This window comes from Phocoena phocoena, chromosome 7, assembly GCF_963924675.1.
Source record: "Phocoena phocoena chromosome 7, mPhoPho1.1, whole genome shotgun sequence".
NCBI lineage: Eukaryota > Metazoa > Chordata > Mammalia > Artiodactyla > Phocoenidae > Phocoena > Phocoena phocoena.
The window spans coordinates 94,437,594-94,507,785 of NC_089225.1; the positions used below are offsets into that span (position 1 = coordinate 94,437,594).

The following is a 70,192-nucleotide window of genomic DNA, read 5'->3' on the forward strand; positions in this document are numbered from 1 at the left end:
TTAAAGGGGAATAAGCCTATGTGGCCCTCAGCACGGTGTCTGGTACACGGTGAGCCTCCCACAGTTATAGACAGTCCCACCGCGTCTGGCGCTCACCAGACATTCAAGGAACGTTCGTTTCCTTCTTCCCTCCACAAGCAAATGCTATAAACATGGTAATGGGAACCACATTTTAACTATTAGAGACAGAGAGACAAAAACGTTTTCTGGGACTTTAGGACATTTTAGGCAACTACTGTCCTAATTACCAGCCCTGTTCTGTTATTTGTATTTGGGTCTCTCTCCTGCACTGATCTGTGAGCAGCCCCAGAGTGGGGTCCTGTCTGTTCCTCTTTGCTTTTCCCGCATGGGGGAACAGTATTGGGTACACAGTAGGTGATCAAAAGTGCTGAATCGGGCTTCACTGGTGGTGCAGTGGTTGAGGGTCCGCCTGCCGATGCAGGGGACACGGGTCTGTGCCCCGGTCCGGGAAGATCCCACGTGCCGCGGAGCGGCTGGGCCCATGAGCCATGGCCACTGAGCCTGCGCGTCCGGAGCCTGTGCTCCTCAACGGGAGAGGCCACAACAGTGAGAGGCCCGCGTACCGCAAAAAAAAAAAAAAAAAAAAAAAAAGTGCTGAATCATTGTCATAAATTGGGTCTTTAGGTACATTTGAAGTAGTGCATGAAAAAGGTAATACCAAATAGTATGAATATTTTCTTGGTGGAACATAAATATAACATCATAAAATACTAGGGACTTCCCTGGTGGTCCCGTGGTTGAGACTCCATGCTTCCAATGCAGGGGACACAGGTTTGATCCCTGCATGGGGAACTAGGATCCCACATGCCGTGCGTGGCATAGCATGGCATGGCATAAAATAAAATAAAATAAAATAAAATAAAATAAAATCCTAGAGTGTGTTCTGTGTGTCAGGCTCTGTTCTGAGTGCGTGATGAGTTTTTCAGTGCTTGCCATGGACCCGGTGAGGTGTGTACTGTTATTATGTCCATTTTACAGAAGAAAAGACTGAGGTACTTGCTGTAACTATGGTACAGTCTGTAACTATGGAGCAGAAGAAGCAGAATTAGAATCCAAGCAGCTTAACTCTAGAGCCTGGTCTTCTAGCAACTGTACTGTTCTTTCTGTGCCCCCACGTTGTGCTCAGGCAGTTGTGAGGATGAAAAACAGCCCTGCACACAGCCAATCACCATTAGCTCCTAACAAAAGTCCCACCTACTCACATAGCTCAGGCCATCAGAGATCTGTACTTGGCAAGCTAGTAAGGCAAGAGAGATCACTTTTGACAGAAGTGTTTGCAATAATAATAGAATTAAGAAAAAAAAAAAGCAGTTTTGCTGACTAATTAGCTGAACTCTCCTTGCACCTTATATTTCCATCTCTGCGCCCATGACCATGCTGAGCAGTGGTATAGTTCTTTGCATACGTATCTGTCTTCCTGACTGGCCCGATGACCTACTTGGGAAAAGAGACCTGATCATTCCTTAATAATCTTTCCATTTCCTGCCGTGCCTAGGACAGTGCTTGGCACGGAATAAGCATTCCATAAATAGTTGTGAAATTTTTGAACTAAATTAAATCTTCACAGTGGAAAAAGAAGAATGAAATAGTCCATGAAAAAGCAGAAAGTAATCTGTAAGATCATAGTGCCAATAATTTAGAAGATTTTATGTCTCCTTTTCGTTAGGCAAATAATACATGTTCGTGGTGGAAAAATGAGACAACAGAGACAGGCAAAGAGAAAAATGTTGAAATCGCCTATGATTCCATGATTAACATTTTAACTTAACTTATTTTCTTCCCCTTCTCCTTTCTGCTTTGTCTCTGCCCCTGCTGATCTCACATACAGACAGTGTGTGGCAATGATAACTGCATATGACCTATTTTCTGGCTTCTTTTCCTTTTTTTTTTGGCGGCGCCGTGGGGCTTGGGGGATCTTAGTTCCCAGGGAGGGATTGAACCCAGGCCATGGCAGTGAAAGGGTCGAGTCCTAACCACTAGGCCACCAGGGAATTCCCTGGCCTTTTTTTCTAACTCAATTTTATATGGGTTTTATTTTCATTCACCTGTTTAATAGGACATCTTTACTATTAATATTCATTGTAGAAAATTTGGAAAATCAAAAGCTGGGAACAAAAAACAGAAATAAAACAATCCCAGAGCCTAGAATTAAGGTCTGGGTTCTCTCTCTCTCTCTCTCTCTCTCTCTCTCTCTCTCTCTCTCTCACACACACACACACACACAAACGCATATAATAAAATTGAAATTACATGCACAGTTTTATATCTATATTTTCAAATGTTCTTCAAGAGTATGAATCACCATGGTTGTTATTCCATTAGGTGGATGTTACCATGTATATTTTTAAAGTGCTGTGGGCTACTTAGTGATAGACAAACTCTCAAAAGTTCAAGGTTCAAAGGATGATTCCCTTGTGGGCCCATGTTTTTTCTTTTTAAAACAACCTTATTGAAGTAGGATTTATATACTACTATGTTCACCCCCTAGTAAGTTCCATGACTTTTAGTAAACTTATACAATTGTGCAACCATCATCACAATCCAGTTTTTAAATATTTCCATCTCCCATAATGGGAAATTCTGATCACTTTAGACAGGCTTAAGAGGAGATGGGTCTGAGGACCGGAATCATCTTTCTATAGATCCAAAACCCACACAGACACCTCTTCTCCCCAACAAGGTCACGCTGTAGGTACTGAGATCAGGAGTCAGGAAACCTGAGTTGCTGGTGTCCTTAGAAGTGGTCCCATCACCTTTCTGCCTGGGTCCCCATCAGGGAGGCAGAACTTCCCATGCCATGATTTATCGGATAGTTTTCTTTTTGGCCTAGCCACACGGCTTGTGGGATCTTTGTTCCCTGACCAGGGATTCAACCCAGGCCATGGCAGTGAAAGCACCAAGTCCTAACCACTGGACCACCAGGGAACTCCCCTATCAGATAGTTTTAATGTTGCATCTGGTATCCATTTCCTTCCTTCCCTCACCATTTCTCTCCCCTACCCGCCGAGGCTGAGAAAAGCTGCAGCAGCTCATGGCTCAGGCATCTCTGAGCATCTTGTTGTTTAGACGCCAGCTCTGTTTTCTCCACCCCTGCTTGCCCACAGTTTGGTCTTCACCCTGTGAACAGAGGGATCCTGGTCCAAACCTAATCAGAACTGGTCAGTCTCTGACTCAAAACCCTCCCACGGCTCCCCCATCACACTTGGAATAACAGGCAGACTCCTGATGTGGCCTTTAGGGTACCTGCTCAGTTCTCCAACCTCTTCTCTGTTCAATCTTCTCAGCCTCACCGGTCTTCTTGCTGCTCCTAGAATGTGCCACACTTGTTTCCACCCCAGGGCCTTTGTACTTGCTACTCCCTTTTCCTCCTTTCATTTAGTCTCTGTTCAAATGTCACCTACTTGGAGAGACCTTCCCTGAATGCTTACCTTAAAATAGCCCTGCCCACCTCCCCCCATCACTCCCTATCCTTTTCCCTTGCTTGTTACGTTCACTTTATATAGCGTGACTTGCAGTTATACGTTAAGCTCAAACATTCATTGAGTGAATGAATGATTAACTGACACACGATTTGCTTTGACTTATGGAGATCTACCTATAAAAAGTATGATCTAGAGGATCTGAGTATGTAATGGAGTGTGTAAGAAGGCTGTGAATCCTCACTGGGGGAAGGTGGTCTCTGATGTTTCACTGTCTGGCTTCAAATCCACCACATATTAGCTATTTTCACCTGTAATTAGGGGCTCTTTATAATGCCGATCTCTGAGGCCTTTGTGAAGACCAACGGCCATAATGCGTGTAAAATACTTACCACTTGTAGGATGCATTTTAAGAAGTTAGCTGCTATCTTCATCATCATCATGACCATCCTCACTCTACTTGTCAGATAAGGGACCTCAAATATTGACAGCGCCTCATGAGAGCTGCTTTGGCATCGCGTAAAGAATTACAGGGGACACTGTCACTATTCCTATAGAGTAGAGCTGTTGTTCTCAAAGTATGTTCCCTGGACCAGCAGCAGCAACGTCACCTGGGAGCTTGTTAGAAATGTAGCTCCTCAGGCCCCAGTCCAGACTTACGGAAACTCTGGGTGGGGACCGACGATCCATGTTTTAACGAGCCCTTGGGGGTGATTATGATGCATGCTTAAGTTCGAGAGCCATTTGGACGTGGCAGACAACTGGTACGGACAGACTGAGTCAGGCTCGCCGATGTTTATGCTTGGCCCGCAATGATGGTTAAAAATTTTGAAACTAGGTGTCAATGTTTAAAATTTTGGAGATTTCACATAAAATCTCAGATTCTCAGCTTCTCTGTTGGCAGTAGACTAGTAGAGTGGCGTAGTAGATGCCCCTTGAAACAGAGTAAGTGTTCTCCCATTTGCCTCATCCAGTCCTACTCCCTGTGGCAGGGTGGCAAGCTTTGCTCATTCCCTTTACCTGTCTCGACCATGTGAAACACCTGTAACAGAAGTGTTTCTCGATAAAGGGTGTTAGATATCATTCAATAGGAGCCCCAACTTGCACAGATGAGGAAGCAGAACTCATGGAGGGGAGGTGACATGGGTGGCCGTAGGGCCAAGTTCAAACCGAGTACAAGGTGATAGGACTCTCAGACCTTTTCTCTTGGGGGAACTGAGGCAAAGGGATCAGCTGGTTGAATTAGCACCTCCTAGAGCCCCTCGTCCTGCCAGCCCAGCCAGGGACTCCAAAGTTAAGCCACTGAGACGCTTTCAAGGATGAGACTCTAGATGATACAGACCATTTCCCTTTGCCTTGGTGTTTGGGCAAGCTGGTGGAGAGGGTCTGTTAATTTTCTCTGCTCTCAACCTGACAAATACACTAGGTGGAAAAGAGGGATGGGGGAGGGGGCTGTGCTAAAGAGGGTCCTGGACATCTGCAGGGGCCCAGCCTGGACATCAGTCTTTATCATGCAAAGTGGGCATCCCTCAGTGCTATCAGACGGGAAGCTGGAATGAACAAAGCCAAGGGGCCAGTGGCTAAAGTAATGATGGCTGAAGCTAAGAATGCTTAATCCTGAACAACCTGGGTTATTTATTTCACTTAGCAGAGGGGGAAGGGGAAAGGGAGATGGAGGAGGGAGGGGAGCAAGAGGAGAAGGAGGGCCCTGCAAGGGCAGAGGTGGTCTCCAGGCCTCCAGGGAAACCTCTTCCTGCAGACCCTGGCCGGCCTTGCGGGCTGAGCCCTGCTCCCCCTGAGACAGTCTTTCCTCTACCTGCTCCGTGTATCACTTCCCTTCTCGAGCACCTCTTTGACTCCTCACTGTCTCACTGACTCCCCTTCCAGGTATTCTTTCCAGATTCTTTCCTCTTCCTCCTCCCTCCAGGTTAACCTGACAACCCCCTCAGGAATGTCTTTCCCTCCGAAGTGACGCAGACCCTGACCTATACTCCCCTCCATAACTGAACCCAAAGCCTGCTTCCTGCCGTTTCGTCTCGGGGCTCTGATTATCCAAAGCCAAAGCTCCCCTCACTAACCCTCCTCTTCTCCTGGTCCCGGGACCGCTGATATTCGGGGACAACTCTGCTGTCTTCCACTTGTTTGATACCCAAAGCACTTTTCTGGTGTCCTACAGTGGAACAGGGCTGGGAGGGGAGGAACGGGGCCTCTTGGGGATCAGGGACAGAGAAAGGCCGTATCTCTGGGATCCCGAGGAGGAAAGGAAGGGAAAGGAAGTGGTGAGTATGTGAGGAAGACAGTAAGTGGTGTTTGTTTGGAGGTCTGAAGGAGCAAAGGTGTTGACAATTAGGAAGGGTAGAATTATGAGGAATGATGATTTAACCAAAAACAGTGGTTTCAAAGTGTTTTGACCATGACCCACAATAAGAGATACATTTTACATTGCAACAGTGTACACATGTACACACACACACACAACTGAAACCCTAGTTTCACAGAGCAATACTTACCCTTACTATTACACGTGATACACTAATATTTTCTATTATTTTCATCCTTTTTTCCTACATACCTGTCTTTTGTTGTGTAATTATAAATATTTATGTTAAATGTGTACTATTATACCTATTAAAGTGATTTAACAGCCCACTAGTGGTTCGTAACCCGTAGATTGAAAAGCAATGACCTGGGGACTTCCCTGGTGGCGCAGTGGTTAGGATTCCACCTGCCAATGCAGGGGACACGGGTTCGATCCCTCGTCCGGGAAGATCCCACATGCCACAGAGCAACTAACCCCGTGAGCCACAACTACTGAGCCTGCGTGCCACAACTACTGAAGCCCGTGCACCTAGAGCCCGTGCTCCACAACAAGAGAAACCACCACAATAAGAAGCCCGGCGCACCACAACGAAGAGTAGCCCCCAATCTTTGCAACTAGAGAAAGCCCACGCACAGCAATGAAGACCCACGCAGCCAAAATAAATAAATAATTAATTTAAAAGAGAAAAAAAGAAAAGCAATGACCTGAAGGTTGACTGTTGGGAGTGAATTTATTACCCATCTCTCTCTGAACTTCCTTTTTATGACAGTGAGAGCCATCCCCAACAGAAGGCAACAATGCAACCAATAGCCTGATAAAAATGTCTATGATTATTATGGCCATTTTGAAAAAAGATTGTTTTTCAAAGTTTTGACCTTAAAGGAACAAAAGTCCTTCTAAGAAGAGCTTGCATTTCTCTCCCCATGCCTTTGAGATGTAAGTATTCTACCTGGTCTTCTAGATCATCTCCAATTTTTATGACTGAGCAAAAAAAAAAAAAAAAAACACAAGGAAAAGAGGCCTTTTTAAAACTCAAACTGCAAAAAGGACTCTCTTGCCTAATCTCCTTAAAATTGCTTGTCAAGGGCAAATACAGATTTTAAAAGTCTTCTCCACAAAAAAAATGAAAGGCTTAGGCCATTTGAATGAGTAGACTTAATTCATTCCAAATAAATAAACTAGTAAGTTTTGTATCGTACCTAATTCACGACTAAAGTTTTAAAATGAAAACTATAAGGCCTCTGTCTGTGTCTATCTGTAGGTACGTATGTCTATGTATGTACGTTGTATATTTAGCATGTTTCTACCTCTAGATAGTATTGCCAAAATTAATTTATAAAGAAGCTCTATTGAATTGGCTTAAAGAAAATGAGCACTTATACAAATTCTCAGAAATATAATAGCAACTAATCCAAATGAATTTCAGGTTCACATAATCTGGGAAATATTTAGTATTAAACTAATATTCACTATTAAAGCTAGTTTAAGCTTTTTGTCTTAATACAGACATGTCTTTAGAGTTATCAACATTAAGTATAATACTTTTATTGTACCTAGGTTTACTAAAGATCAAATAAGTTCATATTATTTCTGTTACAGAATTTGTCATCAAGAAAAATAACCTAGTATGATATTTTCATAAGTAGAGTAAGTAAATGTAAATGAGATAGCTTTTAGGTGAACTCTTTATGAATAATTATGTTTTATGATGTGTCTAAAAATAGTTTCTTCAGGAATTCCCTGGCAGTCCAGTGGTTAGGACTCCGTGCATCCACTGCAGGGGCCACGAGTTCAATCCCTGGTTGGGGAACTAAGATCTCACACGCCACACGGCATGGGCGAAAAAAAAAAAAAGTTTCCTCAAATCTTTTTGGTAACTTGAAACTTTAGAGTTTTGCTAGATTAAGTTAAATGATGGAAATTTATTAAATACTTAGATCGTTCCCAAATAAAATAAGATACAGAAACATTGACTAAACATAAACTTCCTTTTACAGGGAAACTAAAGATATTTGGGACTATTAGCAGATACGCTTGTTGCCATGCTGAGAAATTTTCTATAAAAAAGCATATGTTTTTAGAGATTATAAAATGTATTTATGTTTGCCAATTGAACGCTAATATAAAAGATAGCTCATAATTGATTACTTCTTTTCAATAGAAATTAAGGTTTCTAAGTGTTAAAATTCTAATTAATATATGTAATTAAAATTAATAAGGAAAACACCTTTGTATATATGGAAATTTTTAAGAAAAGGTATAAGAAATGAAAATACATTTTGTTAAGGGAATAGAAAGTGATTTTGTCCTAAATCTGTCTATTTCTAAATGGGAAAGAGAACAAGGGGCAAACTAAAATGGATAGAGAAAGTTGTAGAAGGTTTATGGAAAAAAAAAGAAAGGAATCTTTGGAAAGGAATTTTATTTGTGGTCAGGACTGGCTAAGATTGGAATGAATTCAATTAAGTAAATGAGTTTTGTTTTTTTTTTTTTGCTGTACGCGGGCCTCTCACCGTCGCGGCCTCTCCCTGCCCGGGAGCACAGGCTCCAGACGCGCAGGCCCAGCGGCCATGGCTCACCGCTCCAGCGGCATGTGGGATCCTCCTGGACCGGGGCACCAACCCACGTCCCCTGCATCGGCAGGCGGACTCCCAACCACTGCGCCACCAGGGAAGCCCCGTATCTTTGTAAATACAGATGAAACACTTATCTTTTTTCCCTACCTGAGTCCTCCAGAATTTGGAAACTCTTAGTGAGTATTCTTATTTTGATGGCAATATAGTAATTTGTGTAAATTCAGTTAGAATCTGTTTTCCTTATAACAAGACACAATTGGAAACTTTGGTTATGTTACCAAGATTTTGACTGGAATGTCTGAGAGAAACATGCATAGGCTCAGATATCACCAGAAACTTTAAAGAGCTAAGATTGATTTTATGGAGCCAATGAAGACCTATGGAAAAACAGCCCGGTACCTTACTTACAAGGTTCCCAGCAGCCTTACCAGGGAGTAAGGAAGGGCACTTCCTGCCCCGTGCAGGAACCTCAAGATATGTTGGGGACCTCAAGAAGCGAGGAATTCACATAAATCCATAGGTATTGTAGATGAAATCTGGTGGTAAGTCCTTTGATTTCGCTTTCCTGGCCCCAAGAGGCCTTTAAAAGTTCAATCCGATATTTTTATGAAAAACTCCAGCAAAGTAAATTTAAAAGAGCCTATAAGATCAATTGCTATTCTTGTTACATTTATGTAAATAATCAGGCCACATTTATTGAAACCATACTTATTTTGCAAACAAATCAGTCTTAATTTGACTATATTTGATGTAAATAAGGGTGATTTTTAGAGAGAAAAATTGTTTCAATGTCATGCCTTCATGGACATTAGGGTCTAGTGCTTTTCATTTTCTTTGGGGGTTTGGTATTTACCTGTAAACTGGATTAGATCTTAAATTCTCATTTCTTCCAGTGTCTATGACTCTCCAAACTAACCTTTCCAGTTTTTCTCCCATCATTTTAACTGGGAGTCACTGAGAACTAAAACTGCCCTTCACCTAAACACCCGATGACGTCATCCGAGACATCTCAAATGCCAAAAGATGCTTCAACCTTGACATCTAGAAATCTCCTTCAGCTGGTTCCCCTCTGGTCTGCGGGCTTAGTGCCGTCCAAATTGCAATTAGTTGTACTAATCATTGTTCTAATCGTTCTCTCTTTGTTGTTGTTAAACTGTTTAGGCCTTGTGTGTTTCACCGCTGTGCTATGACACCCGCCAGAGAAATAAGAATAGCTTGACATGTGGAGGTGACTGCTCCCTCCTATAACATTCCTCCTGATGGAGATCCATGCCTATTTTGAACACCGCCTAAGACTCTCTTCGTGGATAGCTCCTCGTTGCTCAAATATGGCTGTAAACTCTCTATAAGCAGACCTCTCCCACAAACCCCCTCTCTCCCCACTCCTTGGAAAGCAGCTCTCTGGGAACGAGCCTTCCCAGTGCTGACAGAGTTCATACTGATGCCCAAAACCCAAGTGGTTGATCATTGATGCTTTCTAGGGAAAGATCTCAACCAAAAGGGAGAAATGTGAAAGGAAAATCAAAATGGAGTTAGTATTGCTAAGAGAGCTCTCTAAAATGGATCTGGGAGGCCATTAAGGAAGTGTGACTTATTCATGTCTCAGCCTGGATGGAATCTGACCTGTTGATCTGATGTTAAGTCATCCAAAACATCCGCCAGAAACACTACAGCCTGTCTAGTTATTGGACCCTCACCCTAAAACAGCTCATGAGTCCTTAAGGACAAATATTTTCTGACTCGAGTCAGAGTCGATCACGGTTCTCGCCAGGCAACTCGTAAGTAAGGACCTTGCGGCTTTTTGTCTTTATAAGCCCCTGACTCTTTCTCTTCCTGGAACTCTTTTGCAATTACCCAGGTCTGTGTCTTCCAAATTGCAATTTTTAAAACCACAAATAAGTTCTTTTCTTATTGGCAGCCTCTTGCATCATCGTCATTGTCATTGTTATTATTTTGATTGACACAGATAAAATAAAACTGTGGTCACTGGGTGGCCTTCCTGGGTCATCTAAAACAATTGCAAGTTTGCTAAGAGCTTTCCCAGCTCTTGCATTTCTGAGACTCCTTTGCCCTTGGGCTGCTAAGGCGCTTTGGCTGCTGGGAGGGAGGAACTGGGGGTCACTGGCCGGATCATTTTTCCTCCTTTCCCTCTACTTCCTGTCTCTCTCTTCCACCAGCAGCAGCAGCTGTTTCTCCTCTGTGGCCCCAGCTCCATGTGGGAAGCCCCGTGGCATTGTCTTATCTCCTGCTGGGACTAGGGTGGCCAGATTTAATAAGCTGCAGGGCACTGGTGAAATTTGAGTTTCAGATAAATGGAATAACATTTTATATTCAATTTTTATTATGGTAAAATACACATAACATAGAATTTGCCATTTTAACGTGTACAATTCTGTGGCATTTAACACATTATATACTAAACTTCTTATACCAAAAGTTATTTATTTCTCTGGAATTCAGCTTCAGCAGCGTCTTGTATTCCGTGCGGGAGCTCTGGCTGGAGAATCCTTGCTCCTTCAACTGATGCTCCCGCTAGCCCAGGGAAGTTTTCTACCACCTCTGTAACCAATTTCCTGCTTTAAAGTCTGAATAAAATACCCAGAGTGTGCCCCGCCCCCGCTCCCTGCCTACTGATGGACTGAGAAATATCCACTCCCCAGTACTAAAGGGATCAAAAGAAGGTCCCCAGAAAGATGAGCGGTTCCTCGGAGGCCCCCCCGCCCTCCCACCCAGCCCTGCTCTATCACCAGCCCCATTTTTCTCAGCAGCTCTTAATCCTCCTCTGTTCCAGAAACTGCCAGGTGTTCTTCAGTCCTCAGGTGCACCCCTATCCCATTGCCTGGGGAAACTGGTTCCACGTGTCTCTCCGCCTTTGTCACACGGCCCCTCCCCCCGCCCCGCCGCCCGTCCCCCATCCGCCCACCTGCCTTCCTTCCTCTCAGTCCTCATCTCCGAGCCCTTCCTGTTGCACGTCTGGCACGTCCCCTGCGTCTGCAGCCTCTCCTGTTCCCTCCCTGCCCCCTTTCAGGACATGACAAAGGAAAGAAAAGGGTGGCCCTGGCTGCATTCACTACTTTTATTAATGAATGCGGGAGCAAAAACAGCTGGCCCTGCAAACATTTCTGCTGAGCTGGCCTGTTGCAGAAGGAGACGGAATCCCAGCGTTGTGGTTTTGGAAGGGCCCTTTGGAGCTAACTAACCTCACCCCTGGACAATGCGGGGCACACCGCCCTAAGTCACCCAAACCAGGAACACGGGGTGAGAGGCTCTCTTGCATCCCTAGTGCTGGACTGAGCGCTGAGGTTAACAGCTCAGCCTTTGGAATCCAGACAAGTGATTTTTTTTTTTTTTTTTTTGCGCCCCACTCATTCCTTCGCATCCTCAGCGGATGAGCGAGGGTATAGGAAGTGGATTAGCATTCCTCAGCCCATGTGGCCCAGTACTGCTCTGCATCTCGACGTGGTAGGTGTAGAAACTGAAGCATCCAGAAACTTTTAGAGCAATTTGCCTTGCCGCACCGTCCAAGCGCATGATCGTCTTTCTAGTAATTCGTTTATTATTGTATTTTACAGGAGTAGGTCTGTGATGAATTGGGGGGGGGGGAAACTGGTCTTCCCTTAGAGGTAATTTGAGAAGCGCTGTTTAAGAGCACAGACTCTGTCTCTGAGTCTGGGATGGGAAAGAGGCAACGCGTCCTAAGGCACGTGACTTAACCTCTCTCCCAGGATCTCAGTTTCTCCTCTGTGAAGTGGGGATAAAAATGGCTCCTACCTCATGGGATAGTTGGGAGAAATCAAATTCCCCGAGTTCAGCATGGGAGCACCCAAGACTGCCTGGCACAGAGTGAGGGGCACATGTGCTAGCCGTTCCTGATTCTTGGAGGCTTCTTGACTAGAGTTGATTAAACCACCAAGATCACTCTCCACCGACCCTCTTTCTGGAGCTCTCTGAGGACGTAGCTCTATTCTCACTCTTTGTTTGCTGTTAAGTGATTACTGATTCAAGTTCTCTCCCTAGACGTGGAAACGTTTCCAGCCCGACCCACTGTCTTAAATCACAGGACAACACAATGACCCCTGGGTTGTCGGGTCAGACCAGAGCAGTGGGTTCACAGCTGAGGATGGTTAGGGAGGGCAGGGTGGAGCAGGAAGCCAGGGACAGCTACTGGGGTCCCAAGAGAAGGGATCAAGAGGGGAGTGGGAAGGGTCATAAGACCTGAATCACAGAATAGGAACTGAAATGGGAACTCTGCAAGGACAGCAGAGGATGGACCCAGGAAACATGAACGGGAGACCGTGGCGTATTTCCAACAGGCAGTGCAGCCCACTCACACCTACCTGACAAGTGCTGAGCATGTACCTTTGCTGCTTGAGCTTCTAGAAACTTGAAGATGTCCTTGATGTCCGACAATCCCTGTTCACAGCGCAACAGATCTTACTCACCCCGGGAAGGGATGTCTGTGCAGATCCCGGCACTTGTTGTGGAGGAGACATTACCACATCTGATGTCTCCTTCTCCAAATGGCATTTGGTCTTTTGTCAGGAAGCTGGCAAGCCTCTGGGACCCTGAACTGCCAGAGGAAGTGGTCACCACCAGAGTGCTCACATCGCCAACCCCAGACTCACGTCCAGCTTATAGGCAGGTTGGGGTGCTTTGTACAATGTTTTTTTTTTCCTTTCCAAATTTTAAATTAATTACCAATATTTTCAGATTGGGAGAATTCACACAAAAGTCTGGAGAACTGGTTTCACTTTGATAATCAGCCAGTTTGGCTACCTTGAACCTTCCTTCCTGCAAGGCCACCATCATTTGGAGCTGTGCAGCAGTTGACCTCTTTCGATAGTACGCGGGCTTTCCCTTTGCTGCGGTCCTCACCACTCCAGACTGTCTGGCTTTTTGCCTATTTAACTTACTTACATTAGCTTTCTGGTACACAGAAACATTTGACTTTGCAAACTTTTGTCCAAACTTATTCTCTTCCAAAGTCCCCAATAAAATTCTTCTCTTAACTAATCATTGGGACCCGCTTTTTTTCATTTCTACTCTATACTCCAGCTCCTACTTCATTCCTCTCCTCTAATCTCAGTTCAGTTGGCATTACTGTCTGCACAGGTCCAGGAGCCTCCAAGCCTTTACTCATTCCGAGTCCTCTACCTACTTGGATAAGTATTAAAACTTACAAAATGTACAAAAAAACCTTACAAAATGTACAAAACGTAAAAAAACTTACAAAAAAAAAAAAAAAGAGTGGCGAACATGTAGAAAGAACTCAGGAACGCCTCTCCTACAACTCAAGACTGTGCTCTTGGGACTTCCCTGGTGGTCCAGTGGGTAAGACTCCGCACTCCCAATGCAGGGGGCCAGCTTTCGATCCCTGGTCGGGGAACTAGATCCCACATGCATGCTGCAACTAAGAATCCACATGCCACAACTAAGAAGTCCATCCGTGTGCCACAACTAAAAGATCCCAAGTGCCGCAACTAAGATCCGGCACAGCCTAAATAAATAAATAAGTAAGTACAATTTAAAAGAGACTATGCTCTTGTCTCTGCTCTATGGACACAGCCACAGCTTTCTAACTGGCTTCTCTCCCTCTCCGTGGTCCCCTTCAAACCCTTTCTCCCCACATTGGGATCTACCTAAAATGCAGTTTTGTCCATCTTACTCTCCTGCTTAAAGCCCTCAATGCTGCTTCTTTATTTGGACACGAAAGGTTTCAAGATTCTTCAGAGGACTTAAAAGTTGCTCCAAGACCCAGCCTGTCCTTCCTGCACCAGTTCCGTTCCCACCATTTCCAGTCTTACCCTTGACTTCCCAACAATACCAAACTGCTAGCAGTTTCCACCACACCCCAAGCCTTTGTCTCTACCTCCATGCCTTTGTCTGTGCCATTCCAGTGGCTTGGAAAGCCCTTTGCAGCCCAACCCAATTCTTTTTTTTTTTTTTTTTTTTGCGGTACGCAGGCCTCTCACTGTTGTGGCCTCTCCCGTTGTGGAGTACAGGCTCCGGACGCGCAGGCCCAGCTGTTCTGCGGCATGTGGGATCCTCCCGGACCGGGGCACGAACCCGCGTCCCCTGCATCAGCGGGCGGACTCCCAACCACTGCGCCACCAGGGAAGCCCTTTTTTTTTTTAAACACAATTCTTATCTGTCTCTAGACTCAGTTCCTGAGCTTCAACACCTCCATGAAGCCCTTCCCATGATAAGATGGGTGCCTGCCCCATTGCCCTCACCCGTCCTCCCACAAAGCCTGCTTGCCTGCTGTTCGTGTGGCAGAACTTTGAGGACAAGAACTGCATGGGTCTAGTCTATTTTTATATCCCTAATCAATGCGTGATAACTGAATGAATAAGTGAAGGGATGCCTCTTATTTCTCCAGTTAGAAGGCAACTGTTGCGGCCCAGGCCTGCCCTTTCCCAATGAAAGGTGAGTCAGTGATACGGAACAGAGCTCTCGGGTGTGTAACTCCAAGCTTCGTGAGGTTGGAGGGTTCCTGCTCAGCATTTTTCTAGAGATAAGGCTTGGCTGGTGACTCATTTCACCCTGTTCTTTCTCCAGGATTTCACGTTACAGTGGCGTCTGTTTTCCATCACAGGTGCCGTGACCATATGACCTGGAATGTCTGAGGTCAAACGTTCTGTCTTTGTCCTAATATATGCACCTATACTCTGAGACCTTAGATCCCAATTAGAGGTTGAAGTGTCATGGGCACCCTGCCCTCAGCTCTTGACCCCCTGCCTGTTCACATTTTAGGAAAGGGAGGTTTGCACCGATCAGATGAGAAGACGATTAGGAGGGTGGGGTGCAGGGAATGGTCATTCATTCAGCAGACTGTGTTGGACCAGGCCCTGGCTAGGTTCCGGGCACACGGTGGTGAGTGCAACGGTCAGCCCTGTGTGCAAGGAGCTTACAGTCCAGTGTGGGGACAGACAATCATCAGATACTTGTCGGACTCAGTGTGAAGCTGTAATGCTGGGAAGCACCACAGAAAGGTCCAGGGTACTCAGGAAGTCTGTAAGGAGGGGTTTGACCAGGAGGAGCAGGCCTTCCACGAGGCTGAGGTGACTGAGGAGACAGTTGAAGGAGTTGCTGGCTGGTAAAAAGGGAAGGGCCTGGAAGCGCCAGTTAGAGAGGGAGGGTCCTCAGTGGGCAGTGAGGCAGGAGATGGGTGGAGACCCCATGTAGGGCCTTGACGGCCCATCTAAGGCTTTTTAGGTCTTTCTCCTAAGAGTGAAAGGAGACCACTTTTTTTTTTTTTTTTTTTGCTGTACGCGGGCCTCTCACTGTTGTGGCCTCTCCCGTTGCGGAGCACAGGCTCCGGACGCGCAGGCTCAGCGGCCATGGCTCACGGGCCCAGCCACTCCGCGGCACGTGGGATCTTCCCGGACCGGGGCACGAGCCCGCGTCCCCTGCATCGGCAGGCGGACTCCCAACCACTGCGCCACCAGGGAAGCCCCCAGGAGACCACTTTTTGAGCAGGGATTTGAGTTGCTCGTATTGTGTTTGGAACAGAATCCCCTCTGTCTGCAGTGTGGAGAGCAGACTGGAGCTGAGTCAAGCTTTCTTAAAAGGAAGGCCATAAGGAGAAATCCCCTACTGTGTCTGCCAGTAACTCCTGTGCTCCCTCCCCAGGTGAGCTCTGCCAGGGCAGGAAGAGTGGTCTGCTTTGTTCACTGATATATCCCAAACAACGAAAACCGTGCCTGGTACATAGCGGGTGCCCCCAAATTCCTGAATGTCTCCAAACTTTGCAAGTGCTTTAGGGCAGGTTTAAGTCAGTCTCAGATCCCTGGGTGGCTAAGAAAGACATCTTGACTCATTTGACCAACTTGTCCTGGAGCCTAGCATGGGTTCAGGCCAAGGATTCAAAGGATCCCATTGTCTCAAAGGGAAGAAAGAATGATCAAGGAAATGGCTAAGGCAGGATAATAGGGCCAGCTGTCTTCAGTACAAATGATGAGTTTATCAAAAATGGATCTTTGGGAGGTTCCTTGATCAAGGTCAACTAAATCTCATTTGGTACCTGCTTTCTGCAACCTGTATGACCTCGAACAGATCACTTTAACCTCTCAGAGTCTCACTTTACTTATGTGAAAAGTGGGGACGATAAGAACAGCTTTGTGGGGTTGTTGTGAGAATTAAATGAGATTATTTTTGTAAGTCACTTCGCTAAGAGACTGGTATAGAACAGACCACCCAGCTACGCCTCCCCTCCCCCTCCCCCTCCCCCTCCCCCCCTTTCTCCTCCCTCCTACTGCTGTTGTTATTACTATTATTAGCTAGCCAGCCTCCCTCATATCTCTCCAGAAAGCCATTAACCATGGTTAATCAATCCCTGCTTCTACTCTCTTATCATTATATAGAGTTGTCCACCTGAGAAACAGTTCAATTGTAACTTTGCACGGCCTCATGCCTTTTGCTCTGGGGCTTTGTGTGAAACCATGCTTGCCTTCTGTGTCCCCAGTGGCTTAATATGTGTAGCGTGTTTGTTGTCATCCAGGCCTTCCGTGGCATCTCAAGTGTAGCTGCGCAAGACAACGGCTGCCCACCCAGCCCTCGGGGGTGCTCTTCCCTCCAGGCCACTTCAAAGGAAATTTTGCATACCCCTCACAGCCTATATTTTAAGTCAAATCCTTTGAAATAAGCTCTCCAGTCTGGGTGGAAAACCTCACCAGGCATTTTTATATGAAGTGAAAACAGAAAATCTCATTTTGATAGAAAAGACCAGTCCGGGACCTCATAATCTAGTGGAGAAAGTCGGAGTCGGCCTGACCCCAGCCCCTCTTCCATGTCCTGGCCAAGGCAGTTTGGGACCCACTGCTGTTGAAATGTACCCTCGCCTCCCTCTGTGGCCCAGAAGGGACTGGAATCTAATGGGATGGGGACAGAGTCATAAACAACTGCACTGCTACAGGACACTCTGCTTATCTCTGCAAATATTGACTCTGGAGGATCAAACAAGTGGCCAAAAAAACAATAATATTTTCCGCCAGAGAGAAGGTCCTGTTCCAAATGGCTAGGACCAGGCAGGGTAGACAGGCAGCAGCAGACGGCACACCTGCAAGGTGAAGGTCTCCAGAGGGGGCTGCTCTGGCGGGTGGAGCCTTCAGAATCGTTACAGCCAGCAGGGAAGGAGGGAGGGGGCTCAGGTGCCCACAGGTGGCCTTGAAGGTTACCAGGCATCCTGTGTTCTGGATCAAAGTTTTCACGGTCAGGGGATTGTTCCAAGAAGCAAGACACCCACAGTTAAGACCCTACTCAGGTTCAGCAGACATTCGGTTGGACCTGTTCTTTGGACTAGACATCCTGCCAGAGGCCGTCATGAGTGATTCCACTCAATCCTTACAGAAGCCCCGTGAGCTAGGTGTGCTTACTCCATTTTGCCGATGAGGAAACTGAGGCTCCAAGCAGTTTGGTGACTTGTAGTCATCAGGTGTGTTACAGGGCAGAACTGGCACTGGGACCGCATAGAACTGCCTCTAAAGTAGGCGTGCTTGTCCTGGTTGTTTCAAGCTATGAAGTCCTTGGTGTTACGACTCAAACGCCCCTTTATACACTGAGGGTCCAGAGACCAGAATTCTGGGCCAAAAGCAGGAACTGAGGTCATTTGGCTGAGCCTCCGGGTTGTTTACTATTTTGTAAAGATGTGGATGGAAATAACTATGTATTTTTCATTCCAGCTCTTGGGCAGGAGCCACAATTTGGATAGTATTGGCAAAATGCCCAATGCCACACTGCAGCTCCGTTGTGTGTGTGTATGTGTGTGTGTGTGTGTGTGTGTGTGTGTGTGTGTAATGGTGGTAGGGGATTAACTGTGACTCTAAACCTTCCCTTCTGCCCAAATCCCAGACTACCATACCTTAGAGTCCCACGGCCACTGATAATCATTACAATACAGCAGCGTCCCCGGGGCCTCTTTTCTTTTCTTTTCTTTTCTTAAAAATTTATTTATTTATTTATTTATTCTTGGCTGCATTGGGTCTTCGTTGCTGAGCCTGGACTTTCTCTACATGCAGCGAGCGGGGGCTACTCTTCCTTGAGGTGCGCGGGCTTCTCATTGCAGTGGCTTCTCTTGTTGCAGAGCACAGGCTCTAGGCACGCGGGCTTCAGTAGTTGTGGCACGTGGGCTCAGTTGTTGTGGCTTGCGGGCTCCAGAGTGCAGGCTCGGTAGTTGTGGCGCACGGGCTTAGTGGCTCCGCGGCATGTGGGATCTTCACAGACCAGGGCTCGAACCCGTGTCCCCTGCATTGGCAGGTGGATTCTTAACCACTGCACCACCAGGGAAGTCCCGGGGCCTCTTTTCTATAGAAGGAAAGGGCTGGGTCATAAAAAGAGACCTCTTGCTGGGGGTGGACGTGGGGCTGAAAATGATATTAATGAAGATAACGAGGATGGGGTAAAGAGGCAGGGAATGCAGAAAGAGACCAATGCCAAGATAAGCTACAGGGTAGCGGAGAGGAACAACAGCAGAGGAGATAGAAATAGTTGCGCTCTGACAGTTGCATAGAGGAGAGAGAAACACTACAGAAAGTGAGGAAGACAAGTTTCCTTGGAGGCAGCAGCCAGAAAGATTTCCTCCCAGGTGCACTCGGGAGGCTGTGGGTGAGGGAGTGCGTGGGGGGTTGTGGAGGGGACTCAGCCACAGAGGGTGCTGAGCACTGGGAGACAGCACTGCTGCCTCTGATGGCCCTGATGTCCTGCCAACAACCACCAGCTCCCAGAAAAGTAGTTTCCAACACGCACCTGCTGTCCACAGCAGAAAGCCGAGGGGGATGTGGAGTTGAGACGTTGGGGGAGGGAAAAAGGCTTCCACCCTCACAACCAAGGAGCCAGAGCTCTGATTTCTAACACCACCTCCAGGAAGCCCTCCCAGCCCACTGTTTAGGCTGTGGGGCTCACCACGAGCCATCCAGAGGCTCATCGTCCCCTTGCTTCACATTCGTGGCTCAACAGATTCTAATCAGGGTTATAATTCTCAATAGGCTCTTTTATTTGTGTTTTTCGTGTGGGAGTGTATTATTTCTTTTAATAGCCTGTACATTTCTCTACTATTTCTGTTGTATATCCTTCACAGGATCTGGTGCAGGGCTCCTGTTCTTCTGAGTTTGTACAGCACCCTCTATCTTCTTTTAGCAACTTATACTTTAAAAAATTCCCATGTTTATTAAATTTTGGGACATTCTCCTGCCTGTGGCTTCTATTGAAAATTCCCTTCCTACTCGATAGCTTTTTATACTGCCCACTGTCCTTCGTGAGGTATTGACGCCCTCGTGAAGGCAGAGTAGGGCATTTTCATTCCCATTTTATAGAGGAGGGAACTGAACCTCAGAGACTTGCCTAAAATACTTAACCTGGCCCAAAGGTTAAAATACCTTCTACATTTTGTACCAATGTATGGTACACAAGCTGGTTTTAGGTGTATGTCGAGGAACATATTTTAAGTTCTGTGTTTTGTTTTCATGTGTAAAGGAAAAGTAGCATATGAAACCTGTGTTTTCAGAAGTATTATTACTTGCAGTATTTTATTTACGTAAAAATAAGTGAGTTGATTTAAAGATAAATATTAAAGACATAATAATTGGGGTTGTTCAAAGATGGGGCAAAAATGAGAAGCAGGCTCCCAAAGGACTGATGTTTGGGAAACACTGTTTAGTCTCAGTTTTGTCCGCAGTGGTCCTGTCAGTGGGGTTTTACTGCCTGTCCACAGCCAGGACGAGGAGATAGGAGTGCCAAGTGAAGGGACCAGTGCTTGGGGAGTGAAACCACGGATCGGTCCAATGACCCTGAATGAGGAGGAGCTCCGTTTCTTCAGGCTGCAGTTCTTCCATTTATGCAAAGAGGACTCGCTGAGGCTGCCCACATGTCGGCATGTAGAGAGGATGGGATGATCTCCGTCTACTGTGGGCAAAGCCAGATAGAAGGGGTGTGTAGTGGGAGGAGAGGGCTGCCCAGGAATCAGAGAAGGGCCAGCCTCTGCCCTCACAGAGCTCTCAGTGTCACGGGGAGATGGAGGAGACAGATGCAAGACACAAAAACACAGATCTTAGGATAGCTGGGACAGAGCTCCACTCCTGAATGGTGGTGTTCGGCGCAATGGATGGGGCCAGATGGGATTGGCCTTGCCTTCAGGAAGGTGCTCTACCAGGAGTGAAGCGAGAATCATATTAGCAAGAATCATATTAGAAGAGAGGCTTTGTCCCCCAGGAAACTTTCTGCATCCTCACGCTGGCCTGTATAAAGTCTCTGAATTGAGGGTCCTCCTCTTCCCCTAGAGAATGATTCTTTGCTACCTCCAACCCCCTCAATGGCTTAGTTTCCCGACTGCCTGATTTCATCATTTCCTCCCCTACTCAAATCTCCCTCCCTTCCCCCTCAACCTCAGCTGAGCAGTGGCCCTCTCACCAGCCGGCTTCTGATTGGAGGGGAGAGGCTGTGCTTTAATTACAGAGCAAAGGAGAAACCAGGTCCGTACAGTCCTCTCCCAGGCGGGAAGGTGGAGGGCGGGCAGAAGGGCACGTTCGAACCCATGTGTCACCACCACCCGGCCGCAATTTTGTAAGAGCCCAAACGCGCCCACAGCAACTTCATGCTTTCCCTCACTCCCCGCGGAGGCAACAGATTTCCTGGAAAGGGGAGTTAGGGCAACGAAGTGTGTGCGACAGTGTGAGAAGCTTGAGAGGACTGGGGGGCGGGGTGAGCTCTGTGTGCTCAGCTGGACACGCAGATCCCTTAGCCCGCATTGCAACACGCCTTTGCGGTGGACTTGGGTTTCAGCTGTAGGAGGGGCTCAGTTTGTGTGTGTGTGATGATGGGGACGGCTGGTGCCCTTGGGGAGCAGAAGGCAAGCTGAGCCTGAGCCTGTGAGCCTGCAATTCCCCGTGGCCAGGGCCTTGGAAAAGCTGGCTGGGTCCCTCCCGTCCTTTATTTGTTCAGCTCTGCCTGGTTCTCAGTGGCCCCAAGGGGGTGAGGGTGGGGGTAATGGGAAGATGAGATAATTGTGAGGCCCTGAGCAAGTTTGCTCAGACAGGATTGTGTGACTGCGATCCACTGAGCGAGCGAGGGAGAGAGACCCCCTGGGAAGAGTCGGGGAGGGAGAGGAAAAGCAAGTCCAACAATACTAAAAGTAAACGTGAAGACTCAAAGCCAAGAATCTGTTCGCGTTGAGAGGGGCCAAAGGAGGCAAGGGTGAGCCATCTTTCTCCCAGCGGAGGGCCAGAGAGTAGGGGCGGCAGGGACTTGCTGGGAGGAGAGGGGAGGCCTGCAGACAGATTTAGGATTAAGAAGTCTGCTGTGTTTCAGGAGCTCCCCCATCGGAATAAGATGGGCTGTTGTTTGCCAGGGCCTGAAAGGTTTATTTAACGATTCCAGATAGAGTATCGCCAAACAGATGTATTCTTGTTCCTCGAAAGAAAAGCTGCAGCCCATAGGAGGGGGGCAGGCCCATCTAATAGAGGCAGCAGCCCCGCTCAAATTTTTCACAGATGCTGCACCCTGCTTGAAACCTTTTCAGGGAAGCCAGTTCTCTCTGGATCGGGTCCGTGGCATCTGCCTTGCCTCCTGGTGCCGCCTGTCCCGCCTGCCTCCTCCAAGAAGTCTCGGAGAGTGCCCTGTCTGGCTCTGAGGCTTGTCCTAGATGACCGTGTGTGTATGTGGGGGTGCGGGGGGGTGGGGGGGTGGGGGAGAGGGTGGGTCTGCCGGGGCCTGACCAGGTGCCGGACTGAGATTGTCTTCTGGTGATGCTGGGGACTCAGACACCTCACTGTGGGATTCTGGGAAGGAGTGGGGACCACTGGAGAGGGGACTTTCCAACAGGCATCCTTTTGCTCCCATGTAGGCACGTTCCGATGGGCGGTCAGTTGGATGCAGATTGGGAAGTAATACTCTAGGGTCTGTATTATCTCCTGGTCCTGACAGCCTTTGAAAGCCTGTTCTCTAGAATCAAGGAGGCCCTAGTGCAGGGGTCAGCATCTTGCAGACCTCAGGCCCATTCTGGCCTCCATCTGTTCTTGTAAATAAAACGTAATTGGAGCACAGCACAGCCGTACCTGTTTGTTTGAATGTCATCCTTGGCAGCTTTGGGGATGGGATAGCAGAGTTGAGTAGTAGTGACAGAGACCATATGAAGCCCGCAACGCCTAAAATATTTACCGAGGGGTTTTGTCGTTGTTGTTGGGTTTTTTCTTACTAAAAGCGTTTCCTGAACACTGATTTGAAGGCTGAGGGATGCTCATACGCAATGGGGCTCAAGGTCCCGAACCCATCAGGGATTGCTACAACTCCTTGACCTCAACGACCTCCCGAAAAAGGAGGAAAAGATTGTGAATGGTTTAATGGGTAGCGTAGCACCTTTACCTTAGGCTTGGAGCTCTGCTGTCCTCTTTGTAAAACTGTGAGCCTGGGAGGCTGGGATAGAGTGGGTAACCCAGTGGAAGGAAAGACATTGATTCATTTTATCCCTATCAGCCTGTCTCTGGAGCGCAGAAGTGCCCCTCACTCCCCAGGGAATGACCGAAAGTCTGAGAAGCTGAGGATACTGGAGTAACAGCCTGGCTTATGTACAGATGTTCTCATCAGTGAGAAGGGGCGGAGGCTGTCCATCATGCTTTCCAGAGGGGGCCGGAACAACATCTTCTGTCCCACATGCCGCTTCTCACCCTCCTTGAAGAAGGACTGGCCCCGTGACTGTTTGACCAGTAGAAGACGGGGGAAGTAATACTGTGGGACTGCTGGATGCTACGATGCCTTGCAACTTCCATCTGACCTCTTGAAACACGTGCCCTTGGGACCCTCCTCCTTGAAACTGAGCCACTCTGAGTTTGCTCTGAGAAGCCCAGACCATGTGGAGAAGACATAGGAAGGGTGTTGACCATCCGGCTCAACTACTGTCCAGGATGGTGAGTAACGCTGTTGGATGCCCAGCTCAGTCAGGCAGACCCAAGTCCCAGACCCTGTCTACTACATCCACATGGAAGAGCCCACGTGACAATGACCCAGCTGAGCCCGGCCAATCCACAGAACCATGGCTGATCATACACATAGTTGTTTTAAGACTTAAGCTTTGGGATGGTTCGTTCCACCGTGAGAGGTAACCAGTCCAGGACAAAGGCATCATGGGCCACGAGGGGCAGAGGGGGCAACTGGGGCCACACACCTTGAAGTCAGAAGCTGATTTTCAATTGAGTTCTGGTTTCTTGACTCCCCTGGGGTTGTGGGTAGGTAAGGGTTTGACATCTGGCTCTATTATATACTCTTCGGGTGAACATACATAGGTCACAACCTCTCTGGGCTTCCTATGACATTTATGAGAATGAAATGAAGTAACACCTGGGAAAGTATTTGCACAGATTTACTGCTCTTCGTTTTGTTCTTTTCTTCTTCTTGTCATTGCACGTCATCACCTGTTGCTTTGGCCATGCAGATCCGCTGGGCCTCCTTCTTACAAGAGGGAGAAGGTTCTGGATCTATGCCTTCTTCCAGGTCTCGAAGGCATCTATGCTCTGATGTCTTCTTCTCTTTCTTCTTTGTTTTTCTCCAGTGCACTTCCTGGAAGCTCTGTGCCTCCGGTTAACCCCTCCCACCTCACTATACGCCGGGGAACCACCCCCCACCCCTTCCCGTTAAGCCCGGTGAATTCCTCCCCCTGCAGGCATCCTCCCAGCTGTGTTAGTGGAAGGGACTTGGCACTTTTCTGACCTCATACTGGGGAACGCTCAGCCTCACGAGCGGCAGGTAATAATAGTAGCACAACCGTCTGTTGTCGAGGGCTGCATGAGAGGCAGAGCGCTGAGGGCTTCACCTTGATTATTTCATTCACTGCTTGCAACAGCTCTCTGAAACAGGTACAATTATTATCACCTCCTCATTAGAGACGAGGAAACTGAGGCTCAGAGAGGGGAAGTAACTTGCCCCAAATGACGGAGCCAGGGAGGGGAGGAACTGGACACGAATGCAGACAGCCTGGCTGCAGAGTCCTTTCTCTGAATTCCTCCACCAGCCTCCAATGCTCATGTTCTCATCTGATTCTTTTCCTTTGTGTCCTCTCCATTCGGTCACTTTAGAGTCATGCGACCTGATACAGTAACTTCTAAAGGACAGGGCTACACAAAAGCCTAAGCCAGCATCTGGGGAGAGGGATTTGGTAAAGACATTCTGAAGACAAAGATGATGATGGTGATCCGATCAAGTTGTTGCCCTGGTGCCTGAGGCTCATCTGGGAAATCATCATAAAGCATGCAGCCTTGGCCTCTTAGAGCACGTTCTTCAGTTTTCATATTGCTTGGTCGAGTTTCCAGCCATTGGATCAAAAAAGCCAGAGGTCCTCTTGCCTGTTTAGTTTGTTTCAGGCCGTACCAGAGAGGAGGTGGCTGACGCTCCGAGGCAACTCCCAGGGGTATGGATAGAGGGTAGAGGACACTTCCTCTGCTCAAGGAGTACCTTTTCTCTCTCCCCTTCCTGCTGAAACAGCAGCTAAAACTAAAACCTCCCTAATAAAAAAAAGTGGCAATCCATGCACGCAAGATAATTTTAGGTGCTACTCAAGTTGTTTAATTATGATACATGGGCATGACATTACATCACATTATATGACACAATTCCTTTTGAAAATTCCTCCTATTCTATCATTAAAAACATGCTCAGCTTCTTTAGTCATCAGGGGACTCCAAAATAAAACCACAATCAGATAAAACTACGTACCACCAGAACGGGTACATTGAGATATGACGGAAAATGCCAAGTGTTGGTGAGGATGGGGAGCAAGTGGAGCCCTCATAAACCGTTTTTTTTTTTAATAAAAAAATTTATTTATTTATTTTTTGGGTGCATTGGGTCTTCGTTGCTGTGCACGGGCTTTCTCTAGTTGCGGCAAGTGGGGGCTACTCTTCACTGTGGCGCGTGGGCTTCTCATTGCGGTGGCTTCTCTTGTTGTGGAGCACAGGCTCTAGGCGTGTGGGCTTCAGTAGTTGTGGCTCGTTGGCTTCAGTAGTTGTGGCATGCGGGCTTCAGTAGTTGTGGCTCGCGGGCTTCAGTAGCTGTGACTTGTGGGCTTCAGTAGTTGCGGCATGTGGGCTTCAGTAGTTGTGGCTTGCGGGCTCTGGAGCGCACAAGGAAGTCCCCTCATAAACTGTTGATAGGAGTATAGGTTCATACATTTATTTGGCACAACTTTCTGGCTAGATCTACTAAAGCTGAGCACTGGGATACTCCATGATCCAGAAATTCCACGTCTAGGTAGGGATGCCACAGAACTGTGTGCCCACACTCAGTAAATGACATGTTCTGGGAGACTAGAAGCAGCTGTGTTCATAGGAGTCAAAAAGTGGAAACTAGCCAAATCCCATCACCAGTAGAATGGAGAAATAAACTGTGGTGTAGTCATACCGTGGCACACTCCTCAACAGGAGAAGGAATGAACAACTACATGCGAGATCATGGACAAATTTCACGAGCCTGATGTTGAGTGAAAGAAGCCAGAGACAAAAAGACTACGTATTGTATGTTTTCATTCATGGGAAATGCAAAAACGGGCAAAATTCATCCATGCTAGTAGAAGTATGGATAATGGTGACCCTTGGTGGGGAGGTAACCAGAAGGGAGTCTTCTGAGTTCTGTTAATGCTCTCTTTCTTCATCTGGTTACAGGGGTTGGCCAATCTGTGAACGTTCCTCAAATTTATGATATGTATACTTTTTTGCATGTATGTTACATTTCCATAAAATGTTTAAAAAATATTCTTCTCCATCTCCTGATGACTTAATGGAGAAAAATTTCAGCTTGGGTCTGGCTTGCATTTAATACTTCTCTGGCTCGGGCCTTCCCTGGTGGCACAGTGGTTAAGAATCCACCTGCCAATGCAGGGGACACAGGTTTGAGCCCTGGTCTGGGAAGATCCCACGTGCCGCAGAGGAACGAAGCCCGTGTGCCACAACTACTGAGCCTACGTGCCACAACTACTGAGGCCCGCGTGCCTAGAGCCCATGCTCCGCAGCAAAGAGAGGCCACTGCAATGAGAAGCCCGTGCTCGCTGCGACTTGTGAAAGCCCACGCGCAGCAGTGAAGACCCAATGCAGACAAAAATTAAAAAAAAAACAGCAACAAAACTTCTCTGGCTCATCTTTTGTTAACCAGAAGAGTATATCAGCTTCAGAGGCTGCAGTAAGCAACAGTATCCAACTTGAACTGAATAACGTTTCTTTCTTTTTTTTTTAAAAATTAATTTATTTATTTTTGGCTGTGTTGGGTCTTAATTGCGGTGTGCAGGCTTCTCACTGCTGTGGCTTCTCTTGTGAAGCATGGGCTCTAGGAGCGTGGGCTTCAGTGGTTGTGGCACGTGGGCTCACTAGTTGTGGCACATGGGCTTAGTTGCTCTGTGGCATGTGGGATCTTCCCAGACCAGGGCTCGAACCCGTGTCCCCTGCATTGGCAGGTGGATTTTTTTTTTTTTTTTTTTTTTTTGCGGTACGCGGGTCTCTCACCCTTGTGGCCTCTCCCGTTGCAGAGCACAGGCTCCAGACGCACAGGCTCAGCGGCCATGGCTCAAGGGCCCAGCAGCTCCGCGGCATGGGGGATCTTCCCAGACCGGGGCACGAACCCGTGTCCCCTGCATCGGCAGGCGGACTCTCAACCACTGCACCACCAGGGAAGCCCAATAACGTTGTTTTGTTTTCATTTTGTTTATTTTTATTGTTGCTATCTGTACATGGCCATCAATACTGCCTTTCCATTCATGGTAGTGATATAAAATAAAAAAAAATAGCTTTAAGTAAAAAAGGAAAAAAAAGCAAATTGACTTACATTAAAAAAATATTATGTAAATGATAGTACAGGTGGTACTTAGTTATGGTAAACCTTGTGAGGGTGGAGTCTGTGAAACACTTTTCAAATGGAAAAAGCAGGGATTAGGGGGAGGGGAGAAAACCAGTTTCAGCCTGTCCCCATCTCTCAACGAGTCCTTACTGCTTAGCGCCCGGCACAGACAGGGCTCTCAGGCCAAAGGACATCACAGAAGAATTCATGAGAAACGTAAAGGAAGGTATGCTCCAGGAATGGTGGGCAAAGCAGGGGGCTAAAAGCTGAGAACCTGGGTTCATTCAAGATTTATCCAGGTACTGTTCTAGGCCCTGGGCCTGCAGTGATGAACAAAACGGTGGAGTCTCAGGCCAGCCAGTAACCCGCCTGTGGTCTTGGTCAAGCCCCTCCTCTTCCCGAGACTTCAATCCATTGAGGATGTTCTGTGATTGAAGCCTCAGCAGCTGCTGGCCTTTCTGAAGTAGAACTATGAACCTCAGAGTGGTTAGGAAAGGACTTGAAAAAGATGGGGTTGTTGGTGGTGAGTGGATGTGTGTACGCAGGGAGGAGGGTTACTCTTAACCAGGGAATGAAGAGAAAAGAATTGGTGTAGGATCTTCAGACTCATTAGAAAGAAAAATCTCATTGAGCACTTGGCATCTGTCAAGTTAGCCTTACTTTGCCTGCTCATCTCCTTGGCTCTTGGCTTAGGAGAAGAACCTTAGGATCAAGAACCTTAAAGGAGATGGAAGGAGAATGCATCTCAAAAGGTAAGTGAGGAGCTGAAGAATGAATGAACGAGTGAATGAATGAATGAGTGAATGAATGAATGCCTCTCCTATCCTCTCAGTAGATTCATGATTCATCCCTACCTTTCATCCCCAGCTGCTGGGCATTGCAATGGTGACTGAGATCGGTGCCCTGTGAGGGGTATTTCTAGAGATAGTACTAATTCATTCATTCACTAAACACATTTACTGAGTGCCTACTAGGTGCCAGGCACTATATTTTAGACCTGTTTCCCGTCCAATCTGGCAGCTACTTGCCACATACGGCTATTGAGTATTTGAATTTTGGCTAGTTCAAACTGAAACGTGCTGTAAGCATAAAACACACCTCAGAGCTCGAGGATTTAGTACGAAAAAAAGGAGTGTTAAATCTCTCACTAATAATTTTTAATGTTGACTACACCTTGAAATGATACTTTGAACAAATTAAGTTAAATAAAGTATATATTAAAATGGGTTTCATCTATTTCTTTTTACTATATTTTAAAGTGACTACTAGAAAATTGAAAATTTCCCATGTGCTCACGTTTGTGGTTTGCAGTAGATTTTTATCGGACAGCATCACGCTAGAGTATCTCTAGTCTGCAGATTCTCAGACTCTAGTGGGTGAGACCAACAGAAACAAATGTTACTGAGCTGGCCCAGTATGCCAGGGCACACAGAGGAGGAGTGACCGGCTGCCTCCTCATGCCTGTCTCTTAGTTCTGTCAGATCTGCACTAGACACAGCTCTAGTGATTTCCAGAAGTCCAGCTCTGTCTCTTTCACTCCTCTGCCCAAATATGGATGCTGCACCCCCCTGCTCAATTAAATGAAGCCAAATCTCCACACAAGTCAACTGGATTTCCTGCCGGTCCTCCCCCTGCCCCCAAGCCTCCGCTGGCCAAAGTGGACTTCCTCTCTCCAACCTCGCTTTCCCATTTCCAGGTCCTTAGCTGGTCCCCCTGCTCAGGATGCCCTTGCTATGCCTGCATTTCCCCTGGTAGAATTCCAAGCTTCAATTTCAATTCTGACCTACCCGTGCAATGCCCATCACCTTACCATCTAAATATTTCTCCTCCTCAAAGCCTCTGACAACCAGTTATTTGTTCATTTCACCAAACTCTCACCCATAACATAGCTAGTTCCTTAAGATCAGGAACTTGCCTTCCTGGGGCATCTAGCTCACCTTCAGGGCCAGGTGGCCACTTGGTAAGTTGCTGTTCAGTAGAATCAAATGGCTCTCAGTTTTAAAGTTAGAAAGAGCTGGAGTGGAGGGCCCTGGTGGGGGAAGGGTGGCACGGAGGTGTTGAGAAATTATACTTGGGCTGGAGGTAGATTAATGGTCCAACCCCACCAAGAGAGTCTCTTTGACAAGGAGCTTTGTTAGGGTCACAGGAGGTGGGTGATGATTAAAGTGGGGTCCAGCCTGGAATTTCCTGGAGCTGGGGACAGCTTGGATCAAAGAATCGATCTGAACAATGAAGGGAGGCCATTCTTGGCCATCTGCATTTATTGGAGAGAGCTCTAAATGACCTTACCCCAGGACATTCTCCTACACCTGGAAAGCTGATCTGACGTAAGACCCCCTGAAGCAGGGTGTTCTGTCCTGCAGCAAATGCCTCGAGATCTGTGGGTGGAGGCCCAGGTCCCCAAGGGACTATTTGTGCGGGGAGGTGGAGCAGAGTAGGCGGAGAGGAAGGGAGGCTTCTTAGTGTCCAGAAATTGCGTTTCAGGTACTTATATGTTACCAAAAGCTTGCAGGGTTGGGAAACTGAAATGGTCCCTAAGAGGGGCTGTTCGGGGTAGGCTGATCTAGAGGCTGTGAACAGCCTCCTGATTCCTAAGTCACTGTCCCAAGCAACACGACAGCAGTGGGACCCGAGGATGGAGGGAATTGCTGGGAGGGGACTGAAATCTACTTGAAGGTCACGTCTGCCGTCCTTTGCATTCCCTCCAGCAGTGAGCCCAGCGCCGGCCACATGTGAAGCGCGCAAACGAAGCCTTTCCGAATTGAACCGAAAACAGGAGACAAAAGCACCCACTCTTGTCCACTCCCGCGCCAATCTTACCCAAACCCCCAAGTTATTCTCATCCTCCAGGAGTCAGGGAGCCCGGGGTAGATGGGTGTGGAGGGAGAGAGGCCAGGGGGTGTAGGGGACCCACGCAGCATGCAAGGAAGCGGAGATGGGCGAGTGGGCGTGCGCGCACGCAGAGGCCCGCGCGCGGGAGTGTCGGGGGAAGGGGGTGGTCTCCAAAAGGGGGAGGGGAGAAGGCAGGGGGCGGGGAGAAGCAGGGCCCTTTAGGACCCGGCTGCGGCGGCGGGGGAGGAGAAAGAAGCGGAGGAGGCGGCTCCCGCGCTCGCTGGGCCGTGCCACCTGCCCGCTCGCTCGCCGCCGTCGCGCTCACCGCCGCCAACATGCTGCCGAGACTGGGCGGCCCCGCGCTGCCGTTGCTGCCGCCGCTGCTGCTGCTGCTGCTGGGCGCGGGCGGCGGGGGCCGCGGGGCGCGCGCCGAGGTGCTGTTCCGCTGCCCGCCCTGCACGTCTGAGAGCCTGGCCGCCTGCAAGCCCCCGCCCGCCGCGCAGCCCGCCGCCGAGGCCGGGCCGGCCGGCGACGCCCGCGTGCCCTGCGAGCTGGTCCGGGAGCCGGGCTGCGGCTGCTGCTCCGTGTGCGCCCGGCTGGAGGGCGAGCGGTGCGGCGTGTACACCCCGCGCTGCGGCCAGGGGCTGCGCTGCTATCCCCACCCAGGCTCCGAGCTGCCCCTGCGGGCGCTGGTCCACGGAGAGGGCACTTGCGAAAAGCACGGGGATGCCGAGTACAGCGCCAGCCCCGAGCAGGTTGCAGGTAACGCTGGTTGGGACAACTAGTTCGGAGAAACTTGGAGGGCAGCGGGGGAGCCTGGCTGGCGGCCCTTCTGGAGGGAAGGAATGTGTGGCGGAACCTCAGAGACCGTTTTAGCGGAGGAAGAGCGGAGTCCTGGACCGGCTCTGGGCGATTGTTGGGAGGGGGGACCCGAAAGTCAGGCCCGGGGTGGGGGGAACTGGAGTTCGAGCGTGCGGAAGATCCCTGGCTACTAATTTGGTGGGGAAAAATGGGGAGAGAGAAGGCATCCCTGTTACCATAGGCTTGCCCGGTGGAATGTACTTCTACTGACTTCTTTTTTTGGAGGGGGGATTTCCTGGGGAGGAGGGTGTCGGTCAGATCGGTGTGAGTAGGAGCTTGAGCTGGTGACCGCCGACCGAAGGTTCCTGGAGAGGTCCTGGTGGAGGACGCCGCCGGGGGCTGAGGCTGGCGGGTACCGGTGACACCAGGGACCTCTAGTGAGAAGGGGGCGCTAGGAGAAGGCAGCGGCGCCTTGAGGTCCCTTCCTTCTGGGATTGTGAGGTGAGAAGAAAGGACTTGTTGGTACTTTGTAGGGTGGGCTGCCTAGGGGGAAAATTAAAAAGGAACGCTGCTATTTCAGAGAGGACGAAGAAGGCTCTTGCTTTTATGTCGGGTGGAACGATAAGAGAGGGACGTTTGGGAGGCGAGGAAGAGACCCCATTCGTTGAGTCACGGTAACTTAAGCCGGGTCGCCGGCTGCGGTCCGGGGCGGGGGCAGCCAGGCCGCTCAGTTTAGCATCTGGGCCCCCGGGCGTCTGGCAGGAGGATGCCTGGGCCGGGGCGCAACTACTCTTACCGGAGCGAGGTGTTGCCCTCCCCCCGCCCCCCATCCTAATTGAGGGAGCTCTTCCTGTCCCATAGAACGGGGGCCCTGAGGTTCTTTGTACGGAGCTCGCATACCCCCAAACAAGTTTTTTGGGGGACACAACCAGGCTGTAAAGATCTCTCACGTGTTGGTTTTTTTTTTTGTTGTTGTTTTGTTGTCGCTTTTGTTTTTTAAATTACAAAAGCCTCCTGCCCCAGTGGTCTGGAGGAAGCTGTAATTATTTTCTTTCCTCTTGGAGACAGCGGTGAAATGTGTCCACTGCCTGCTGCTGTTGATTAAAAAGCAAGTTTCTCAAACTTAGAGGGAAAAAAAAAAAAAGAAGGAAAGAAAGAAAAGAAAAAGTGAGAAATTCGTGCTTGCTTGTCAGCTTCTGCGGTCATTGGCCCCCTCCCGCCCCGGACACCCCTCGCCCCCCCTTCCTTCAGCCTGCTATTGTTTTTTTCCCCTGTTCTCCTTGGGAATACAATTAGGGGTCAGAGTTGAAATCTTTTCTTTGTCGCATTTTGACCTTGAGTGCACAGCAAGTTAGGGCTTCCTCTGAGCGGAACCCCTCAAGTCCCTTTCTTCTCACTCCGGCTTGCTTCCCTCCCTAGCCTGCCTCGAAGTTAACCCTTTCCTCCAGCTTCTCTTAGAAAGTAATAGTAAAAGGGAAAAGACTCAGCAAAGGTCCTTTCACTGTGGGTGCCCATCCCCCCAGTCCCGCATTCCTCCTCCTTCGCCCCCCAGCACCCCGTGGTCCACCGGGGAGGTACTGTGGTTTCTGAGCTGAACTCTGACAAACTAAACATCTCCCTCAGCAGGGTGAACTTTTGTTCAAAAGGCCTCCACGTTCATAGAAGCGTTTGGATTCTGACTGTTTTAACCAAGTGCGTAGCACATGTCCTTCCTAACCTTCCTAGCCTGGCTGTGTCCCTCAAAAAACTTGTTTGGGGGCATTTTGTCATTCTTCATTCCTCTCGCTCTCTGCCTGAAAACCAGCTGTCCTGCCTCCCAGCCCCCAGAGGCAGGTTAGGGTCTTCAGAAGGGAACAGATGCTGGGAATTCTCCCATTCACTCCTCCCTGGAGTCGCCAGGGGAGCTCGGGGACAATGGGGTGAGTTCATGGGAAGAATGTCACTGTGGATTTTCTGCCTGGTTATGGGACTCCTTTCCGCCAGCCAGCCCCAGCTGCCTCCACAGCCTGCTCCCAGCGGCCAGACAGCCGCCTTCCGCATTTTTCTCCTGTGCTCCAGACTGGGAAGAGGGGACACCAAGGTTGGGGGTGGGCGGAAGCTGAGCGGGTGCCCTGGAAAGAAGTGTTAAGAGCGGGGTGTTGGAGGCGTGAAGAGGGCTGAGGGGAAGGGGGCACTGTGAAGAGGAGAGAAGCCTGTGCTTGCTGGGGTGCAGGGAAGAGAGAGAGGGGCGGGTTTTGAGGCTCCTGTGCAGGAGAGGGTCTTGAGCCAGGGCAGGGATCGGGGTGCTGCGTGGGGACTGCGGGGGTCCGAGTTGAGTGGGGTGTGCCGACAAGAGCGTGGCCCCGATGAAACCTTAGCGCTGAACGCTGCCGCCTCCTCTCCGTCTCCCATTTCTCCTCCCCCCTCTGAAGAATGACCCCCCCAGCCCCATCCCAGCCTGCATTCCTCTTTGAGCAGGTTGCTTTTGAGAATTTTAAACATACCCTCTTATTTCGAGGCAGCAAACCCCAGCAGTTCCGGCTTTGCTGTTAGCTCTTTTGTCTTTGTTCCCTGGACTCAGGGGCTGTGTTGCTGGCTTCCTGGGGATGGCTGGGATGCAGGGGGTGGGGGTGGGCACATCAGCGGGTGCGGAGCCTGCATCCCATGGGGGTGATGGGCTGGGACTTGGTGGTTCAAAGAAACCCAGAAGTCAGACGGAGGCACGGATTGTGGGGTGGGGGCTCAGAGTGGGTGGGCCTGGAAGAAAAACAGGAGGGGGATCCTGAGATCTGCGTGAAGTCTGGACCTGAGAAATGCGTGGGTGTGTTTGGTGGTGGCGTGAGCAGAAGTGCCTAGAAATGTTAGGGAAAGGAAAGGAAGCAGGCCTGGGCCAGTCCGGGCCCTTTCAGAATTCAGGGCCTCGGCCGGGCCGGACTGGCTCCCTCAAGCATCTCCCCTGCCTCCTTCCCTTCCGTGTACAATGCCGGGGATTATGCCGAGGGGCGGAGCTGCCCAAGTGGCCGTCTGGCCCGCTGCACTTATAAAGGTGCTATAGAAATGTGCAGTCATTCAAAGTCCCAGGGCCGGCCGGCGGGCGGGCGGGCGGGCCTGGGGAGGCTTTGCATCTGCAGTTGCTGGGGGAGCATAAAGGGGGGCAGAGGCGAGGGCTGATTTACAGTGGTTCAGTGCAGCTTCAAAGAAGGGGGAGAAAAAGCAACGGGACTTCTGGCTCAGAGCGCTGCTTTGCATCTTGTCTTGCATAAATTTGCATACTGAGTTCAAAGTCGTAAAATAGTCTTGGGGAATGAGTGGGACCTACTGTCACTGATTGCTAGCGTCACTACCTTCCCCCACCCCCCACCCTAGACAGAATACCCAGAACTAGCTCTGCTAAGCTGCTCTGCCTCAGTGTGTTGGAAGGGGAGGTGGGGGACTGGAGGGCGGCTGCCTTTGGGGAGACCGGAGATCTGTAGTTCCTTGACTACAGGGATTAGGCAGGGTGTGGCTCTGTGCACTGTGGCCTTGGAAGCAGGGCTGGTCTGGCAGGGTGTGACTCCACAGGTCCCGAACCAACTAGGCAGAGGCGGGCAGTGTTGGAGTCTTTGCCCGCAGTCTCCCTGCTCACCTTCCACTCCCATCCAGAGTGTTCACGGAGATCGTTCCCAATGTGTAGTGATAATGACCCCATCTGTTCCTTTGATGAGATATTTGAGGAAGCTTTGAGAAAAAAAAAAATCCTATTAACAGTGTCAAAAGATCTTACAAAAACAAAACCAGAGGTAAGGAGTGTCTGAATTAGAATAGGTGGTGGAGGAGAGGGGGAAAGAAAAACCCATCTATTGTGGACATGAGGGTCTATCTATGCAGTGGTTCTTGGCCTAATTGGACCCTTGAGTTTCCTGGCAGGCAAAGGGAAAAGGGAGGGTTAGATGGTTCTCATTATTAGCTTACCTTAGCAGTGAGCTTTAAAATAAAACTTTTCAGGCACATCATTCCTTTGGGGGAAAGAATTTCTACAGAAATGCCTGCAAGGTGCCTGAGAGTCGGGATGTGTTCAGTCACCAGCTGTCAGACACTGAGGGTGACTTTGAGAGCATCACTGTTCTCTAGCCCATTTATCAGGTTAGCTTCTCGGTTCTTAGATTAACTGTTCTCTGCTGTAGAAAATGGGACACACAATTGCTAAGTTCTGATATGAGCAGGTTCCAAAAATTCGTGGTTCTAATGAAATGCAGGACAGGAGTACCCAAGGCGGGGAGGGGTGGGCAGGGCAGGGGCTGCTAAAGGGAATGAGGGAGAAGTAGACAATGAACAGGCTGTGCCCATGTTTGGTTTTGTTATTGGTCCTCCTCACATACTACAAAACCGTACCAAAAAAAACAAGGCTTGGTTATCATTATCATTATTTTTTAAAGAGACTACATATCCAGGCACTGCATTTAGTTTTAGTCTCTCTCTTCTCTGTGTTTCCAGCTCCCCTTTTCCTTCTCTGCTTTCTCCATCCTGTCTTCACAACCCACTCTGGACCGTTCTTTCTTTCCCATGCTTCTCCCACTATAATTCTAACACACCTGGCTGGTTGCTAAGCAGGTGGACAGGGCTCGAGAAAGTGACATGGGAAATAGATTGGCCCGGCCTTCCTCAGGGATCCAAGTAGATGGAGACCACGTAGATGATTGGGGATTGGCGTGTTTGAACCAAATCTGACCCTTAAATGAGGAGGGCAGTTGACTGGCAGTGCAGGGGCTGGGCTTCGTGGGCGGAGGTGCCTGCTAGGGCTGCTTCTGCCAAAACCAAGGCACAGGGGAGAGAGGTTATACTTCTAATGCGCCAGGGTGCTGGCGATCTGGTTGGCAGATGTTTGGAGCCCCTCTGCTTCTCCTTGCTGTCTCTGGCCAGCATTTCGCTGAGATGGCAGGCAGCCTCCCGCCTGTCCTCATCCTGGTATGAACTGCTTCTTTGCCTGCTTTGTCTCCTGTCTTACAGCATCCCTGCAAGGGAGGCTATTTACCTCCATTCCTCAGGTGTGGACCCTGGGGCTCAATGGAGGGGCCACCTGAGCAGCTACGTAGTGAGGTGAGAGGCTAACCTGGCCGCCTTTCCTCTGTACCCCTCTGCCTCTGTGACCAAACAAGTGAGTGCGGGCTGTTGGCAGAAAAAACCTTTGACCCCCGTCAGCCAGAAGGTTTGTTCCTGGACACCTGCCACGTGCAGGTGATGCTTGGGCCACCGTTCAGTTATTTGCATTCCCTTGACTCTTTGGAGAGGCCCAAGTCCTAGAACTTGGGGAATTCAGAAATGGAAGTGGCCAGTGCAGTAGTCAGGAGGGGCAGAAGGGTTCCGGGACAGGCCTCTAGAGAGAAGAGCTGGTGGGCAGTGGATGAATGTGGAAGCAGCCTGGCCTTTGCTGGAAGATTGACCTGGGTTCCAATGCAGGCCCGTCTCTTGAGAACCTGAGTGATGACGGGCCAGGGTCTTATCTTTTGGTGAAATGGGGATGATGGTATTTCTCAAATGGGGTACATGTGAGATCAGCTGTGATAATGCAAAATGCCTGGCATGTAGTAGGTTCTCTTAGCTGCCTTAATCTTGACAAGCGACGTCTCCTCTCTGACACTTAGGTGGCCTTTAAAACAAAGGTCGAACTGGCTGTGTCAGGCGGGCCACCTGTCTCTGAAGGTTGTACCAGGCGCTAAGGGGCCTCATCTTGGTGTGAAGTGGCTTTGGTTCAAAAGCCAGTTTCCTACCACGTACTTGCCACTTGAGGCAAGAGATACATTCTCTCTGAGCCTCAGTTTCCTTATCTGTAAATGAGGAATTGATAGCACCAATGGGGTCACATCTGTGTGTGTGTGTGCGTGCGTGTGGTGTGTGTACAGGTAGATAATACATAAAAAGTCTACTTGGGTGTTGGGTGTTTTTTGTTTTTTCTGTAACAAGCCACTTGATTTCCATCTCTCCACTTATAAAATGGAAGCATCCATACCTCTGACCCATTTTCACAGACAGACTGTAGTGGAGCTGTTTGTGGAAAAGGTAATGAAACTATTTTCAATGCAGAATAAACCCAGTTGACAATAAACAGATGGCCTGAGGTCCAGGGCTTGCACGTTTTATGGATAAGTTAGGTGATGCTCTTTAGGGCTCGTGCGCTAGGATCTGGAGCTGACCAAGATTCTTCTGGCAGCTTCACTGTGGTGCCTGAATGGGGGTGGAGGGACTGTAGGGGGCAGAGGGGGCCCCAGAGTTTGACCCTGGGTACTCTTGCTGGCCTTGCTACTGAGAAATGGGACAGGTTGAATTGGACATTAGGGAGGAACACTGGCACCCAGAAGCTGAGTCCTGCCTTCACCTGCCAGCCGACCTCTAGGACCCAGCTCTCCAGTTGCTGGAGTTCAGAGGACTGGGGAATCCCTGAGGCCACATTTCAGGGGTGGGCAGCGCCTTCCTCCACCGATGGCCTCCACAGGACACCTGCTAGGACCCAGGCTTTAGCAGAAGAGGGTCAGAACCAGTGTGTACTAACACGTTTGGTACACGGCGTGTGCCGGGTGAGCTGTGTCGTATTGTCAGTGCAGCCAGTGAAGACCCCATGGTGCCCGTTTCCTGCCCCAGGAAAGTGGGCTTTCGGGTCCATCCTGTCTGGGCCTAGGGTGCCAGAAAGTTGAACATGATCCTGGCAAAGAAACTGGATGTTCTATCCAAAAAAGCGATGTTTTCTCACTACGCCGTCTCCAGCGTTGACCTCACTCCCCAGTGGGGTGGGGCCTGAGGGGTTCTCGACAGGCATGGGGAAGTGTCTTCTGGGCCCTGGGGTTCTTCCTGATGTCTGATTCCACCTGTGGTCCCGGAAAGCCCTCTGAATGGCCCGTCTGGCCACGATGACATGACACTGTCTGTTGTCAAGCGTCTGACGGAGTTGAGGCCCCAGGAAGCAGAGAAGCTGGATGCTTGAGTCTTCGGGGGTCAGCAGATGCTTGTGGTGAAACCAGGGACAATAGGGACAAAGCACAGCGTTTGCCACTGGGCATCTGGGGTGGACGGTAAACTCCGAGGACCTTGGTGGTGGGGGGAGGAGGGGGGAGGAGAGGCAAAGCTCTCCTTACAGAGGGGTTGGTGGGTCCAGAGAAATGTGTTGGCTTTCAGGTTCCAGAGTAACTGCCCCCTCCCTTACCCTCTCCATGACTCCGAATAGAGTGGATGGACTCTAGGAGATTTTTTTTCCTACTGGAAAATGGACCATCTCCCTCTGTCCCTCCCCCTGCTTGGCTTCTGATCCTCGACCCTCCCCTCCCCCTCTGAGGCCACTCCTGTTCCTTAACAAAGCCAAGGAAGATCTGGGCTGGCTCAGCTCCTGGGTGTCAGTCAGGGCGCAGAGGGAGACCTTGCTCAGAAAGCCGGCTCCCCCGGAAAGAAATACAGAGTCGACTGTAGTGAGGAATTGTTTCCTTTCCCCTTTTTTTTTGTAGGGGGGAGGGGGGCATTTGGCAGCCCTTGGGGCCCCTTCTGGCCGCCAGCCCCACATCTCTTCCTGGCTCTTGGGAGGCAGGGCAGGAGTGAAGTTTGGGGAGAGGGGAGCAGGGCCTGGCAAACCTCCAGCTGCCGGCCTGGGGAATTGGCCCACAGGCCCTGGTTAAGTTGGCCCCGAGCAGAGCCTGGGGAGGTTTCTAATTAGTGGACGGGTGTAGGTGTGTCAGCCTGTGTTCATTCAAGGAACTGAGCTCTGCGGGTGAGGAAGCCCTGCGGGGAGGGGCACTGGCCTGGGGAGGCCTTGGTAAGTTGGGGAGGAGGGGGGAGGCTCAGGGGTTCCTTCCTGATAGGGGTTGAGGAGATGGGGACCTTCTAGCTAGAGTGATCTGAGTTGGATTGTAGGGGTGCAGCGAGCAAAGGGTCTGCCTCGAAGGGTAAAGGACAAAATACATAAGCATAATTAAAATTGCTTTTTTTCTAGATATTGTCTACTTCTACCCAAACGCCTGTAGTTTTTTGTTTTGTTTTAAACTATTTTGGCCACACCGAGCGGCATGTGGGATCTTAGTTCCCTGAGCATGGATCTGACCCGCGCCCCCTGCATTGGAAGCATGGAGTCTTCACCATTGGACCGCCAGGGAAGTCTGACTGTAGGTTTTTTGCTTTTTCTAGCTGTTTTAGCCTCAAGATTCTCCCCACTTGACAGGTGAAGAAATCAAGGCCGTATTCAGGTTCAAATGCCAAGGCAAGTGCAGACCAGAATGGACGGACCAGAACGGAGTCTGGGTCTCCAGATTCTCGTTCCAGAGCTCCATTCCATCAGACTCAAACATGCAGAAAAGCAGTGAATTATATATATACTGCTGCTTGGAAAAGCTCCTTTTCCCTGGGAGGTAGTAATTAAGGCATAACTTCTCAAAAATGTTCCTTTATGCAACTCCCCGGGAAGTCTCTTTTAGGTCTATTGTCTCGACTTCTGGATGGAGGTGCCAAGTTGCCTGTGGATGGGGAACTTACTTTCTTTTTTTTTTTTTTTTTTTTTTGGGAACTTACTTTCTAAAGTGCCTGAGGCCAAGATAAAATGAAAATGACAGTTCCCCTGGGCCCTGCCCTTGGCAATTGCCTGATAAGGCTGGGTGGTTTCTATAGAGACACTGGCAGGAGGTGTGTCAGGCAAGATAAAGGGGGGTGGGGGAGGAATGGGTTTACTGGATCCTAAGGGCTTTTGGGGTTGGGTGGGGGCCCGCTGGCTTATGACTGATGGCTTCCTTCCCTGGGAAGATGAGGGAGGGTCCTGTGGAGATGGGAAGAGAGACAAGGTGATGGGGAACAGTAGAAAGGAAGCCCTGGGGTTACAAGGTCTTGGTCAGGAGTTTACCAGGATACCAATGCCCAAATGCCATTCTGGTTGGTTAAGAGCTATGGAGTTAAACCACCTGGGATTTGGTTTTGGCTCTGCTGTTGCTGCTTGATTTTGTGCCACTGGCCTCATACCCTATGGCTTCTTAGCCAAGCATGAGAGGACATAAGAAATTATCAACCTCGTGTGATTGCTTGATGATAAAACAAAGTTCTGTACACAAGCCACTTAGCACAGGGTTAGAAACTCAGAGAATCAGGTGAGTTGTACTGATGGTGATACTTCTCCCCTCTCTTGTCCCTCTGATGTCAACACACAGAACAGAAGAAGGCAAACGCTTGTTTTTTAGCTGTTTGCTGATTGGCCAGGTTTATTAAGAAGGGGCACTTAAGAATCCTGCAAGGAAGTGTGGCTGCTTCCACAGGGTGTGGCTTACCTGGACAGCTGCCCTTTGCTTTGGAAAGTCCAGAATGGAGTCAGTGGTGGAGGGATTTCCAGAGGGCAGTCATGACCTCATTGTGGTTCTGCCATGGCTGACCTTGGACCAAGGTCCATGCATGCCCTTTGAGGGGAGGATTCTTACTTGAGGCCCTGCTAGTTAGCTCTGGTTCCTTTGCTGCCTCTAAACCAAGAGAGCATAACCAAGGAAGACAACTGATGTGCTGCAGGTTTATATCATACAAAATTAGTGAACTTTTAGTGGAAGGAAAAGAAAGCATGGTGACCTATTTAAAGACACTTATTTATATTCAAGACACTTCTTGTGCTGGTTTGAGAGTGTGGCCGGCAATCCTGGACATCTTTGCAGGTTTTCAGTTTCTTTCTGCATCCTTTGGGTTCAATTTGTCAGGCCTGGGATAGCTGGGAGACGTCTGGGGATGGAGAAGAATTGGCAGAAGGAGAGGGTGGAAGGAGAGAGGTGAGTGGGACCCAGTGTTTATGGTCCAAGGGAGCTGGTCTGTGTGGTGACATCAGAGCTGAGTGCAGGGACAGTTGTTTGAATGTGGGTCCTGGTAGAGGGAAGTAGCCTTCCTCTCCAATTCATGCTTCTGTTCGCTCAGTGCCTTTCTTCTCTCCTAACCACTCTTGCTGCTCTGGGGCTTAGATGGTGAGGGAGAGACCAGAAACATGAAAAAAAAGAAGTAATATAACAGGATACTCTAGGCCAGAGCGCGGTGGAATGCTCTTTGGATAGTCAACTTTCCTAATGTTTAAACACTGATTGAGCACAGGTACAAGCTATGAGACTGACTCTATACAGATGCAGTTATCATACCACCTGTAGCGCATGCTTCTTTTTTTAATTTTTATTTTATATTGGAGTATAGTCGATTAACAATGTTGTGTTAGTTTCAGGTGTACAGCAAAGTGATTCAGTTACACATATACATGTATCTATTCTTTTCCAAATTCTTTTCCCATGTAGGTTATTACAGTATTGAGCAGAGTTCCCTGTGCTATACATATACAGTAGGTCCTTGCTGGTTATGTATTTTATTTTTTGGCTGTGCCATGCAGCATGTGGGAGCTTAGTTCCCCGACCAGGGATCTAACCCGCGCCCCCTGAATTGAAAACATGGAGTCTTAACCACTGGACCGCTAGGGAAATCTGGTTATCTATTTTTTTTTTTTTATACAGATAGCCTTTTCAAAAATTAATTAATTAATTAAATTTTGGCTGTGTTGGGTCTTCGTTGCTGCGAGCGGACTTTCTCTAGTTGCGGCGAGTGGGGGCTACTCTTCGTTGCGGTGCGCGGACTTCTCATTACGGTGACTTCTCTTGTTGCGGAGCACGGGCTCTAGGCACGCGAGCTTCAGTAGTTGTGGCATGTGGGTTCAGTAGTTGTGGCTCGCGGGCTCTAGAGCACAGGCTCAGTAGTTGTGGCGCACGGGCTTAGTTGCTCCGTGGCATGTGGGATCTTCCCCGACCAGGGATTGAACCTGTGTCCCCTGCATAGGCAGGTGGATTCTTAACCACTGAGTCACCGGGGAAGTCCTGGTTATCTATTTTAAATAGATCAGTGTGTACATGTCAGTCCCAAACTCCCAAGCTATCCCTCTCCCACAGCACGTGCTGTTTGATCCTGGAGGGGAGCAAGAAAAGCATTTGAAAAAGTTGGATGTTATCTAAGAAGAAACTAAGTCAGTAGAGATGTATATACATTTCATGTAAGTAAACGGGTGCTGTTTTAGCCTTTTGACCAAGGCTCTTGGGAAGATCTTGATGTGAAATCATGGGACCCCTCTCTGGTGGATAAAGTTACAGAAGGAAAAGAATCTCCAGTCTTGGAAGACGAAAGCGCAATCTCTTTCTTCCAAAAAGGCAAATTGAGCACACAAAATGTCTCCCTTCCTGCCCTCCTTTCATGATGTGTACTTTGTTTTACACTCTATGGAAGCTAAGTACAAGTTTGTGTCTTCAAGAAGCTCCCTCCTTTGGAGGAGGAAGGAAAAGCATGGACCCATGGCTTTGTGCCAGTGCACTCAGGCTACAGGGCTGTGAAGGAAGCTGAGTCCAATGACAAGAGTGCTTGGCCCAGGGATGCCCGTCATCCACTCAATCAAGTGGCCTTTGGACACTTGGAGGCCATATTGTCCATCCTCCTTCCTCCCGAACGATACCAGAGGAAGATGTGTAATTTTTTTCCACCTGCAATTTGTTACTCATTTTAGTTCTTCCTCTGAAACTCGGGTGGCTTATAACGTGGATCTCTCCCATTTCGGTTTAAGGCTGCCACCTCCCTGCTCCTTAGGAAGCCAGAACAGCTGTTTCCCTTCCTTTGGGCATGAGTGGCCCTTGAGTATTGATTCCTGCATCTTCTCCTCCTTGACCCTGTGACCCGCTTCCACTCTCTTCGAGTCTTTCCTCTGACTCATTTCCCAGTTCTTCATGCTTCACAGACCTGGCCGGCAGCCCGTGGTCAGTCTCCGACTGGCAGGCAGGTGGCTCTTGTGACACTGGCCTCTGAGAGTGGCACTGTAGTTGGCCATGTCACTGTGATTTGGTCCTCCTCCAGCCAGTGGGGTTCAAGGGGCACCCGTATTTACTGATACCCCTGCTTGACAAGGAGGGTGAGAGGTGGATGGAGTGAGTTTCTTTTAAAAGAAAACTTTAAAAATGCAGAGAAATACTAAGAATGACATAATAATGCCAATCTACCGCCCACATCTGGGAACGCTGATATTTCATCGTCATATTTACTTCAAGTCTTTCTTTTAAGCTTCCGCTGATGACCCTCCCCACCAGCCACCTGTTCCCTGTCCCTCCTCCCCAGAAACAACCACTAGCATTATTTAGTGTTTCTCTTTCTTAGCTAAACAGGTTTGCTAATGAATGACCAATATTTCAGAGTCATTCTCTGAGATAATGGAAAATGTACATAAAAGGTTTCATTCTGCAACTTTTTCCCCCGTCCACTTTAGGTTTTGAGATCTACCCATGTTGATAGACACAGGTCAGAGCTATACCTTTTTTTTTTTTTTTTTTGCGGTACTTTGGCCTGTCACTGTTGCGGCCCCTCCTGTTGCGGAGCACAGGCTCCGGATGCGCAGGCTCAGCGGCCATGGCTCACGGGCCCAGCCGCTCCGTGGCACGTGGGATCTTCCTGGACCGGGGCACGAACCCGTGTCCCCTGCATCGGCAGGCGGACTCTCAACCACTGCGCCACCAGGGAAGCCCTGTATTGAATGTTTTTGTGCACATGTCAGAGAGAAGTAGAATTACTGGGTCAGGCACACACTTCCCATAAGCCTTTGGTCCACGTTTGCACCAAAGCACACTCTCCGCTCACTTGGGCCTTCAGCAGGTAGGTCCCCTTGCCAGGTTCTCAGATGGCTTTAGCTGAACCAGACGAGAAACGCTGGGGACTCACAGGAAGGAGGGAAAAGCTGGTAGTACTGTTGACCATCTTGATATCACTTTCTCTGGCTCTTCAAGGACAGACTGGCTCGCAGAACCCCAGAGGACCGTGGCTGAATTTGAGCATGTTTTTGTTTTCTCAAACTGTCTGCCTCAGCCCTGACCCTCCCCAGGTCTTGGCGATTCCAGGAATGACCCTGGTGTTTTATGAAGCACTCCTTTGGAGAGCGCAGAGGTAGGGAGGCCCTGCGCTTTCTGGTCACTCGAGGGGGAGCCCGCGATGAGAGATGCTCTAGAAAACCACCATGATGCTTGGCCGAGGAGGGCCCCTGTATGTGCATCTAAGCATATACATGTTGTGTCTGTTTCTGAACCCGCACGTCAGTGGGTGCAAGGAGCTTAGGAGGCTTCGTCTTTGCAAAGTGTACACGTGAAGCCGTATCTCTTGAATAGAAGCCTTTTCTCTCATCACCAAGAAATTCTTCAGGAAACCGAGGCAGGAATCACAGAGGAATGGGGCCCTGAGCTGGAAGGTGGTTGTTAAAAGTACAGAGTCCTTGACCCCTCCTGCCCGCCCCGCCCCAAGGCTTGCTGTCTCCGAAGCTCTGGGGCTGGAGTGTAGGACTTTATTTTTCATAGGCTCTTCAGATGATTTCTGATGAACAGCTACAATTGGGAACTGTTTGCCTGGTCTAACTCTCTGAATTTACAGCTGAGCACACCGGGGCCTGCACATCTGAAACACCCAGCCTGGCATCATTCAGAATCCCAGGCCTGGCGGTAACGTCAGGATCAGAACGTTGGGCCTCTGGCTTTCCGGCCAGTGATGCCCTTCTTGCCACACTAGAACCGGATGGCCAAAGCTTCGAGCTCCAGAGCCTGTGTTCCAAAGGCAATCCAAAAAGGGCTCAGAGTGGCGTGGCAGGTAGTTGGCCCTGTCTGCCCTCCTGTCGTCCACCGTCGCCGTTATCTCCAGTAGCGGTTCCTTCCCTGTATGAGGATGGGGCTGGGTGCCTACTGGCCATCCCACTCCACAGACTTCACCCAGCTCTGCAGCCCTTAGCTAGGTGATGGGCTCGTGGTAGTTGTCGGTGCAGGGAGATGGTCTCAAGGTGAGAAAGGCCAGTTCCCGCCCTTGTGTGATGTGATCACCTGTGGGACCTATGGGTCTAGAACATCAGAGGAGGCTGCTTGTTTGCAGCCATTTCCTTACGTACGGGTGGGCGGCGGGTGTCATCAGAGAGGAGACCTTTTGTTCAGAAACCATACTGAGGAGGCGCTGGCCCGTTGCCGAAGGGAGTTTTCCCAGAACGAGGTGGCATCTGAGAGATGTCAGGTTTGCTTAGCTGGCTCCGTAGCAGGGAGCAGGGGCTCAGAGAATGGGAAGGGAGTTTGGAGTGAAGCTGGGTGTCAGCAGGGCGTAGATGGCCCGCGCAGGAACGCCGTTAGCTGGGCTGGAATGCCACCACGTGAGACATCCACGCACGCACCGCTCAGGATTCCAGTGTAAGAGGCCGCCGCTGCCGGCCCGCCTGTGACAGGCTAAAAACAGGTGGAGGAAGGCACATGGTGTCTCTCACCCAGAGAGACTAAGGACTTCAGGTTTAACCTTAGCTGAAAATTAACCAATAGGCCCCCTTCCTACCCCACCCGTTTCTAACTTCTGCCCCTGACGACGTCCTCCCACTCCCCCACCTCCCAGCAAGGCCTGAGTCACCCACCCTGGCTTCTGGGTGGGTTGTGCTGTTGACCAAAGTGGCCATGTGCTAGGTGAAGTTAAGTGAGCAGTCAGCCATACAAAGGGACTGGCTTCAGAGCCTCTCCAACAAAATCTGCTTCCCCTGTGTGTTGGTGCGTTTACCTGTGAACCCTGTCTCACCTATCTATGCATGCACGGCGGTTAGGAGACTCTACCTATCTTTCCTCCCTCTCTCCTCCTTCCCTCTCCCCCTTCTTTCTTGCCTTCCTTCCTCCCATCTTTCCTTTGCCTAAATTCTGTAGGCAAAGTTAAAGTAATTTTGGCAAATCCACCCTTGCCCGAGGACTTCATCAGATGGCAGAGAGCTTTGTTGTTTAGCAACATATGGAATTTATACAATCAACAGAATCAAGCTTTAGAAGAAAGATGTAGAAAGATGTAGATGCAGAACTCTTTTATAACTCGTTTCTCCCCCCATGCGTTGGCCGTTCTGCAGACCAGGTGTCACCCACCCTTCCCCTCTACCAAACAGATGTACCTTTCATTTACTCTTTCAAGAGCTAGATCATCTGCACATTTCTTCCAAAGCCTGATTCTGCCCACATTGGGGGTTTGAGCGGTGCTGATGCTGTAGCCTATTTAAGTAGCAGCCTTCACTTCAGCTGGGTGATGATTCTCATTTTTCAGACATAAGACATTAGAGCTCAGAAAGGTTAAAGGGTCTGGCCAAAATCACGGGTGGATTGTCAGTGGCAAAGCCAGGATTGGAATTCAAGGCTCTTGACTCCTGGGCTTCTTTGCCCATTCGAGTTTGTGAATGAATTGTCCACTGCCATGGATATTAGTGGAGAAGTCGTCCTGGAGGGAGGAGGAAGATGGTAGTTAGTATTTATTCTTTTGCCCAACATATGTCAAGGTTAAGTGCATTTTGGGAGAAATCAACAAAGAAGGAGCCATGTGAGTTCTGTGCCCAGCCAGGGTGGAACCAGGAAAGCAGCCAGCATTCCCCTGGCCTGTTACTTGGAATCCATTCTCAAAGGGCCTGGAATGCTATTACCTGTTGAAGGAGGTGAGTTCACTGTGGAGGGAGTGATGGATTTAGATCATCTCTGTGTTGCCCTCAGCTCTTAGGTTTCCAAATAATCATGAGATAGACTGAGGAGAAGGTTGGAAAATGGCTAGGCTTTCTTCAGAATAAAGAAAAGAAAAGAAGAAAGAAAGGAGATGTATTAACCTCTTATGAAGATGTGTGATGCTTTTGGGAAGAGGTCTCCTTTTCTCACCAGGCCTGCATGAGGACAGATGCCTCACACCGTAAGCAGGAAGGGGTAGGGGGTTGCTGTTAGATTCTTAAGGCTTGTTTTCCTCAGAGTGCTCTAAGGTCTCCGGTAGATCAGGAGTTGCCAACTGTCAAATGGAGCAGAGGTTGGAGCATCGCAATAGGAGAAAGTGAAGTTTCATGAGAGAAAGGATCTTCACCCGTTGAGTAAGGTTGTCAGTGCTACAGTCAAGCCACATGGCACTGCGGGGGAAAGGACTGTGCCAGAATTAAGTTTTAAAGCCAGAGTGTCAGTGCACAGAAGTAGGCATCTCTTTGCTCCTGGACTGTCCCCCTCCAGCTGCCCTGCTTGGCTAGCTTAGTAAGGCCGGGCCACAGGGTGGTGCGGGGACCTCAGGCCAGTCGTGGAGCACCTCTGATGACAGCAGAGAGGTCGTGCGTGCTCCTCTTGGACCCCGGTGCCGGTCCTTCTGGGCCTTGGGTTTGCTGTCTGTAAAATAGGACACCTCGTCCGTGTCCTCTGGGTCCATCTGTCTCGCATTCAGCTCTCCTCCAGGGGTGTTAAGGTGGGAAGGTGTGGCAGTGCCCCTACGGCAGGACGGGCCTTCTCCCCGCCCTTCAAGCCTCCCACAAGGGAGACTCTACTCTCCCTCTATCATCTCCCCCACTTGTCTTTGGAAAAGCTTGACCTTCTGTACATAATTGGGAAACTCCCTTCTTCAGCGTTGACCCATTTCCTGGGTCACTAGGCAGAGAACAGCTACTGCTTACTAATCCTTACAGGGACATCTCTTCAGGAATCTTGGAGGTCCCTGTCAGTCATCTCTAAGCCCGCAGGCTTTTCTAGTTATGTGATTTGGGCTGCTAAGAACCATCTCTTAGAGTGACCTTTGCACTGTAGCCCATGGAGCTGCATACATAAGTGGTTGCTTAATAAATATTATTCTGAACCGAACTCTCCTAGGCAGAAAAAAAAATGCAACTTGGTATTTTTGTTCTGAGGGCAAATTCCATCTCTAGCTGGAGTTCTCCATGTGGAATGTTTTCCTGCGGACTGCGCTGTCACACCTATTAGGGAACATATGGGCAGAGCTTGGTAACGTGTGATAATGTCCTTGTCCAGCAGAGTGTGAGGGTGCGGTGCCGTGTGGGTGCTTCCCTGAGTGTGGGACGCAGAGGAAGCAGCTGAGGGCGAGCCCCTTGTGCCAGCACCGCGTATGCATGCAGCAGCCCTCGGAATCCTCTCTGCCACCCATTGGAGGTGGATCCTGTTTGTGCGTGTTTTACGGATGAGCAGTGAAGGCACAGAGAGCTTAAGTAACTTGTCCAGGGCTGCACAGCTCAGTGGTGAAGCTAGGATTCAGCCAGGCAATCAGACTTTGGAGGCTGAATGCCTGAACCTCGTTGGCTGGGGATAGGATCAGTCAAGGAGTCAAGGCTCTTCTCAGCCTACAGTCCTTTCTGATCTCCACCCAGTCAACAATTGCATTTCCCTGTCCTGGGCTTCCACTTCAAGATGTGGGGTGTCAGCACCTGCGTCAGCAGACCAGGCCCATGGATTTCCTCATCTTATTGGCACTTTCGTTGGCAATGATGAGATCGATAAAGGAATGGAATGAAACATACCCTTGAACCCAGGTGGCTTCCGTGAGGGTGGACGAACTGACCTTCCGCTCAGAGCCGTCAGGGACATCTCAGGATGGGAAGCCACCTCTGTCCTTCTGGGATAGGACTGCCCACTTGAGCCCTGTCTTCTGGGACCTGGAGTGGGGCTGCAGTTATGACTTTTGGGGGCACCAGACATGTTTGCCTTTGTGGGCAAACACGGAAGAATCAGAAAATCGTATTTTATAACTGCAAACGTATCAGTGTTATATGAAGACGTTTGCTTTGACCTAAAAGTTGATTTTTTTCTTCTGATTTTAAAAGAAATGAAAACATTTCCTAGGGCCCTGGGCACTGTGCCCTCTGTGCCTGCCTGGAGCCTGCCGTCCTGAACGCGCATTAATCTGTGTGCCCCTCTCTTCCATCCAGTGTTTCCAGAGCTTGCAGAGGGCCTGGTTCTGAGCGTTAACTGTGGGCTGACCTCTAGGGCTCAGCCAAAGGATGCTTCTTTGGCCCCTGTCAGTGGTACGAGTGCCCGGGAGGGTTAGGGAAGAGGGGTCAGCAGGCTAAGAGTCCTCTGGGGTCCCCACCACCACCACCAAGAAGGAAGGCTCATAGGCCGGAAGTGTTCCTCGTGATGGAACAGTGGTGGAGGGGTCTTGGCCGAGGGAGGGGATACAGTAAAGCTCAGATCTGCTTTATGTGAGGCTGGGAGTCTTCAGCACTGGGCCGGGAACTTCAGGCCTCTGGATCAATCCTAACTGCGAACAGTGGTTCTCAACTGGAGACCATTTGGCAACGTTCAGAGACGTGTTCGCTCGTTGCAACTCGGGGAGGGTGCCGCTGGCATCTGGTGGGTAGAGGCCCAGGATGGTGCTGGACGTCTTACACAGGACAGCTCCTAACAAAGAATCTTCTGGTCCCAAAGACAGTAGTGCTGGGGTTGGGAGACCCTGATCCCGAGAATGTTCCAGGCATTGGGTTCTGGTGAGTGGAGCCTTCCCAGACGTCCCTGAAGAGGACTAAATGTGGGCCATCCTGCTGTGTTTCAACCTGAGAACGCGGAATTGCAGCCACAGTGGAGACGGGCTGTCTTAATTTAAGCCCCGGGGCAGGCGGGCAAACCTGCCCCCAAAAGAGAGGAACCCGGTGAACTTCTGAGAGTCACAGGCTTCGTGACAGCAGAGCGGATGGTTCCAGAAATGGTGGGAAATTCCCAGAGCCCTTGTCTAATTACTTTGTGAGCAGAACTCAGGGCGTCGGGTGCAGAAGTGGTGTTGAGGTCTCCATAGATGCTGTCTGTCACTGTGGGCAGGAAGCAGGCTGGGCAGGGCACGATGAGGATGGGTTTGTTGTGCCCAGGGTGAACTCGGGTACGAGGGGCTGGGCGAGGGCAGCCCAGAGGTCCCCATTGTTTACCCCCTTTGATCCTGCATGGTTCCCAGTGCAGCTGGGGAAGCAGGACTTTTCTAGGCGTCTTGCTCTCTTCCTCCTGTGTTCCCCGGGCCAGCACCTGCAGGGATGAAGACAGGGAGCCTGAAATTGTGTCACCAGGTCCAGGTGCAGAGAAGCAGAGAAGCCTGTAGAAATGGAAATGGCAGAACTGATGGTGAGGATGGAGATGAGTCCCCCCCACGCCCCCCATTTGTGCCAACATCTGCCTTATGCTTCAGGTTAATGTTAAGCAGAATGGAGGGTTACCTGAATCAGCCCATCCTGTTTATTTGCCAGGTCTGTCTCGGACTCTCGCAAGCCTCTCCTTCAGCCTTCTGCCCTCTACCTCTGGTATCTGAACAGGGACGGTGGGATCATCTTCGTGGTTGGCCTCAGCTGCCTGACCAGTCCCAGGGGAAAGCTGCAGCTGGTCCCCATTCAGGGGAACCGGGCCGGTAGCTGAGCCAGGGAACCAGGACTGCTTCTCTTGGGGCCTCTGGGTTTCTGCTGTTTCAGCTTCAGGGACAGAAAGGGGAGGGCAGGGCGGGTGAGGGAAGTTTGGGGCGGGTGAATGTAGAACGTCGTAGATCAGGACTCCCACCCAACTCGGTGGTAGATGCTTCAAATCAGCCTTCCCCTGCAGGTGGTGCTGGGGCTTCTGGAACAGGATCTAATCTGCGCTTGGTTTATTTATGATAAAATCTGGGCTACCCGGAGCCCCTGGAGAAATAGCCATTCTAGAGAAAAATTTTCCGGGTTTCAAAGGGCTTACTCATTTAAATATTTCCATTATTTTTCTAAAGTTTAGCAATTTTGGATAGATATCTTTCTTAATACTGAATACTTGTCATGTTTACCCCTTTCCTTTTTGGATGCCCCAAAGTCGTATTATCAACACTAGTCTTGTTTCAGGCCATACAACGTGGAAGTTTTCAGGGGTCATCAATGGCCGTGGAGTTGTTTGCTGTGCACCAAATGTCCCCGGAGTTCTTATGTTTGGTTTTTTTACTGCTCTCTTTCCTCTCTGCCATTTGATACTTCTCGCCACTGACCACGTGCCTTCCTTTTTCTCCTTTTAATTTTGTTGATTTTATTCTGTGGTGGCCTTGGAAACCAGACATGCAGAAACCGGGCTTATCTGACCAGTGCTACTGCGAACCGACAAGGTTCTTCATGCACTGACTTCCTTGACTTGTGAGGAAAGCATCATGGCTTTACAGTGCATGGATGTGGTGACTGCTGTTCTGATGCTCAGAAGCTCATCTTCCTCTGCTTCCTGCTTCTTGATTGGGTTCCACACGGCAGGGGTAGCAGATCACTGAGGCAGCTGTCGTCATCATCATCATCGTTAAAGTAATCACCACCGGCAGGACATAGAGTTTCTGCGTTCCACGCTGTATCTTAACGGCTTTACCTATAACATACTCTCAGCAGTTCTGTAAAGTAGGAACTATTATTATCCAGTAGTTTACGGTTAAGAAAAACAGAGGCACAGTGCGGATATATATGCAGGAGAAATACAGCTGGTATAAAAAGTGGCAGAGCTGGAATTCAATTCGAGCCCGCCCTCCTATCCAGCACTTGCCAGCCTGGAGATTATGTGCCTGGTTCTAAAGGATGCTCCAGCTAGTGAGAACCGACCAGGCATCAGGCCTAGTGCAAAGGGAAGGGATGGGAGTAAACCTCTATTGAACTCCTCCGTTTCCAGGGACCCTGTTGGTGCCCGGTCCCCCAGAGTCTGCTGGAGCATGCTCCGAGGATGCAGGCGCTGGCTCCCCAAGGCACGGAAGAGGGTCCCACACCTTAGCTGGTGAGGGAGTGAACGCCGAAACTCACAATCCAGAGGGGGTGTCATGGCCCCCCTTTTACAGGTAAGGGCCAGCTCTTTCCACCGTATAGCATGCCCAGGACGGCGACCCCCTGAGCCCACCACAGTGTGCCTGAATTCTGAAAGGACTGCCAAGTACTAGGCGCCTCGCCTGAAACCCTTGTGTAGAAATACTGTAAAAGCCATTCGGGTATGTTATCCAGGCTGTAAGTTTTCGGAGGTGCATTAGAGGGGAAGAGAAAATGTGCAAGATTTGTTTGGAAACTCCCACTGCCAGCTCCCTGAGCCCTGCAGGGGGCCGCTCCAGGCAGTGTGGTCTGAGACCCTGTTGGCCCTGCCGTGTCTGCGGGGGGCTGTTTGCAGCCCGGCCCACCTAGAGCTTGCCAGAAATTGTCTCCCTGGTTAGGAGCCTTCCATACCATTGACTCTGTCCCCTGGCTGGACGTGCCTAAGCCTGCATGAGACCGTGGGAGGGGAGGAGTGCTCGCAGGGCCCTCCACCTGAGCTGTGTACACCGTAGGGGCCGTTCCCTATTGCCGGCTGGCTGGAGGGTTAAGAAAGTCCAAAGACTCAGTGGATGGTCCTTGGACAGACGTCTGGATGAGGCCACGCGCCCTGCGATAAGATGAAACTACCGCGTGGTCATCGTTCCTGTTCTGGGGGCTCTCGATGTAATGGGGGGTGGGGCAGCATGCACAGACAGGAGACGAATCAGGGTCCCGGGATAGTGCTGTAGCAGCCATAGGAGTGGAGCGTCAGGGCAACAAGAGGAGGAAGCAGACGGGCAGATGAAGAGTGATGGCGGAGGGGGCTGGACGCTGTGTTCTTCTGGCGGCAACGCGGCTCTCCACCTCACTTCCCCGCCAGACACAGCACGGCCCAGTGATCTCTGTGGCATGAGTTTTAAAAGCTCATCCGATCCATGCGTTTTCCGACCAGACATCATGAAGACTTTAAACAGGGGGAGTTAGTGGTGGGTGAATCTCAGAGGTCTTTCAAGGAAGAGTGGTGGACATTACCCGTTCCCCGGTGAGAGCCTTGCCTACATGGTCATCCTTGGCTTGTGCCCCTCTGCTCCCCCATGCGCATCCTCCCCCTTGACCTCCTGGGGTGGAGGCAGAGCAGAGTAGGCGACCCAGGCATTTTTCTGGAGTCAGAGAGCCTGCGTTCAGATCCTGGATTGCGATCTTGCTCAAGAAATTGACCTCCGTGAGCCTCGGCTTCTCTGTCTAGAAGTTGGGGGACGTTACTAGTTGTGCTCGTCATTGCTGTGAAACCGAAATTGATCATCCACATAAGTCACTTAGCACCACTGCTTAGATGTTAGTCATCGCCTTCCTTGTCATTATCAGGGGTCCAGATAGTCCCTGGAGGGCCCACCTCTCTGGAAACTGGACCTGCAGCTCTTCCTCCCTCCCTCTCTCTGCAGACAATGGCGAGGACCACTCTGAGGGAGGCCTGGTCGAGAACCACGTGGACGGGAACATGAACTTGTTGGGAGGTGGAGGTGGTGCTGGCCGGAAGCCCCTCAAGTCGGGCATGAAGGAGCTGGCCGTGTTCCGGGAGAAGGTCACGGAACAGCACCGGCAGATGGGCAAGGGTGGCAAACATCACCTCGGCCTGGAGGAGCCCAAGAAGCTGCGGCCGCCACCTGCCAGGGTCAGAACGGGTCGGGTCTGGTTGGAGGGGTGGGAGGACATGTAAAGGGAGTGTCCCAGCAAGCGGGGATGTGGGCCCCCCGATGAGATCCATGTCCTGTGTGCCTGCGGGCAAAGCACTTTCCTTTCTGATTCTGCCACTGACTTATTCAGTGACCTTCAGGTTGATCAGTTTCTCTTTGTTTGGCGGGGGGGGTGGGGGGGGGTGGGGGGGTGGGGGGGGTGGGGGGGTGGGGGGGGTGGAGCTCAGTATCTTTGGCGGTGAAATGGGCTCTGCGTACGGGTTCTTGAAGTCCTTTCTAAAATCTCCACGTTTCTGCTTGGCTTTGGGACACAGGCAAAGCAATGGATGCTAGAGATATAGATGGATCCACTCGAGCTTGCCCACTCTTGTTGCAGCTGCCCTCACTCAGCTACCCCACTTCTTCGTTCCAGCTCAGCTTTGCTGTCTAGGCCCTGGTTGGGTTGATGGAAGGGAATGGAGGTTGGGCCACTGGGTGGGTGTAGAGATACTCTAGAGGCAGCCACTTGAATTCAGTATTTGCAAGTAGCTCCCATTTTGACCCCTGAAAGCCGTTGACACAGATGGAGGAGAGGAGGGAATACTTATATGCGGGTGACTTTCTTTAGGGGTGCGGTGGAGCATAATCTTATGGTAGGTAGATTGCTGGGCTGGGTGTCAGAAGCTACTGGTGCCGCCAGCTAGCTGTGTGGCCTTGGGAAAGTCCCTTCAGAAGAATCACGGGCCTGTTCCCACTCTAAGCATCCTCTCTGCGTGCCTGTGCCCACAGACCCCCTGCCAGCAGGAACTGGACCAGGTGCTGGAGCGGATCTCCACCATGCGCCTACCCGACGAGCGGGGGCCCCTGGAGCACCTCTACTCCTTGCACATCCCCAACTGTGACAAGCATGGCCTGTACAACCTCAAACAGGTGAGCGAGGATCTCCTTGGCCCCGGACCCTGGGTGTGTCTTGTTCTTGCCCCATCACCTGTAAGCCTCTGAGCGGGAGACCTAGTCTTCTGTGAGGAGGCGGGTGGGGATGCCAGCCAAGAGGGGAGGGGATGCCAGCTGCCAGGCCAGGGAAGGCGGGGGCGGGGCTTCTCTTCTTGGCTTCAGGCTTGTCAGAGCCTGACTCCACGTACCCAGCTTACCTGCCAGCATCGCTTGGTGTCCAGGATAGGAGGGAGCCTCTTGGAGGACAAATAGCGCCTCACACCAGCGCTTCTTGATTTTATTGAGTGTTAGAATCACCTGCAGGTGATTCTGGGGCCTTGTCCCCAGAGACTGTCATTCAGACGGTCGAGCGGGATCTGAGAGTTTGCGTTTCTAACCAGCTCTCAGAGGACGCAGATGATCCGTGGACGGCATTTCCAGAATCACTGATTGAAACCATTGTTGACCAAGTAGACTCTGGTTTTCAAGTATCTCAGGGAGTGGAGAATCAGGGGTGGAGAAACGCCACTTGAAATATTTCTAGAAACGGTTAACAGAACAGTGTTATCAGTACATTAGAGAAAATGTAGAAAGTGGAAGTAAAACACCCACGAGCCCTTTTTCCTCCCCTTTCCATTCTGTTCATATGCCTTCTAATGAACTATGTATGTATGCATGTTTCCCCTTATCATTATGAATATTGTTTACCTAACCACATAGAGTTTGTAGTGATGATTGTTAGTGGCTGTTTAACATGGTCAGTTGTCCTTTCACCTAGTGCACTGCTCACTTCCTCCAGCTCATCCCTGGTATAGGGAGAAAGAGTCTGTGTGCATTTCATGTAAGGCAGAGAGAAGGATTGAGGTGGTGTGGACTCCACCGGCCATTCTGTTCTCCAGCAGACGGTCTGAGCCCAGCTGCGCACTGGGCTTCTCTAGGGAGCTTTAAAGAATACGGATGCCTGGGCCTCACCCCCAGAGATCCAGATTTTGTGAGCCTGGGGTGCTTTCTGGGCACCAGATTTTTCAAAGGCTCCCCTGGTGGTCCTAGTGGGAAGTCAGAACTGACTTTTAAAGGGTGGGTGTGCAGAGCCAGGAGATGGGGTACAGGGCTCTGCTGATCCCCCGGGGTCGGGGTGGGGGTCTCACTTCCCCATCTCCTTCACAGCCCAGGCATCTTGCCCTTTGAAATAGCAGTCTAGCGTTAAAAGCTATTGGTTCGTACAGCTGCCCTCTAAATGTAAGCCAGCTACTTCGTTTGGAGTTCAAAAGAAGAAATAGTGATCTTCTTTTCTACTGAAGCTTATGGGTAAACGGGGATTTGCAAGAGGAATTGGCTCATGGGTAAGATCAGGGATCTTGGGAGGGGAATGCCTGGGTTGGCATCTCAGCTGTGGCTCTTACTAGCTCTGTGACATTGGGCAAGTTACTGAACCCATCTGGGCTTCCTTCCGATCGTCCTTAAAATGGTAAAGTAATGGTACCTACTCCACAAGGTGGTTGAGAGGATTAAATGAGTGTATGTTAGGGGCTTCCCTGGTGGCGCAGTGGTTGAGAGTTCGCCTGCCGATGCAGGGGACACGGGTTTGTGCCCCGGGCCGGGAAGATCCCGCATGCCGTGGAGCGGCTGGGCCCGTGAGCCATGGCCGCTGAGCCTGCGCGTCCGGAGCCTGTGCTCCGCAACGGGAGAGGCCACGACAGTGAGAGGCCCGCGTACCTCAAAAAAAAAAAAAGAGCGTATGTTAGATATGAACTGTAAATGAGCAGTGTGTATGACTGCTTACGCCACGCCCAGCACATAATAGGACCCGAGCTAACGCTGACTTTTATGTGCGTTTTCCGCCTCACCCTACGAGTGAACTCCAGTACACTGGGTCCCTGGCTGGATGGGACCTCCCCGTGGATGGGGGCTGAGTCTTTCCATCGAGAGGCATCCCCAGCAGCCTTGCTGATAGCCAGAGCACGTCCCTGGGCCAGCAGCACCAGCGTGAGTCACGTTGGAACTTATTAGCCGTGCAGAATTGCAGGCACACCCAGACCTCATGAATGGAGCCTGCATTTTGGTGGGACCTCCATTTTATCGGGGTGTCCTCTATGTCCTCCTCTTCTCTCTCCTCAGTGCAAGATGTCTCTGAACGGGCAGCGTGGGGAGTGCTGGTGTGTGAACCCCAACACCGGGAAGCTGATCCAGGGGGCCCCAACCATCCGGGGGGACCCCGAGTGTCATCTCTTCTACAACGAGCAGCAGGGGGCTCGCGGGCTACACACCCAGCGGATGCAGTAAACCTACAGCCAGCCGCCGGTGCCTGGCACCGCCCCCCACCCCTCTCCAAAGCTGGCAGAGCAAGGAGAGCGCTTGCGTGGTGGGTGGAGGGAGGATTTTCCAGGAGTTCTGACACGTGTATTTATATTTGGAAAGAGACCAGCACCGAGCTCAGCACACCCCCCCCGCCCCCCCCAACCCCCCCACTCCCCGCCTTCCCCCTCCCCAGCTGGAGATGCCTGCACCCTCCCTCCTCGAGTCCCTGCTGGGCAGGAAGCGGGTGGTTGCAGTGCGGAGCTGGGGTAAAGGTTTGGGAGAGGGAAAAAAGAAATTTTTATTTTTGAACCCCTGTGTCTCTTTTGCTTAAGATTAAAGGAAGGAAAAATAAAGCACGTGTCTTTTGCCTGAGTCTTTGGGGCCCCCGTGGGAAAGAGATCTCGAGGCTCACCAGCCTCCTTCCCTTCAGCCTTGGCTGGACTCGCGGGAAAGTGGGACAGGCACGGTCTCGGTTTTCCATTCATAACACAGCAACGAGATGGATGGGGCAGGAAGAGGGGCTGTGGAAACTCAAAAGTCCTGAATCCAGGTGGAAGCCTCCACTGCAGCCCTAGAAGTCTGGACTCCCAGCTGAGGCTCTAGCAACTTTCCCACCCTTGGGTGGGCCCTGGGGGAGGAAGGGTGGAGCCCGTGTCTCTTTCTCTCACATTCAGATGACACTGCAGAGGAAGAAAGGGAGCAGGGAAACAGTGGAATTGGGGTCCTCTGGCCCCTGAAGTCAAGGAGAGCTCCCTTGCCCAGGGGGAGACATCTACTCAGCCCCCAAGGAAAAGGAGTGGGGCTGTTGTGACCTCTGAGAATCCAGGCCTGCTCGCCGATGGGCCCTGGGAGCTGTCTGGCCCCAGAATAGCACGTGTTGACCAATGCGGAGGGACTAGGGAATGAGGCACAGATGTGGGTCTGAAGCACAGTTCTGTGTGAGAGCTCTGCCCGCTTGGTTCTGTTGGCCTCTTCAGCCCCGGCCAATTCCAGGGGGCTCCTCACTTTGCGGGGGGGCCATGGGGGAAGGAGTGCGCAGTGCTTTCAGACCCACTGTCCACACACGGCCCCGTTGGCCCCATGTTTCACGGTGCCACCCCTCTTCTGTGGCATCTGACCCCTTCCTGCCGTGGAGGAGGGGACCGGAGGCAGCTTTGCCTGGTCCACCTCCCTCCTGACCGTCCATTTAGCATCTCAGGAGAGGCAGAGGGATACCTGGGGCCCGGACCAGGGGTGAGATGAGTTTCACTCCTTGAAGAAGAAAAGCAGGTCCCCCAAAGCAGACATCCCCGTTCAGAGTATCTAGGCTGGGCCAGTAGCTAGTGGGGGGCCGCTCTGGAAGTGCATTAATTCAGTTAATAATTATGAATCCACAAATGAGGTGCTATTATTAGCTCCACTTCACAGATGAGGAAATGGTCCCTGGAAGTGCCCCACCTCCACCGCCCAGGGCTGGGGCCCCTAACTCCAGGGAGGGGATGCTGCTCAGCCCTGAGTTACACTGCCCCCTGTGGGCGGAAGCAGGGCGGATGCTCCGGGAGAGCCTGGAGGTCTTTGGGCGCTGGTTGGATCTGCAGCCTGTGGGTCACCAGTCCCTACACGAATTTCCTTTTGTCTACTGATGGGTATTCCCACCATCCCTCTCCCATGCCCTCAGCTGTAGTCGGCAGCCGGTGGCTGCTGTCCTGGGTGGGGCAGCTGTGCTGGCTTTCCCAGCAAGGGCAGTGATTTTCAACTTGGCTAACATTTGAATTGACTGGGGCACTAAAAAAAATGTTCATGCTGACGCTGATGCCCCACCATCAGGAATTCTGATCTGATTGGTCTGGAGTGGACTGCAGGCGTTTTTTTTTCTTTTTTTCTTTTTCTAACATTAATTGACTGATTAAGGTTCTAGTGCAAAGCCAAGGAGTAAGGCAATGAATACTGGAGTCGGAACACCTGGGTTTGAATTCTGTCCCTTACTATTCCATTGCCCTGGAGGTACGTTACTCGCCGCTGAGCCTCAGTTTTCCTCATCTGTTTAATGGGGATGATTTCAGCCTCAACAGGGTTGATATCTAATATCACCCAATTGATAACAGGGTGGTTATTAATGTGAGACAATAGATGTGAATGTGCTTTGAGAACTACAGGAGTGTACCAAATGAAAGGGGTTATTATCATGGGGCCACTGCTGGGGTCAGCCCTTATGTCAACCCCCATGCCTCAAGGTTGCTAACTCACTTGAGTCCTTTCTGTAATATTTTTGCAGCGTACTCCTGAGGATGCCCCAGTCTCCGTGCCCATTTCCATGTCACTTGCCTGCAGCCTTCTTGTACTCTAAGCCCTCCGAAGAGGTGGATTTTACGGGTATGTGATCAGTATTTCTGCTGTGGCTCTAGCTACAGGAACCGCACTGACTGATGTATACTGTGACCTAGAAACCTTTTCGGAGGCAAAGCTTAGTTGCATCCATGTGGGATAATGGTTGGCTGGGCAGGGATCTTGAAGATGTCAAGCTGATCGCTTGCCTTCTGGAACTGTTTAAATTTTAGTTTAGGACGGGCCTTTGACAAACACTGCGGCTCTACTGCCACTGTGTGGCAGCATGGGAAACTGAGTTTATACTGTCTCAAAGCGTCATTTGCTTAAGAGGTGGTCCCAGGAGTCCAGAATGCGTCAACTGAGGATGCTTGCTGAACTTGCGAACCACGGGACCTAGCCTAGGTTGCCTGTTCTTATGCCCTCCGAATGTGGAGAATCACCGCTGTAGCGACCGCGTTTGTCAGATGTGTCTGGAATACTGGCTACATGTGATGGGATAGTTGAGAGCATGGGCTTGGAGGTAAGGCAGCCTTGGAACAGAATCTGGAGGCTGCTGCTTATGACATGTGACTCTGGACACATTTCTCACCTCTGAACCTCATTTGTTTTCATTCTTAAATGTTGAGATAATTTCTCTCTCAAAGAATTGCTTTGAGAATATAAACTCATTTCTGTCGTATGATGAGTGCTGCCTACGGGCGGTTGGCACTGAATCCTGGGCTCAGTGTTAGGGTTTTAGGATATGAAGGTGAAAAAGATTATGGTCCCTGTCCTGAAGGGGCTGACGTTCTAGTAAAGGGAAGCAGCCATATAACGGAGGTATGCCTGGTGCAATTAGGAGAACAATTGTCTCAGGAGGCAAGTAAGGACAGAACTGTAAGAGGAAATAGGAATTTGGGGAAAGGCGTGTTGTGTGTGTGTGTGTGTGTGTGTGTGCGCGCGCATGTGTGGTGGGGTTCAGACAGAGGGGCCAGCATGAGCTACACAATAAATGTGGAGACCTGCCGATGGCTGAGGTTGCCTATGGTATGGGAGGTGCGGGGCGAGGAGGGCCCACCAGGAAGGACCTTGGGTGTCTCGATGAAGGATATTAAGACCGAATGCTCTCAAGAGTCAAAGAAGGAATTTAGGCAGAGGATGACACGACTGGATCTGTGTTTTAGAAAGTGAACTCTGACTGCGATGTCTGGCATGGAGGACACGGGTGGGGATGGAAGGTCCCGGCAGGAAGAAACTGTAGTGATCCAGGTGAGAAGTGAGCGTGGTCTGAACCGGGCAGGTGCTGAGAACAGTCAGATCGGAGAGCTGTCAACGAGATAACTTATTCCTGAGATTTGGGGACTTATTAGACGTTGGGGGTAAAGGAGGGCTGGGTTTGGCAATTGGGTAGATGCCATTCTCTGAGAGAGCAAAGGGAGGAGAGAGATGGAGAGGGGAGATGAAGAGGGGAGAGTTTAAGAGGGAAGATGAGTTCAAATTTTGTTCGTGGTTTTGAACTGGTGCTTTTAAGGTATAAAGTGAGATAAGACAGGTGAAGTATCTGAGCTTCAGTACGAGTTCAGTTTGGGACACGTTGAACTTGAGTTGTCTGGGGGACTTTGAGTGGAGAAGATATCCTCGACTTTCCCCTCATCCCGACATCCAGTTCATGAACAAGTCCCATCGGCTCTAAACGCAAAATACTCTTCCAGACTCTGACAAGTACAGGTTTCTGGTAACTGACTACACTGCTGAACTGAATGAATAAGTATTCTCAGAACTCGAATGGAAAACTGATGACTTCATAAAAGTGCTAACAAAAGATCACCATGAAAAAAAATTAATTACATGGGACTGAGTGACCTGATGGGGATGATTGTAATTTTTGTGACTTTCTGTTTGAATAAATAAAGAAAGCCCACAAGGACTCAGAGGCAAAAAATATACAAATCAATTTTCACTGCAAAGTAAAGGAGCTGTTACAGTGGAGGATTGCTGGACTGAATGTCAATATCATGACCTAGTATGAGTGTGTTTCCTGTTTGGTAATTGCTATCATTGTTGCTTCTGTTGTGGTCATCCATTTACAATGCTTGGTGTTAGTTCACTTATCTCTTATGAAAATAAAATACAGGGCTTCCCTGGTGGCGCAGTGGTTGAGAGTCCGCCTGCCGATGCAGGGGACACGGGTTCATGCCGCGGAGTGGCTGGGCCCGTGAGCCATGGCCGCTGAGCCTGCGCGTCCGGAGCCTGTGCTCCGCAACGGGAGAGGCCACAACAGTGAGAGGCCCGTGTACCGCAAAAAAAAAAAAAAAAAAAAAAAAAACCAAAAAAAACAACAGTGTGTGTGTGTGAAAAAGAAACAAAAAAAGATACTTTTCCTACCCATCCCCTTCTCTCCCTCTCCTCTGTTGCCTAAACTGCAGGAGAGGGGATGGTTGATGGAGGAGATGGGGAAGCAGCGGGCCGGGAGAGAGAAGGAAGGGGACTGTCCCTTGGAAACAGAGGAGGACTGATGGGGGAGGTGGGAGAGAACATGACAGAGGTTGACTCCATAGGGGTTGGGATGAGAAGATAGGACGTTCTCAGAGGCGGGTCTTGGTTTTCTCTGATAGCGAGAAGGCAGTATGAGGAGGAACGTGAGAGTGTGTTGGGGAACCTGGGAGGTTCCCCAGGCAGGATCTGGAGGTTGGGGATTCTGTGGTGGTGTCAGCCCACACGATGCTGGGACTTTCTCCAGCAGGGCACAGCAGGGCTGTGCAGGAGTGACAAGGGGAGGTTTATCCAGGGCGGAGGGGCTGCAGGGTAGGTGGTACCCAGACAAGTAGGTGCTGACAGTGGAGCCATGGGCTCCAGGATCCCCGGGGAAGAGCCGGGGAGGGTTGATGAATCGAACAGCAGAATAGGGGAGACCAAAGGCTCTCGTTCTCCACTGAGTAAAACGCTGACATTGCAGCGCGCTCACTCCATTTCTCTCACTGGAATAGCTGACCGTGCTTGGAATGGGAGAGGGGGATCTTCAGATTTTCCATGCGGAACCCTTGAGGGCACCCAGGCTCGGAGAGGGGCTTCAGTGGATGGAGGTGAGACCGTGGAGTTGAGAGTGTTTCTAAGAGTGTGGCCTTGGACCAGCTGCCAAACCTGGGGGTGAGGTTGGGACCCAGCAGACCCCAGGCCCCAGCCCAGTCCTACTGGCTCACAAGGCCCCCCCGGGTGAACATGTGGTCAGCAACGTGCTATGGGTCCCAATGATGAACTGTATAGGGAGGGGATGGGACCAGGTGCACAGCAGCCCGGAGCCAGGTCCCAAATGACGTGGGTACCTGAGCGGGATGTCCGGAGGTGAGGGTTGTAGGAGTAGGGGGCATGGTGGGGTGGGCCTGGGGGTGGCATGGGCCCTGAAGGGGGAGCAAGTCTGAGAAGAATCCTGGCCCGCTCCTGCCCCCCACCCACCCCAGGCAGTACGTGGATGAACAGCTGCCAACGGAGAGGCCAGGAGACAGTCCCGGGGCAGGTGATGCCATGTGGCCTGACCTGGACCACACGGCCTTCCTGCGTGCCACTCTTCCTGTCCCCGCCCAGCACAACTCATCAGCTCTCCTGCCCAGGAAAGTGAGGAAGGCCGGTCCGTCTCTGGCCTCCCGGCGCAGCTGTCACACCCTCCAATCTCTGCCGTCACTGCCGGGCGCTGGCTGAACAGCTGCACTGCAAAGCTGTGTACGGGCCCAGTGGTCTCAGGGAAGAGAGCTTCAGTGATGCGTCCGAAGGACACATGCCCAGTGACAGGCCAGCCCCCTGCCAGGCAGGGACGCTCCCAATGTCTCTGCTTTGCCATGTGACTCGGACGGGGCAGGGCACTGGCGGGGCGGGGTGTCCGGGTCGGGCAGAGGGGAGATGCCCCCAACTCTGTCCCCCTGCTGTGCCCATGGATGGAGGCCCTTGTTGGGGGTGGTCAGGGGGATGCATGAAGGGCAGTGCCCTGCTGTGGGCTCGCAGATAAAGAGGGGACATGGAGATGAGGAGAAGCGGCCGGAGGAAGGAAGGGCGGATGGTAGAACAGTGTAGGAATCGTGGTCCTTACGCCGCTGGAGGGTTGAAATCAGGGTTACTAGCCATTTCATAACTTTCCTCTTCAGCGGGTGGAAATGGCAACGGGGTGCTGGGCAAGAGCAGGAGGTAGGATTCACCTCTGCCAGAGGTTCCCAGGAGTTGAGAGCTTGAGAGGAACATTCTAGCATTGCCTTCCTTAAAGTCCTCTCTGAGGAGAAGAGACCCATCATTTGCTTAGGAGTTGATTAAGATCGCTTTCTTTAGCAGCGGGAGCTGAGATTAGATGGTAAAAATGATAACAGTCCTAGTGATAACGCTGCTGAAGCTGCAGGACCACCCTCCCGCCTAAGCGCCTTGTGTAGTGAACTCACTGAAAGGGTTTCGGAGAGATGGAGAAGGGGGCGCCTGGGTTTGGGTCTGGGGGCCCCTCTGGAGGGAGCAGGCCCTGGTTTTGCCTCCACCTGGTCCTCTCTCCTTCCCTCTGTCCTCTCTCTCCCTTCGCCTACCTTCCCTGGACCCTCGGAGGAAGGTGACGCAGGCTAACTGAATGCATGACTTTATTAAATAAATGCTTTGTCGCGACAAAGGACAAAGACCAAGGAGTAACATAAATTATAAGTTGAATAAATAGTATACAGCAATCTTCACTTTTTTAATAAAACGTGAGATCCTCAGGTTTTTTGTTTTGTTTTTTTTTGTTTTTCTCGTTTTTTATTTCCTTACGTACAAAACACTAAACAGGAGGCGAGCTCTTCCACATTCAGGTGATTTTTTTCCCCCCGCTTTTTCTTTTTCTTTTTTTTTTTCCCACAAACAGGTTTTGTTTGTTGGTTTTTTGTTTTTTGTCATCCTTTTCACCAGTAAAGATTATGAGCATTTATTAACAAAAAAAAAGTTGAAAGCAAATAAAGAGGAGAGAATAGCGCTATGGTATGTATGTATGTCAAATTATAAAGAACTACAGTAATATGTGCTGTGGTTATTGCTGTCTAAAAAACAAACAAACCGGTAGGCAACTCGGAATCTGAAGGAATCTTGTCTGACAACTGTCTATCCGTGTGGGCTACTGTGTGATGCTGGTGGTGGACGGTCCGGGACTCAGGCTGGTGGCCGAGGACCAGAGAGGCGGGGTGAACGGGTGCAGGGCGGCTGACCCCCCTCACCTCCCCTTTCTCCCATCCAAAAAAAGTTAAAGAGAGGAGGCCAGAGTCTGTGGAAATGGCTAAACTATATACTCCATTAGAAAACCAAGAAAGTATGTTTATAAAAAGACACCAAAAGCCTATGAGAAAAAAAAAAAAGTGGAGAATAGTGCAAAATAAGTCTTGCACTTTAGTGGTTTTAAAAATAAAGACAGTACAACGCCCAGGTTGCTGGCCGGTAACCTCTGTTCCCTTGGCCCACTACCTCTCAAAATAGAGCCTCCTTTCTCTTGGAAGCCAAATCTGTCCTCTCCTAGACCAGAGGGTTGCTTCTCCTTGGCCCACTCCTCTCTGCAATGTCATCTGAGCTGGATCCCTCTTGGGGGCTAAGTGGATGGGGGGGGCACTGCCCCAGTTGGAGGGGGGCTTGCCAGTTGCTTGGTAGCCCTGTGGCTGCTGACGAGCTGGGCAGTGGGAGAGTGGTGGTCCAGGCCCGCCTCCCCGGAGGGGGTTGGCCCTGCTGGGTTACCATGGAGACCACAGAGGTGGTGATAGGGAAATGGGCGAGGGGACAAGGGATGGGACCACACAGGGCCTCCCATCCTCGCCCCCCGTGTGGGGGCTAAATGTCTCCAGGCCTGTATGTGCAGGCCTGGCTGTCTGAGAAACTTTCGAGTCTCTTCCGTCCCAGATGCCCTGCTTTGCCCCTGTGCGTGGGGCAGCTCTAGGGGCAGGGGGAATCAGTCCTGGCTAGGCCTCCCTAAGTGACCTGGCAGTAGAGGCGGACACAGGTCTTCACTGCCAGAGCGAGGCATGAGTCAAAGGGGGATGGGGAGAGACCTCCTGTTGGCGCAGTGGGCCAACGTTTAGACTTGAGGCCATAGAAAACCCAGAGCCTAAGGCCTCTGGGTGAGCAGACAGTGGCCAACAGGCAGCCTGGGGTCAAGAAGGTCCCTGCTCCGGGACTTCACGGCTGGCAGCTCACCACACCTGCCTTCCCACCACCACCTCGCCCAGGGGAGGGCTCACCTTCCTCAATGTCTCCCTCCCCATGGGCTCCCACCCTGGGCTCAGGCCAGACCTCCCTCTGTCTGAAGGTCCAGCATCCTCTAGGGAGTGGCCAGCTGACCAGAATCCTCCCCCCGCTCCGTCCTCCCTGCAAGCACTAGAGAGAGACTCACAGGTTTGGGTTAGTCAGTGTGAGCTTTGGAGGCCTGAAGAGACGGGTGGCGTTAAAGCAGGTCCCAATCCCCCACCTTACGGCTGACGGCAAAGAGCCCATGGAAGGAGCACAGGCCCCTTCAAAGTCCAGTAAACAGCCGGAGGAAAAGACAGCCCCTCTCAGTAACCAGGAACCAGGTCCAGGCCTTGGGGGGGTGGGGAGAGCTCTGCAAATCCCTGGTTCAGTCTTTTCTTAGGGGGAATGACCCCCCAGTATCCACTCGGTAGATCCCAGGTAGACGACTGATCAAGATGCAAAGAAAGAATGGGCGGAAAGAACAGTGAAGTGGGGAAGGCTGACGATACTGGCCTAAGACGTTGAAATGTGAATCGGGGGCTTGGGGACAGTTGCGCAGAGAGATGGGGCACGGTGACACAGCAGGTCAGGGAAGTCCTTACGGCTGCCAACCCCATCAGGCCCTTTGTCCTGCGAAGATCGACTGCCTCTTCCATCCCAGCCAACCGTCCTGGCCGGGGAAGCAGGAGAAATCCCTCCAAGTTCCAGAGCTGCAGACTTTCCACTAGCTGAAGTGTGTTTGCTCCTTAGCTATCCCTCTTCACCGTCCCCAAGTTAGATGCTGGTGTGGTCTCCACGGCGTCACGTCATCAGGAAAGAGTGGAGAAAGCTGCGTTCACAGCGAGAAAGGGTCTCCTTTGCCATGTCCAAGACCCTTCTCCTGGCTGGCGATCTCCATCCTCAGAGGGCAGCCCCAGGGCCGCCCATTTGTTGGGGGGAGTCCGTGGAGGATGGGATGTTTCTTGGTTCAAAGTCTGGCTGCCAAATGACAGCACCCCCAAAACACACATTCCCCGCTTGTCCTGGGCCTTTCCGCCATCCTCCACCCCAGGACGGAAGCCAGAACTGGCCAGAGTGGATGAAGAGCTTGAAACCCGCTCTGGCCTCAGTCCCTTATTGCAGGGTGAAGGTGGGCAGGTGAGCACATAGGCTTGTCCCTTCCAAACTACGGCTGCTCTCTACTGATCCTGTTTCTGTCCAGCCGCTACAGTCTAGAACCCATCGAAAGTTAACCCACCTTCCCCGGATCCAAGGTCTGGATTAAGCACATTTCTCTCTTACAACCTGTTCCCCCATCTTCCTCTCTCCTTCCCCTTAAATTCCAGAGGCATTATCAGGTGGGGACCCAGGGAAGTGTCTCTTGGCTTTGTTCTCTTTTCTGTCTCTTCGCTCCAAAGCTAGAGTGGGACAGTCAGCCCCCTGTCTCTCCAGCTCTCTGCCCCTCGCTTCATCTACTCTGGCCTGAACAATCACTTTTACTGTTTCCCCATATTTAAACCTTTCACCTCCATCTCCCTCTTTGCCGTCTCTCATTTCAGTCTCTCTCCTGCTCTGCCAGCATGAAGGCTGAAAGAGGCTTTCCAAAGGCAGGCTCTGTCCAGATGAAACAAAAAGGCTGGGCAGGACCAGGGGGTCAAACTTGGACCTATTGGGTTCACTGGGTGTGGGAGTCCAGAGACAGTGACTTCCCAAGGGTCTAAAGGTGAATGGGATGTCCTGGGGAGCTTGGTGGGTGCACCACTGGGTGTGCTTATCCACCTGGCTTGGTGGTACATGAACACACACACACGGGAAATCACGAAAAAAATCCAACACTGTGTCCCACGAAGGGTTGAGTTTGCCGCTGCTCATGGGAAGCAGGCATTATGGGTTGTACTACAAGAAGATGGGTTTTCTTGGTTTTCCCAGAATAAGGACGCTCTTCAATGCCCCCAGAGGAACTACTTGGAAAAGTTAATGCAAACCTTTGACAGAAAGGAAGGAAGAAAGAAAAAAATCAAGAAAATAGATTTATATGCCTATATAATACTATATGGAGCCTTGTAGATAAATACAAGCCCACTTTTTGTTTTTCCAGCCTATCCTCCCCCACAAAGGCTGTGCTAGCTGCGAATTGGATGCAACGAAGGGCTGAAACTACAGGCTTCATTCAGCGCAGAGTTTTAGCCGCCCTGGAAGAACCCATCTTCCCACTATTGGGGGTGTGGATTGATTTCTCAAAGTCTGCAGGGGGAGTGAAATATGCACACATACTTCATATTCATGGATCCACTTAGGGACACCTACCTATCTAATATCACTCAGTTATGAATTTGCTTTGTGTTGAGAGGAATGGAATGCATTTTAGGTTTTGTAAATTTGAGGGAGAGAGAACACAGTGTCGGGGTGGGAGGAGAGGAAGGACCTGTCGAGCCGTGCAAGCTTCTGGCTGCAGGGGGAGAGTGATCCAGGAGAGGCACTGACGCCTGCTGTCTTTTCCTTTCTCCCCCTGTGACCCATCCAAACTGGGCAAATTCCAAGGGTGTCATCGAAGGCCACACCTGGGGCTGCACCCGCTCCTGCCCAAGTGGCTCCCACCTCGGGCCGGGGCTGGACGTAAAGGCGGCTGCTTCCAGCCCACGCTCCGCTTTTCCTTCTCGTGACTACTCGTCCTCCCCTCTCTCACACACATCTGCTTCCCTCCCTTTTCTTTCTCTTGTTCTTCCTCTCTTGCCCTCCCTGTTCATTCAACTTGCCTCAAAAAGAAAAACTTTTTTAAAGGGGGGGGGGTGTCTCCTTAGCTTTGTGCATCTCCGTTGTTGCCGTTTTCAAAGTTGAGACCTTGCCAGAGATTCCGAGGTCCTCAGTTTCTTCAAATAGATAGATATATGTATTTTCTTCCCTTAAATGAGATGAAATGAGTGGCGTCCTGGGGTGGAGGGAGGCACTGGCTGGAGTCGGGGCTGGGGGGGTGGGATGGGGTGAGGGAAAGATGGGGAGGGGACGCGTCACTCAACATTGCTGCTGTCGAAGGTGTGGCACTGAAAGTCCCCGTCCACATATTCCATGCCTGGCAGCTTCATCCCGTACTTGTCCACGCACCAGCAGATGCCACGTTTGCGGCCACGGGAAGGCTTGCACTGGGGTGGGAGAGTGACAGGCAGTGAGGATGGCTGTACCCCGAGGCTCTGCTCCTGCCTGGCCCTTCATCCTCCCTGCCTCAAGACAGATCCTCACCCCCGGAGAGTTGAGGGAGCTGTACCCAACCCTGGGGGTTCTGGTGTCCACACTGCATGGGCAGACGGAGTGGGGGGGAAGTGCTGATTTAGGCAGTCTTCCCTAGGCTAGCTCCTACGACTTTGTTTTATGTTACCCATTCAGGGTCCTCCAACTTGGTATTTTCCAGAGAATGATATAACCTGATCATGATGATGAAAATGATGATAAATTAAATTGTTAAATAATAGTAATAATAGGAGGCATCACTTGTATAGCTGTATCACATACAAGGCACCGTCTAACACTTACTATATTGTAGGTACTGTTCTAAGTACTTTATAAAGATTAGTCCATTATTCCTCATAATCGTGTGAGAATAATAGGTACAATTATTCTCCATCTTACATGAGAAACTGGAGGCAGAGACATTGACTAACTGGGGTAAGAGGACACAGCTAGTAAACAGGAGAGCCAAGCACTCACGCAACGCTGTCTGGTTCTTGACTCCTAACCTAGAGGAGGGGTGCCCTCATCAGAGTCATCTGGGAGGGCATTTGTTAGAAATGCGAATTCTCAGAGTCTGCCCGAGACCTATCCTCAGAGACTCTGGGGTGGGACCAGCAATCAGTGTTTTAACAAGACCTCGGGGTGACACTGATGCCCTAGGAAGTCTGAGATCACTACCCTAAGGTAACGCGTACTCCTTAACGGGCTCAGATAACTGCTTGACCAGCAGTTGCCCAAAGGGTAGCCTGGCTGTGAATGGGACACTAAATGATTTCAAGCGGTATGTGGTTAAAACATGTTTTAGAGGCATGTATATGTATATATTTATGTGTGCCTATCAGAAAATAACACATCCAACGTGTGACGTGACGCAGTGATAGAAAGTTTCCTTTTTAGATGAATTCATGTATGCAAGGTGAATCATTAAAACGTCAGTAGATTATAGTGTAGGAGGGAATGGGGACAATCACGATTGTGACGGGTGCAAGGATTTTGGAGGTTTGAGACAAAGTGTTGTTAATGACAGAAATCCAGGCATTTAGAGGTGGAGGTTTCTGGCAAGTGCCCTGAACTTGGGGCTCGGCACGGGGCGTACCTGCTTTCTCTTGTAGAATCCTTTGCGGTCACAGTTGGGCAGGTACACGGCGCGGGGCACCATGCGCGGGCTGGCTTTGAGCTCCTGAAGGGAAGCCTCCATGTGCCTGCGGCAGGGACCCTGTGTGCGGACAGGAGGGGTGAGAGGTGTGCCAGGACCCGCGGGAACCACCAGGACGTGCAGAAAGCGTGGCTGGGGTATGGGGGGCGTGGTAAAGGGTCTGTACGGAGAGTCACCGCCTTCTGTCTCCAATACCTGCCACACAAGGTCTCCCTCCGCCTCGCCTGCCGCGCCCCCTGGGCGTATAAAGTGCTACCACGCACGCTCATTTAGACGCGGGCTAAGGTGGAAAGCTGGGGCGGTGGCAGAGGCTGCGGGGTGTGGATGCAGAGGGGGATGGGGAGAGAATCCTTGAGACTCACCTGCTCAGACTCCTGTCTCATCTCAGGTGCAGAGATGACCCGGGGGTGGGCGGTGTTCTCAGCTCCCCCCACGAACTTGGACTGGGTCAGCTTCTTTCTGCGGTCCTTCTTCACGGCCTCGGCCTTCAGCTCGGAGATGCGGGTGTGCTTGGGTCGGAAAATCTTGGGCGAGTAGGTCTCCTCCGCCATCTCGGAGGTGGTCGGTTCCTCGTGCTCGCGGGAGTCTCTTTCTGCAGGGAGAAGGGGGCTGAGGCCCAGCCTTGCAGAGCCCGAGGCTCGAAGGATTGGGGTGAGGGCACGGGCTCTCTGCATTCCTGGACTCGTCCAAACTGGGGAAAGCAGGGAACTGAGAACCAGGGCACGAGTCGACACTCGTGTAAGTGGTGGGAAATCCAGGGCGACTTCATGGGGTAGGAGAGTGTTGGAAAAGTCAGGCTGATACAGGAGGGGACGTCGGACAGGAGGGAGAGGATATTCTGGGGACGGGGAGGGCGAGGGCTGTGGGAAGGGGCTTGCTTGTTGGGCAGCTGGCTAAGTTGATGGGGTGGTGGCCGGAGGCGGGGCTGCGATGTAAGAACACAATCTGGAGACCTAGGCTGTCGGGGGAAATAGGCAATGGCCAGAACGTGGACAAGAGGCCAAGTCCATCCTTTTGGTGTTTTCGGAACTGCTGGAGTTGCGATATATCTGGAGCCGGGAAACCAAGGGCAGCAGGGTCCTGGGGTGTCTGGACGGGCAGGGGTGTGGGGACCATCAGGCAGAACAGGAAGAGGGGAGCCAGGAAAGCCAGAAATGTG

General features: G+C 50.6%; 2 protein-coding genes across 2 annotated transcripts in view; one reads left to right on the forward strand and one right to left on the reverse strand.

Moving 5' to 3' along the window:
- The first annotated feature begins 30,194 nt into the window (after positions 1-30,194).
- IGFBP2 (insulin like growth factor binding protein 2) lies at positions 30,195-56,530 on the forward strand. The gene is made up of 4 exons (XM_065880351.1): positions 30,195-30,734; positions 52,716-52,945; positions 53,736-53,876; positions 55,998-56,530. The coding sequence occupies exons 1-4, from the start codon at positions 30,308-30,310 to the stop codon at positions 56,160-56,162; spliced, it is 963 nt and encodes a 320-aa protein (XP_065736423.1). The 5' UTR covers positions 30,195-30,307; the 3' UTR covers positions 56,163-56,530.
- A 10,909-nt stretch (positions 56,531-67,439) lies between these two features.
- IGFBP5 (insulin like growth factor binding protein 5) overlaps positions 67,440-70,192 on the reverse strand; it is a 17,451-nt gene continuing 14,698 nt past the window's right edge. The window contains exons 2-4 of the mRNA XM_065880095.1: positions 69,396-69,625; positions 68,974-69,093; positions 67,440-67,792 (exon numbers count right to left, since the gene is read on the reverse strand). Coding sequence (XP_065736167.1) covers positions 67,661-67,792; positions 68,974-69,093; positions 69,396-69,625 — 482 coding nt within the window. The 3' untranslated portion in view covers positions 67,440-67,660. The remainder of the gene's footprint in view (positions 67,793-68,973; positions 69,094-69,395; positions 69,626-70,192) is intronic.

Coding starts and splice junctions, on each gene's coding strand:
- IGFBP2 (XM_065880351.1), top strand. CDS start 30,308: ATGCTGCCGAGACTGGGCGGCCCCGCGCTGCCGTTGCTGCCGCCGCTG. Junction 52,946..53,735: donor TGCGGCCGCCACCTGCCAGG/GTCAGAACGGGT, acceptor CTGTGCCCACAG/ACCCCCTGCCAGCAGGAACT. Junction 53,877..55,997: donor GCCTGTACAACCTCAAACAG/GTGAGCGAGGAT, acceptor CTCTCTCCTCAG/TGCAAGATGTCTCTGAACGG.